Here is a 70,668-nt window from a genome sequence, read left to right on the forward strand (position 1 = left end):
TTGTGGAAAATTCTGAAAGAGATGGGAATACCAGACCACCTGACCTGCCTCTTGAGAAATCTGTATGCAGGTCAGGAAGCAACAGTTAGAACTGGACATGGAACAACAGACTGGTTCCAAATTGGGAAAGAAGTACATCAAGGCTGTATATTGTCACCCTGCTTATTTAACTTATATGCAGAGTACATCATGAGAAATGCTGGACTGGAAGAAACACAAGGTGGAATCAAGATTGCTGGGAGAAATATCAACAACCTCAGATATGCAGATGACACCACCCTTATGGCAGAAAGTGAAGAGGAACTCAAAAGCCTCTTGATGAAAGTGAAAGTGGAGAGTGAAAAAGTTGGCTTAAAGCTCAACATTCAGAAAATGAAGATCATGGCATCTGGTCCCATCACTTCATGGCAAATAGATGGGGAAACAGTAGAAACAGTGTCAGACTTTATTTTTGGGGGCTCCAAAATCACTGCAGATGGTGACTGCAGCCATGAAATTAAAAGACACTTACTCCTTGGAAGAAAAGTTATGACCAACCTAGATAGCATATTCAAAAGCAGAGACATTACTCTGCCGACTAAGGTCCGTCTAGTCAAGGCTATTGTTTTTCCAGTAGTCATGTATGGATGTGAGAGTTGGACTGTGAAGAAGGCTGAGCGCTGAAGAATTGTTGCTTTTGAACTGTGGTATTGGAGAAGACTCTTGAGAGTCCCTTGGACTGCAAGGAGATCCAACCAGTCCATTCTGAAGGAGATCAGCCTGGGATTTCTTTGGAAGGAATGATGCTAAAGCTGAAGCTCCAGTACTTTGGCCACCTCATGCAAAGAGTTGACTCATTGTAAAAGACTCTGGTGCTGTGAGGGATTGGGGGCAGGAAGAGAAGGGGACGACCGAGGATGAGATGGCTGGATGGCATCACTGACTCGATGGACATGAGTCTGAGTGAACTCCGGGAGTTGGTGATGGACAGGGAGGCCTGGCATGCTGCGATTCACGGGGTCGCAAAGAGTCGGACACGACTGAGCGACTGAACTGAACTGAACTGAACTCAACAGTTGAGGCCCAAGGGCTTAGGTGTTCCTCACCAGGTGGGTTCTTCCCAGATCAGGGATTGAACCCTTGACTCCTGCATTGGCAGGCGGATTCTCCGCCACTCAGCCACCAGGGAAGCCTTCTTACACCATTCTTGTTATCAGTTAGTCTTAATCTCTCTCCTTAATTCTGCCTCCTTATTTCCACCTGCCTGCTTAATATTTTCTCTCCAAGATCCAACCAACACTTCATTCTCAACCTGTCCCTAAATCTAAAATATACCGTCGACTTCCTCCTTTCCCCAGATTTCCTCCTCTGCCTCTCTGCAGCCCTTCTTTTCGTTAATATCAGCACCTATGGGAAACAAAGGGTCTTATTTCCTGTTTCAAAAATCCAAGCTATCAAAGCCTTGCTTCTCTTCCACTTGCCGCAAATTTCTCATAACTGGGGGGCACTTCCACCCAGCTTCCAAGAAATGAGGCCAGAGCTGCGAAGTGACCTGCCCAGGGTCACCAGCATGTGGGCAGCAGAAGGCTGCCTGCTTTTGTGGGCATTCCCCTTCCACCTCCTGGTGGCTCACTGTTCTCTGTGGCCACGGAACCACTTCTCCCCAGTTGTCCCAAGGACCTCCAGCAGGCTCACAGTCCCAGGCTCGGTGAGGCAAGGCTCTGTGCAGTTCTTGAAACAATTAAAATCAGATTTCATAAACCAAGTCTCCTGTTTTCCTGAGCTGTGCACTGCAGAAGGGCGGGAGGTGGGGGGGAGCAGCTCAGAGGCAAGGAGGCTCACTCCTTTGAGAGTTTCCAAGCCTTGTGAGCAAAGGAGCACCCAAATTGACAGATGTGAGTCATTCTAAGTGTGCCTCTGTCAGTTACAGGTGGGTACAAGAGATGTGGGGTCTGCAGGGCTTATGAGTGGTTTAGCTAGTGTTTTTCAGTTTAAGAAATTTCATGGCATAGAATTTGAGGGTGTCCGAGTGAGCCCTCCGTGGCTCTTCTTGCACTTCCATCTCTCTGAGCCTGAGCTCTGAGGGATCTCAGGGACTAACTCTGTAGCTGACAGGCACTGAACGTGGGCCACATGCAGGCTCCAAGCAGGCTTCAGACACCAAAACAGCCGTCTACTTCCTCAGACTATTGAAGTCAGAAAATTCTTGCCATTCCTGAGCTTGTAACAGAGACTCAGACCCAGTGACCTCTTTTTGTTCCCACAGGGGGCTGCAGCCCCTTTGCAAGTTTAAACCGTTCAGATGCACTCCGGCTTCATCTAGTAGACACTGTCGGTGGAGGGCCAGGGTGGGGGGAGGCGGTGCTGGGAAGAGTCCCCAGGGTGAGAAAAGAGGATGGCCATGGTCGCTCCACCTCCCTGCCGGCCATGCGAGGAACACACGTCCTGAAGTGAACTGAAGTTTAAAACTGTTCCCTGTTCCTAGAGACAAAAAGTACGGTACAGACTACCATGACCTGAGGGAGGGGGTTCTGGAGGTGAGGAGAAGTGACTGTTTAGTGCGCACAGAGTTTTTGTTGCGGATGATGAATGTTTGGGGAGGTAATGGTGAAGGTTACACAACATTGTGTATCTAATTTATTTGATGCCACTGAATTGTACACATAACAAATGTTTAAAATAATAAATATTATGCTATGAATTCTACCACACACACACACAAACCCCCACGACAATAACTTAAAAAAAAAAAAAAAAAGCAAAACCTTGTTTTCTGCATTTCTTTTGAAACTGACTTCAAATAGACTGGCCTTCAAATCTGCAGCTGGATTCTTTGTCAGGAGATCATTATACTTTGCTTTAGGCTGGTGGTTCTAAAGAATTATGGATGACGGGAATGATTGAAACTGATTTATTTCTCAAGTGTTTGAGATTCCTTCATCCTGGTCCAATAACGTCTATTCAGGAAGAGCTTGTCTTTAACAAAGTCAGAAAAATAAAAGAAAATGCACAGGCCACCATTTAAAGATGGCCTGGTTTAAGAAAATCTCTTATGTGAAATCTCAGATTTGGAGAACAAATTGGTGGCTGATGATTTGCTTTACAAAAGACTGATTCACTTAACAAAAGAGTTTTCCTCAAAGGTTCCTTTAAGGAGAGAGCCCCCTGGTGCATTTAATGATATTATTAGATTAAAAAAAAAAAAAAGCATCCCGACCGTTCAAGGACATTGCACTGTAAATATGTGAATGCATTGTATTGTGTTGTAAGAGTGGAAATAAAGAAGTCAGGACTCTGACAAATGGACCGTTTTTTGGCCCAAAGTAACACAAGGAGGAAGCAAGATGAGTGTTCTTGGCCTAAAATCCTGGCAGCTTTCTGGGAAGGCTTTGGGAGTTTGTGATTTATTTCAGACCAACTAAGCCCGAGGCCCATGATGTGTCCATTTTGAGAACTTAGGGTCCACGTTCTAACTTTGCTCACACTGACCCCCATCACCTGCCCTAATCACAAAGGCCCTCAGACGTGAGCTCAACTCTGTCCTGCGATGGCAGAAAAATATATCTGTTGCCAGAAAGTGGATTCTCTCCGGTGACGAAGAATGATCCTTATTTATGTCTGCATAGGTACATTCTGGGGCCCATAAAGGTTTAATTGTCCCTCTAACTAGTTTTTTAAAAAAAACCCACAAAGAGGCTGCCAGCTTTCCCCAGAGTTTAAAACCCACTGAATGCGGTTCAGTGGAAACTGCTCTAAGTGTGTAACTCGCGCCGTGTCCCGGGCACAAGGCGCGATTGTTGGGAGAGTCGAGAGATGCAGCTCTTAGGAGGGCTTTCAAAGTCAGTGTTTGTGGCTTTGGGCTGCTGCTGACCCTGGCTTACTCTAGAGAGAGAGAGAAGCAGCCTGCTCTGGAAGTTACTCCCAAGGTGCCACTGCCCCCTGCTGCCACCTCCCAGTTCAGGAGGACACACCCCCCCCGCCCCCCATCACAGGACCCTAAATGTCCTCCCTCTTCTTTCTGATGTTGCCTTTGCTGGTTTAAAAGATTCACAGGACTCTGATGACAGAGGAGACACAGAAAAAGAGGAAACATGTTTGTGAGACAAAAAGAGAAAGATGGGCACCGTTAACGAACCCACTGGGCCCAGAGAGACACTCTGCCTGACCCCCCAGCACTGCTGCCTCCCCTGCTTGTGCGTGTGTTCATTTGCCAATTACTGGCGGGATACCGACTATGCGAGTGAAGTGCATGCAGTTCCTGCTCTCAGAGAACTCAAAATCTCCTGGTGGAGTGAGACAATCCATCAGGGTTCATCATGCACAACCAGGTAAGGATGAACTGCAGAGACTGCAATGCAGAAAAAGGACCAGGACAGAAGCTAACAGAGTTTGACATATATACACATGTCTGTTTGGAGACATATATACACATATATATTGACATATATACAAACGTCTCTTTCAAGAGAATTATTAAGTTAACCTTAAAAATGCATTCCAGTATACAGTAGATGCAGACAAATGCTGTTTGATTCCACTTATATGAGATACTTAGAATAGTCAAATTCACAGAGGCAGAAGGTCCCATACATAGATTCCAGGGGCTAGGGGGTGGGGAGGGGGAATGGGGACTTAGTATTTAACGGTGACAGAGTTAGGAAGGTGAAAAATACGGGAGATGGATGATGGTGAGGGCTGCACGACAATGCGAATGTGCTTAGTACTTCTGTACTATACACATAATATGATTACATGTGTTTTCTATTATGTGACTTTTACCACATTAAAAAAAAAAAGAAGAAACTAAAGGAGGGCCATGGGAGGTTCTCTGAGGGAGTTATGCCTTGTGAGCTAGACCTGAAGAATGAGAGGGAGTGGGCAGGGTGAACAGGGTCAGAGGAAGGGGCGGTGTGTGCAAAGACCCTGGTGCAGGCAGGAGCGGGACTGGAGAAGGAGGTCTCCAGCATGGATGCCTTGTCTTCTCTTGGAACCCCTTCCCTGAAAAGATCTGTGATGAGTTCCCATCCATCACACTTCCATGTGAGATTCGAAGGGCCTCATCCAGACTCGCCCCAGATCACCTCGACCCTTCTCACACTCCTCCTGGGTTCTGCGAAGAAAATACATTTGTCAAGAGGCTAAAGCAAATAGTTTTGACGTGTGGTTCTGTACCATAAGGGAGGCTATAATGAAGTTGATCCCAGTTTACATGACTCCAAATGGTTCCATTTAAACGTCCCACCCTGTATTTACGTGTCCCTACCACTTTAGTTGACTGTTTATCTTCCAGTATACTCCACGCTACTTGCAGTCTGGGCCTCTAGTTAACATCATCCCTTACTATTTCCATTCCATGGCCTATCATTTACATTTTTCTTTAGGAAATGTAAATATTTATTTACCATATTAGCTTTTACTCTTACTTAGCTCTATATATTATGGAATAAACAGACTGTGATATGGGTTCTAGTCCTAAATTTTCTGTAAACTGGTGGTGACCTTAGACGAGTCATTTAACCTCACTGAACCTAAGATGCTTCTTTGTAAAATGAGGCGTGTTTTGTTTTTGTTATTTTGTTTTAGCTAGCAGATCCAATATCCAGGATTCCTCTTAAATTCTGTGGTCCTCTACTTCTTACGGATATCCTTCTCTATACCACCCCTCTTTCAGAATGTCTTTGTGGTAGGATCAACTTTCTGTATAGTTTGCTTGTGGGAAAGTGTACCCAGGATCGTATTTAATGAATGAGGACAGGTCATACTCTTGGGCTTGTGTTAAAGCACACATATGTGGGGAAGTGGTTGAGAAGTAGGAAGATTCTAGCTGCTGGCCTGAAATTCCCTTAGGCTACTTCTCAAGCTGGGGTATCTGCACCCATAGGCGTACAGAGGTGTGCCAGTAAGTATAGGAAGCTGTTTCTCCTTGAACAAGAATTCTACTCAAAGATTTGCCAAGAGCAAATAGAGCAAATAGTGTTAAAACAAACACATGACATCTTAGTTTAAAACGGCCCCCCTGGGGTGACGGCTTTGGGCACACTGCAGTGTGAGAGGAAGCGGGGCTGCTGCGCTGCCCTTGGGCTGTGTGAGAAATACGTGCCTTACGGGTCTTTTGAAATATGTGCACTTTAATAGGGTAAAGGTGCTGAGTTACTTGGGAGGGGCACTCCCACCAAAGGACAGACATATATGGAAAATCCATTTTCACCCATTATGAGAGTTTAAAGAGGGGTCCTGAGGTTGAGGGGGAGCCAGGCTGAACAAGAAACCCATTTCTAAAGACCAAATTGGTTATACAATCTTGCTTAGGATTCTGGCTCATGGCTGGGTTTGAACTGATCCCAACATCTGGAAGGTCTCTCACCCTTTTTCTGACCTCCAATAACAAATCTTCTATGTACTCCATTCTGGGACTTACCATACCATTACATGTTAGTTGTATTTTCTTGTTTATCCAGATTCTCAGCCAGAGTCAGGTGGCGTGAATTATTAAAAAATATATGATCAAGAGTCAAGACCTTGCTTGCCGTGTGACTTTGGGAAACGCCCTGAAATCTCTCTGACCCGCAGTTTGCTCATCTATTAAATGGTCCAATATAACACCTGCCGCCTACTGAACAGATAGAATTGTGTGCAAAGCGTATGGATTTGCAATGTAAAAGCATTTTGTAGATCATTAAACAAAAATCGGTTATTATTAACTAAGACCCCAAAGGGAAGGAGAGTTTATCTCTCACATCATCTTTCTGTTCTCCTCAACTTCTAACTTTTGCCTAGTTGGTTCTGATAACTATTCAAGATAAGATCATGAAATGCTGTCCCCACACTGACCCTGAGAAAACTCCAACTCTGTCATTCTCTCCTACCTGCATCCTTCCCTTCTCTTCTGGCCGGTCTCCTTCCCCATCCATGTGCTACCCCACTGCTCTTTCCTCCTGCTGCCCCTTCCCCATAGCATGGGTAAGAAGAGGATACCTAAAGGGGCTGCGTGATATATATAAATGAATTGCTCAAGTACAGTAATTTCAGGCATCACTAGAGAGAGTCACGGCAATACCATTTTTATGGGAAAACAAACTAGTGTCATTCTGAAAACTTTCTCCCAGAAATAAAAATGCACAAACAGGATTCTGGGGAAAAAAAAATTTTAAAGCGAAATCAACAACCTAACCTACATATCTCCCTGTAATAATGAAAAATATTTTCATTGAACTTGGCTGAAATCATGCAACTTCCTCCCACTTCTCCAGGCTTTGGAGAGTAGGCCAGCCTGCTTCACAGTTGACATCCCTGAGGGAAATACCAGGAAAAGGTGATGAGGAGGAAGGGGCAGGTTTAGTATGTACTGGTTTGAGATACTCTGGCTAAACAGTAACTTTGCCAGGCCATTCCCCTCCTTTCTGCCTGGGCCTCAGAGCAAAGTGGATTTTCTTAAGCAGAAATGTTCTTGGATCTCTTCATAATTTTCCCCTTCAAAATGTAGGAGTTGTGCAAGAAAAATCTACATTCCACACTAACAAGGCAAGGGTTATAATGAAAACTTGGTTTCTTACAGGCAATACTTTCATCTTTTGTTTTATTTATTTATTTTCAAAGTAAGCTTTTGTGGTAAGAAATCAAGTCAGAGTAATAAAGAACGATGGGAGCGTGTGGAGTGGAAATTTTACTTTTCGCCACCCCCCCCAAAGTACAGGGAACTGGAGAAGAGGGGGTCACCTCAGGTCCTCACATCACTTCAGGGGCAGCAGGAACCCAGAAAGGCTGGCGATGTGCTCCCTGGAGCTCAGGGATCCGACCCCAGCACCCACATAAGCCCCAGGGTACCGCCCTCCCAGTCCCCACGCCTGCTCCGACCAGCACCCGGCAGGGTTCTCGGCTTCCACACCTAGAGAATGGGAGAAGGGCGCTCCTCTTGCAACGCGCCCAGGGCTAAGGAAACCACCTGCCTGGCTGTGGACCCGTGTTTCTCAAGCTTTCTGAACAGGCTGAAGAAACACAACAGTGCGCCTTCCCTTCCTGGGTCGTTCCAGATGATCTTTTTCGCGGAGAGCGGGAAATGCCGGGCAGGGACGGGCCAGGTCACCGGAGGCCTCGAGCCCTCGAGGACAGAGGCGCTCGGACCGCGGCTTCCGCCCGCCGCGGCGGCGGCACGTGCCCCGCCCCGTTGCCCCGGAGACGGGCGGGGGTTTGTGCTCAAAGCCCGGCCTGTGCCACCCTGACGCGGGCGCGGGGGGTGAGGCCGGGCTTGGCCCTCCTGCCTGCACGCCGCCTCTCGGGCCCTGCCGGCCGCCGCCCCCCGCCGCCCCTCCGCGGTGGTACGGCCCGCGCTTAGCGGAGGGCCTCGGCCCCACCGACGCACGGGCGGCTGCGGGCCTCCGGGGAGAGGTGAGGGCCCGGGAGCTGCCCGAGCCCTGGTCGGGGCCCGGGGCCGGCGTTTCGGGCGGGGAAGGCCGCCCCGCTCTGGCCGCAGTGTCGCGCTTGTGGAGGCAGCGCTCACTTCTCGGGTTCCCCTTCCTCCGGGCCCTTCTGCCCGCTTCCCTCCCTGAAGCTGCCCGCCCAGCTCCCTCAGTGGGGTCCACGTCGGGCGCGACGGGCCGGGCCCCAGACTCCCCACCCCCCGCGGTAGTTGAAGCGCCCTCTTCCCCGCCGCCCAAAGCGCCCGCGTTTACTTCCCCACCCAGATTCATCAGCAGGATGACGGACGTGGAGGAAAACGTGCCTGGGAAGGACCCTGGCGACGCAGAGAGCAGACCCTGTAAGCCCGAAAGCTCAGGACCGACCCGGGAAGACAAGAGCAGCCTCAGAGACCACCCTTCCCGTAGGTCCAGCCCCCACCCCACCCCCCCCACCTCCCCGGCTTCGGCCCTCGGGGTGTGCTCAGTGAGGGTCGGGTGGAAAGCGCCACACTCCTCTCCTCCCCTCTTTCCTTACCTCTTCCAACCCCAGCCTCTTCCTTTCAGGCCAGAGGCACCCTATTGAACCGAAGATCTGCAGAGAGTTTGGGGTCTTGGAGAAAAGACGTGACCCAGGAGCTATTTCTTGAATCTGACAAGATTGAGGCTCAGTTCAGAGCCCTGTTTATGTTCTGTTATTTTTAATTCGTAGGTGGAACATGGCAGACACCTGGGGTAGAGTTTAAAAGACCTGAAATGATGCCTGTGTTCTCTCTGTGCTTGGTGGACTGCATTAGCAATGCTGCTCAGGCCTCACTCTTATCGAGGGCATGAGGAGATGAGGATGAGACGGTTGGATAGCATCACCGGCTCAATGGACATGAGTCTGAGCAAACTCCAGGAGATAGTGAAGGACGGGGAAGCCTGGTGTCCATGGGGTCGCAAAGAGTCTGACTCCACACAACAGCAACAATAATAGTACAGTGTTCTTTTATGTTCCTGGTGGGGCACAAAGTCTCTTCCACTCTTTAGGTCTGATCTCACTGGGATTCATCCAGCATTTCTTTTATAATAATCACCAGATAATTTAAGTAGTCCTCAATCGGAAGGCCTGCCCACGTGCCTTAACCCCCTGAGTTAAATTCTTCAAATTCAGTCCCATTTCTTTCTCTTGTAGCCACACGGGGTCGCTGCTGGTTAAGGAAAAGTAGCAAATTGGGTGCTTGGAATCCTCTCTTGGCATAGGTACTTTTCAATAGATGTCGAACATAATCTAGGGTGGCAGATCACTTTTTTGGTAGAAACAGTTTAGGCTATTTAAGTTCTTAAGGAAGTTACTTAAATGAATCTATAGACAAGACAGCTCTAACCTGAACAACCAAATTCCTCTTTTTAAAATATTTCAAAATATTGTATATCAGGGTGACTTGGTTAAGTTACTTACAAGCTATTTTGAAAATGTATTTGCCCTTGGGATCTGGATTTTAAAAATCTGTTTAGTTACTTTTTATGTCTAATTTCTCTTTGAGCCCTCCCTGTTCCTGAATTTTGCAGCTGTAGCAGTTGCATAGCACTATGGTACTTCGGACAACAGACCAGTGTTGTTGAAGCAGGTTCTGAGCTCTGATCTGTTGAAGTTGGGAAGTGTTTCTGTGTGTGTATTCCTCAGTCCTTCAATAAACTGCTGGAAGCAGCTCAATCTCCCTCTGAAGATTTTCTTAGTTCTGATTTTGTGTTTGGTGAATTAGCGGCAAGTCTGTTTGCATATTTGACTGTATTTTGCCACTTTGCCTGAAACTAAAGACTTTAAAGAGGCTGATGAAATAGAGACCTTCCTGTCACCCAAGGTTAAGTTCACCTTTATGTTTGCCTAAACAGAAATGCCATCTGTGCCTTTTTGATAAATTTTACAGTCACCTTTTATCCTTAACTTTTTATTTTGAAATATTTCAATTCTGTTGAAAAAACAATGAATGCCCACATTGTTAATATTCTACCATATTGTTTTTTCTCTTATTATAAACAGGTATTTTTTCTTGAAGTTATAGGGTTAGACTTTAAATACTTCATGTATCTTCTAAGAACAATATGAAACCTTTTTTCTGAGATAATTTTATTTTTCCTTTTTATATTTTTAAAATATAGAAAACAAACATACACAGAAATACAGAGACTGGAATGATGAACCCGCATTTAGTCACTGCCCAATTTCAACAATTATCAACTAATGGTTAATCTTAGTGCTTTTATATCCCCTCCACATCTTGGAGCCAAATACTTTTTTGTGAACAAATTATGAAGCTTTATTGAAAGATCGTGAGAAGATGATTTACTGTATATGACTCTTTTAATACCAAGTAATCATAACTACCATGTATACCTGTTATATGAGAATGTTATCAACTAGGTCTTTACTAAGAACAGTGGTTCCCAAATGCTAGTGCTCAGTTCAGTTCAGTAGCTCAGTCGTGTCTGACTCTTTATGACCTCATGGACTTCAGCATGCCAGGCCTCCCTGTCCATCACCAACTTCTGGAGTTTACCCAAACTCATGTCCATCGAGTCGGTAATGCCATCCAACCATCTCATCCTCTGTCATCCCCTTCTCCTCCTGCCCTCAATCTTTCCCAGCATCAGGGTCTTTTCAAATGAGTCATCTCTTCGCATCAGGTGGCCAGAGTACTGGAGTTTCAGCTTCAACATCAGTCCTTCCAGTGAACACCCAGGACTGATTTCCTTTAGGATGGACTGGTTGGATCTCCTTGCAGTCCGAGGGACTCTTCAAGAGTCTTCTCCAACACCACAGTTCAAAAGCATCAATTCTTTGGCGCTCAGCTTTCTTTATAGTCCAACTCTCACATTCAAACATGACTACTGGAAAAACTGTAGCCTTGACTAGATGGACCTTTGTTGGCAAAATAATGTGCTGCCTTTTAATGTGCTGTCTAGCATTGGAGAAGGAAATGGCAACCCACTCCAGTGTTCTTGCCTGGAGAATCCCAGGGACAGTGGAGCCTGGTGGGCTGCCGTCTAGGGTCGCACAGAGTCGGACACAACTGAAGCGACTTAGCAGCAGCAGGTTGGTCATAACTTTTCTTCCAAGGAGCAAGCGTCTTTTAATTTCATGGCTGTGGTCATCATCTGCAGTGATTTTGGAGCCCCCCAAAATAGTCACTGTTTCCATTGTTTCCCCATCTATTTGCCATGAAGTGATGGGACCAGATGCCATGATGTTAGTTTTCTGAATGTTGAGCTTTAAGCCAACTTTTTCACTCTCTTTCACTTTCATCAAGAGGCTCTTTATTTCTTCTTCGCTTTCTGCCATAAGGGTGGTGTCATCTGCATATCTGAGGTTATTGATTTTTCTCCCGGCAATCTTGATTCCAGCTTGTGTTTCTTCCAGTCCAGCGTTTCTCATGATGTACTCTGCATATAAGTTAAATAAGCAGGGTGACAATATACAGCCTTGATGGATTCCTTTTCCTATTTGGAACCAGTCTGTTGTTCCATGTCCAGTTCTGTTACTTCCTGACCTGCATAGAGATACCTCAAGAGGCAGGTCAAGTGGTCTGAAATTTCCATCTCTTTCAGAATCTTCTTCAGTTTATTGTGATCCGCACAGTCAAAGGCTTTGTTTTTCTGGAACTCTCTTGCTTTTTTCAGTGATCCAGTGGATGTTGGCAATTTGATCTCTGGTTCCTCTGCCTTTTCTAAAACCAGCTGGAACATCTGGAAGTTCATGGTTCACGTATTGCTGATGCCTGGCTTGGAGAATTTTGAGCATTACTTTGCTAGTGTGTGAGATGAGTGCAGTTGTGCGGTAGTTTGAGCATTCTTTGGCATTGCCTTTCTTTGGGATTGGAATGAACACTGACCTTTTCTAGTCCTGTGGCCACTGCTGAGTTTTCCAAATGTGCTGGCATATTGAGTGCAGCACTTTCACAGCATCATCTTTTAGGATTTGAAATAGCTCAACTGGAATTCTACCACCTCCACTAGCTTTGTTTGTAGTGATGCTTCCTTTTGTGACAAAATTCCTAGCAAGATTTAGTGGAATGAATTAAAGATACTGCAATGAGTTTTTCCTAAACCTAAAGTTGATTCATTTTAAGGACCAATCTTTATTATGACCCTTCCTACTTTTTTGGAGGTTAAACTATTTTTCTTTTATGAAATGATGGTTTTGGTGGTAGTAGAGTGGTTTCTTTATTTGCTGTTTTCATACGGTCCATATTTGACAAAACAAAAAGTTGGTGAGTTATTGTCCCTTGCTCAAAATCATTTTGGAAATTTACTTGTTTGTGAAATCCTAAATTCTAGAAACTACTTTAGAAGACCAAGTGAAATTGACACCATTCAGTTCTTCTGTGTGGAGAATTTAATGTACATCAAAGACAGGAAGAGGAGAGTGTAGTCATAATACCCTTAGATAAATGTTTATTTTTGCAAATTACTTTTTTAGTGCTTTATTATTTTACTTTGCGAGTTTCTTTTTAATTTAATTTTTAAATTTTTTTGGCTATGCCGCGCAGAAGGCATCTTCATTGCCATGTGTGGGCTCTAGTTGCAGCATGTGGGATCTATCCCTGACCAGGGATGGAACCTAGGCTGCCTACTTTGGCAGCATGAAGTCTTAGCCACTGGACCACCAGGGAAATCCCAGGAGAAAGGTTTCTAATCAGTTTCATTTTCTGTTGTTGTTTTTTTTTTAAATAAAATAGTTTCTTTGTCCTCCCTTATCCCCACACTGGGCTACTAAGAGGCTCTGTCATGCGGCCTTGAGTTCAGAAAACATAATTGGCTAGAACGGTTGGAGAAGTGTGTGTTAGGTCACTAGGATGAATCTCAATTTGGAGCCCACTCACGGTGAATCTCTGAATAAAATCGCAATTTAGACTTGTGTGAGTTCACTGGTGTCCACCTTCCATTCTTTTTTTTTCAGTTGAGATATAATTAACATAGAACATTAGTTTTGGGTGTACATCATACCTTCTTTCTGTCACAGGCCTGAGAAATACAGTTAATGATGTTTCCGAGCTGAGCAGCAAGATTGGGATGGATCGTGATGTCCGCCTGGAAGAGAAGGTTTTGCCTCCTGGCAGGTATAGGTTCTTCTGGTTTTCCCATTGTATTCATCCTGCTACGGGTACTTAGCGCAAATGCCTTCTGACTAGACTTGAAGCATTTTTGTTTACGAATACAAGCAGTGTTTGAATCTAAGCCCTAAGAGGTCTCCACAACTTGAACAGAAGAGTAATAAATTATAATTATTAGTACCAGAGGGTCATGAAGCAAATGTTATTTAACCAGGGACTAAACCCAGGCAGTTATTGGGATGTTCACTTTGCGTGCGTGCTAAGTCGAGCTTCAGTCATATCTGACTCCTTGTGACCCTGTGGACTGTAGTCCACCAGCCTCCTCTGTCCATGGGATTCTCCAGGCAAGAATACTGGAGGGGACTTTTGAAGTGAAGTTGCCTAGTTGTGTGCGACTCTTTGTGATTATATGGATTTTAGCCTACCAGGCTCCTCCATCCGTGGAATTTTCCAGCGAGAGTACTGGAAAATTCCAAGAGTGGGTTGTCATTTCCTTCTCCAGGGGATATTCCCAACCTGAGGATCGAACTCAGGTCTCCCGCATTGCAGGCAGACGCTTTACCCTCTGTGCCACCAGGGGACTTTAGGACCTCAGTTAATACTAAGAGTCGAGGTGCATTTCAGATCTTCTCTGACACATGTGGAGGAATTAGCCTGTAGTAGCTGTCTATTGCTGCATGATAAATTACCCCAAAACTTAGCAGCTAAAACAGTTCTCTCCCAGTTTCTGTGGGTCGGGGATCTGGGCGTGGCTTCACTGACACAGCCTCTGTCAGGCTGTTGAGGTTGGCCTGCACCGCCCTCAGCTCCTTGCCTCCTGGGCTTCTCCATGGAGCAGCTCACCACATGGCAGCTGCCTTCCCTCACCCAGCACGAGAAGGTGGGTAGGCCGGTGAGAGACAGCGCCCACGACAGAAACCAGTCTTTTGCTGCCTAATCTCAGCAGGGGTGTCTGTGGCCTCTGCTACATTTTGTTTGCTAAAAAGGAACCCTGAAATCCAGGCAACACTTGAGGGCACAGGGTCACACCAGAATGTGAACACTGGGGATCTAGATCCTTGGGGTCTTTTTATGGATATTGGTTGCCTGCCACACGACTCCTCCTACTCTTATGTGGCCGCAGATTTAAACAGGCAAAGATGAAAAGATTAATTTTTATAATGGTGGTGTTTTCAACTGTCCTCTCACCCCCACCCTGCTTCATAAATTAGCTTAATTCGTGAATCAGGATCAGAATGCTGTTGATAAACAATGTTCCCCGATCCCCATCAAGCCTTATTTTTCATTCTTCTTATTTATATTGATATTGCAATGAATAAATAAGAACCATTGTAAGTATTAATATGACTTGCTAGTTTATTGGCAGTTCGGTAGGTAAATTCAGTGTCAGATTTTTACATTTTAAAACAGTTCTGATTTCCCACCAGTGGACAGATACACAGTGGCAGCTTGTGATTCTTCAGTTTCCTTAAGTGCCTTTGTTATTTGTCAGCTTCAGGAGATGTTCTACGCCCCAAGTTGCTGCCCTGGTTTTCATGCTCTGGTCTGCTCTCACCAACAGATGGCCACGCCAAGCACAGCTTCTCTGGGAACAGGTTTTCACCAAAGCCCAGATCTTCTCGCATCTCTCTCACTGCTTAGATACGTTTGTTGCTGTCAGGAGAGGAGAAAGAAATGAGTAGAGGAAATGAAAGAGGGAGAAATGAAGCAGGGAGATAGTACTGTTCAGAGCTGGGTTCTCAAGTAAGGCAGTTCAGATTTACATCAGGAAAAAGGTTGAAATCAAGGTGTTTTTTTTTTTTTTTTCATTTTCCACCGTTTATTCTTGGTATCAAAACTAGTTCAACTCTTCTTACAAAACAAAAGCAAAATACTGGAGACACATATCACATTTTTCTTCCTGTGGCTTTAGCCCATCCCTACCCCACCAAAAGAGACCAAAAAAACCCCCCCAGAGCTCAACAGCAAAACCAACTCTACCTGACCACATTCACAAAAAATGACACCAGGATACACTGCAAAACAGAAAGAGGTCATCTGCTCTGTGTCCGAAGGCTTCTCCATCGTGTCTTGTGCTAGGTGAGCAACCGTCATTGAACATGCTGTGTGTCAAATGCAAGCATACCTTCAACATGTGTCAGATCTCAGGAGAGACGGTGAACATAGCAGAAACTGAAACTCTCCCTGCAGTATTTATCAAAGCAGCAGCTCTTAAATCACAAGTTCATTTCTTTTCAACCTAGTCAGTCCTTATTTTATTTGGGCTGTATTCTTTCAAGCAACTGACTAGATTTCCCTTCAACAGAATGTGTTTGGCTCACTTATCTCTCCCATAAAAATTTCAGGGAAGAAGTGTGCTTTACATGCAAAAGAGTATTCTAAACAAAATCCCCCTAGCTTCAAACCTACCTAAGTGCACAGGCTTCATACAAATGTATTTTTATTAGGCCTCTAGGAAGAGGTCTCCACAATGAATAGCACCCCCCAAAAAGAAAAAGCATATTCAAAATAAAGGCTCTGGCAAACTATTAGAGGAAACACAAAATCACTGTGAAGTGGCCAGTGGCAGTAGATATAATGCATAAACCTGAATAAGTGAAGTGTGAAGTCACTCCTTATTGGCAGTTGATTTTACTTTGGCCTAATGGGATGATGTTACCTCAGTTCAGTTCAGTCGCTCAGTCGTGTCTGACTCTTTGAGACCCCATGTACTGCAGCATGCCAGGTTTCCCTGTCTATCACCAACTCCTCCAGTATACTCAAACTCATGTCCACTGACTCGGTGATACCATCCAGCCATCTCATCTTCTGTTGTCCCCTTCTCCTCCCATCTTCAATCTTTCCCAGCATCAGGGTCTTTTCTAATGAGTCAGTTCTTTGCATCAAGTGGCAACAGTATTGGAGTTTCAGCTTCAGCATCAATCCTTCCAATGAGTATTCAGGACTGATCTCCTTTAGGATGGACTGGTTGGATCTCCTTACAGTCCAAGGGACTCTCAAGAATTACCTCCAATACCACAGTTCAAAAGCATCAATTCTTCTGTGCTCAGCTTTCTTTATAGTTCAACTCTCACATTCATACATGACCACTGGAAAAACCATACATAGCTTTGACTAAATAGACCTTTGTTGGCCAAGTAATGTCTCTGCTTTTTAATATTCTGTCTAGGTTGGTCATAACTTTTCTTCCAAGGAGCGAGCGTCTTTTAATTTCATGGCTGCAATCACCATCTGCAGTGATTTGGGGGCCCCCAAAAATGAAATCTGTCACTGTTTCCACTGTTTCCCCATCTATTTGCATGAAGTGATGGGACCGGATGCCATGATCTTCTTTTTCTGAATGTTGAGCTTTAAGCCAACTTTTTCACTCTCCTCTTTCACTTTCATCAAGAGGCTCTTTAATTCTTCACTTTCTGGCATAAGGGTGGTGTCATCTGCATATCTGAGGTTACTGATATTTCTCCCGGCAATCTTGATTCCAGTTTGTGCTTCCTCCAGTCCAGCGTTTCTCATGATGTACTCTGCATAGAAGTTAAATGAGCAGGGTGACAATATACAGCCTTGATGTACTCCTTTTCCTATTTGGAACCAGTCTGTTGTTCCATGTCCAGTTTTAACTGTTGCTTCTTGACCTGTACACAGATTTCTCAGGAAGCAGGTCAGGTGGTCTGGTATTCCCATCTCTAAGAATTTTCTACAGTTTGTTGTGATCCACACAGTCAAAGCTTTGGCGTAGTCAATAAAGCAAAAGTAGAATGTTACCTACAGTTGTATTAATTGGGAAATCCCTTACTTGGGCCATTCATTCATCAGGCATTTGTTGAGTCCTTATTATGTGACAGGAAAAATTGCTGACTTCTGGAGATAGAGGTAACTATGCTGCTAAGTCACTTCAGTCGTGTCCGACTCTGTGCAGCCCCATAGACAGCAGCCCATCAGGCTCCCCTGTCCCTGAGATTCTCCAGGCATGGGTTGCCATTTCCTTCTCCAATGCATGAAAGTGAAAAGTGAAAGTGAAGTCGCTCAGTCGTGTCTGACTCTTCGCGATCCCATGGACTGCAGCCTACCAGGCTCCTCCATCCATGCGATTTTCCAGGCAAGAGTACTGGAGTGGGGTGCCATTGCCTTCTCCGAGAGGTAACTGTAGCTATGAACAAATAAGGTCCTGTCTTTGCTGTCAAGACACTTTTGTAGGAGAGACAGTTGAATTAGAAAGTGACTGCTAAGTTCACTTAGAGCTGTGTATGGAATTTAATTAAAGTTCTCAGCTGCCTAAGAAACAGAAGGTTTGCCTATGATGACTTGAGTCTTAGAGGTGGTCTGTGTGGGAAGGAATGCTCCTGGCAGAGGACACGGGTTGGAGGCACAGTGTGAACTGAATAAGTGTCTTGGTGTGATTGAGCATGAAGTGTTATGAAGTAGGAGGAGAGAAGTTAGGGAGGCAGAGCAGTATCAGGAGGGTCATATGAGCTGTTTGTGCTGCTGATGTCAAGAAGCCCCTAATTGACTCTGAGCATGACCTCATAATCAGGATTGCATCTTAGAAAAGTCATTGAATTTAGAATGAATTTGTGGGGAACAGATTAAAAGGGACAAGACTGAAGGGAGAGGGACCAGTTAATGGCCCTTTGTAGTAGTATAGGTAAGAGATGATGGTAGGAGGAGATGATTTCAGAGACATTTCAAAAACAATTTATGGAACTTGGAAGATGGATTGGATGAATAGGATGAGGAGAAAAGCTTTAAGACCAATTCTAGTGCGCAGTCGACTGTTAGATTATAGTTGGTTACTGTTGCTGATTGAGATTGCAGTGTTGGGAGAGGAATTTTGATTTTTGTTTTATTCATCTTTGTATTGTCTATTTTTTTGTTTTTTCAGAAAACCAATCACTATTGGCAATGACTAGGTGCAGCCTCAGAATTTTCAAATGGTTCTTTTTCTTCTTATTAGCCTCAGTGTATTGGTCAGAGAAGTTATTTAAATAAGCATTCAGAGGAAAGTGAATTCCTTTAAAAAAGTAATAGACAATTTTTTAGCACAGTTTAATTTTATGGAAAATAGTTCTCACGTTCCCTCCTTTCTCCTACATACAGTTTCCTCTATTTACATCTTGTATTAGTGTGGTTTATTTGTTGCAATTTATGATCCAGTATTAATACATTATTATTAACTCAAGTTTACAGGGGTATTCACTTTTTGTGACATACATTCTATGGGTTTTGGAAAATGTATAATGACATTTATTCACCATTTCTGTATTCATCATTTCCATATCATACAGAGTAATTTCACTGCCCTAAAATTCCCTATGTTCTATCTATTCATCCTTCCCTCCCTCCCCCTGAAACTTTTGGCAACCACTGATCTTTTTACAATCTCTGTAGGTTTTCTGAATTTCTTACAGTGCGAATCATACAGTATGTAGCCTTTTCAGATTGCATTCTTTCAACTAGCAATCTGCATTTAAGGGACTTCCCTATTGGTCCAGTTGTTAAGGCTCTGTGCTTCCAGTGCAGGGAGCATGGGTTTGATCCTTGATTGGGGAACTAAGATCCTACATGGTATGGCCAAAAAAACAACCATATTTAAGTTTCCTCCATGTCTTTTGAGGGCTTGATAGTGCATTTCTTTTTAGTGTTGGATAATATTCTATTGGCTTCCCTGGTGGCTCAGTGGAAAGAATCCTCCTGCCTGTGCAGGAGATGCGGGTTCAATCCCTGGGACAGGAAAATTCCCTAGAGAAGGAAATGGCAACCCACTCCAGTATTCTTGCCTGGGAAATCCCATAGACAGAGGAGCATGGCAGGCTACAGTCCATGGGGCCACAAGAGAGTAAGACTCTACTTAGCAACTAAACAAAACCAAATACTCCATTGTCTGGATATACCACAGTTTATTTATCCATCACATACAAAATGACATCTTGGTTGCTTCCAAGCTTTGGCAAAAAAATAAAGCTACTATAAATGTCCATGTTTAGGTTTTTGTGTGGATATAAGCTTTCAACTCCTTTGAGTAAGTCCCAGGGAGCACAATTGTTGGATTGTGTGAAAGAGTATGTTTCACTTTGTAAGAAACTGTGGCACCATCCTCCAGAGTGACGGTCTTCCACTTTGCATGCCTTTGAGCAGTGAGTGAGAGCTCCTGTTGCTCCCTGCCCTTGTCAGTATTTGCTGGTGTCAGTGTTTTGGATTTTGGCCATTCTGATAGGTGTGTAGTGGTATCTCATTGTTACTTTAATTTACAATTCCCTAATGGTGACTTCAGCCATGAAATTAGAAGATGATTACTTCTTGGCAGGAAAGCTATGACAAACAGACAGTGTATTAAAAAGCAAAGACATCATTTGCCTACAAAGGTTTGTATAGTCAAGGTTTTGGTCTTTCCAGTAGTCATGTATGGATATGAGAGTTGGACCATAAAGAAGGCAGAGCATTGAAGAATTGATGCATTTGAAATGAGGGGCTGGAAAAGACTCTTGAGAGTCCCTTGGACAGTAAGGAGATCAAACCAGTCAATCCTAAAGGAAATCAGCCCTGAATACTCATTGGAAGGACTTGATGCTAAAGCTCCAATACTTTGGCCCCCTGACGTGAAGAGCCGACTCACTAGAAGAGACCCTGATGCTGGGAAAAGTCGAAGGCAGAATGAGAAGAAGGTGACAGAAGATGAGATGATCAAACGGTATCACTGATTCAATGGACATGAACTTGGGCAAACTCTGAGAGATGGTGAGGGACAGGGAGGCCTGGCGTGCTGCAATCCATGGGGTCTCAATCGGACACAACTTGGTGACTGAACAACAGCAATGAGACACGAGGTTGAGCATGTGCTTATTTGCCATCTCTATATATACTTTGCTGAGGTGTCTGTTCAGACCTTTTCCCGTTTTAAAATTGGGTTGTTCTGTAATGATCTACATGGGAAAAGAATTTTTAAAAAGAGTGGATATATGTAAATATATAACTGACTCTGCTGTATAGAAGAAACTAACACAATGTTATAAACCAACTATACTCCAGGAGATTAATTTGAAAAAAATAAAATTGGGTTATTTTCTTATTCTTGAATTTTAAGAGTTCTTTGTATGTTTTGGATACTAGTTCTTTATCAGATATGTGCTTTGCAAAGATTGGAGTTTGTATTTTCCTTCTCTTAATAGTGACTTTCACAGAGCAATTTTTAATTTTAATGAAGTCCAATTTACCAGGTTTTTTTCTTCCATGGATCTTGTTTTTGGTGGTATATCTAAAAGGTCATTGCTAAATGCAAGGTCACATAGATTTCTTCTGTTCTAGAAGTTTTAGAGTTTTTTTTTTACATTAAGGTCTATGCTCTTATTTGTGGAAGGTATTGATTAAAAGTCTATATCTAGGTTCATTTTTCTTCCATGTGGATGTCCAGTTGTTCTAGCACCATTTGTTGAAAAGATCATCCTTTTTAACTGAATTGCCTTTGCTGCTGCTTTTTTTTGGAAGGGGAAAAAAGACCGATATTCTGGCTTCCATGACTGGTTATATGGTAGTGCCATTGAGATTAGGAATACAGGAGGAACAGGTTTGGATGGGAAAGATAGTGAATTCAGTTTTGGATGTGCTGATTTGGAAGTACCTATATATGGTCAGTTCAGTCAGTTCAGTTGCTCAGTCGTGTCCAACTCTTTGTGACCCCATGAACTGCAGCACTCCAGGCCTTCCTATCCATCACCAACTCCTGGAGTTTATCCGAACTCACATCCATTGAGTCAGTGATGCCATCCAGCCATCTCATCCTCTGTCGTCCTCTTCTCCTCCTGCCCCCAATCCCTCCCAGCATCAGAGTCTTTTCAAATGAGTCAACTCTTCGCATGAGGTAGCCCAAGTATTGGAGTTTCAGCTTCAGCATCAGTCCTTCCAGTGAACGCCCAGGACTGATCTCCTTCAGAATGGACTGGTTGGATCTCCTTGCAGTCCAAGGGACTCTCAAGAGTCTTCTCCAACACCACAGTTCAAAAGCATCAATTCTTCAGTGCTCAGCTTTCTTCACAGTCCAACTCTCACATCCATACATGACCACTGGAAAAACCATAGCCTTGACTAGACGGACTTCTGTTGGCAAAGTAATGTCTCTGCTTTTTAATATGCTGTCTAGTTTGGTCATAACTTTCCTTCCAAGGAGTAAATGTCTTTTAATTTCATGGCTGCAGTCACCATCTGCAGTGATTTTGGAGCCCCCCAAAATAAAGTCTGACACTGTTTCCCCATCTATTTCCCATGAAGTGATGGGACCGGATGCCATGATCTTCGTTTTCTGAATGTTGAGCTTTAAGGCAACTTTTTCACTCTCCTCTTTCACTTTCATCAGGAGGCTTTTTAGTTCCTCTTCACTTTCTGCCATAAGGGTGGTGTCATCTGCATATCTGAGGTTATTGATATTTCTCCCGGCAATAGATTGTCAGATGTTGTCGAAGAAGGAAAATCCTTTTATAGACTTAAGTCTATAAGAAAATGAAAGATCACTTAGTTCTTTGCTGTATGTGTACGTAAAGGGAAACTAAGTCACGTCTTTTCTACACTAAATGCGGAATCAGTGTTAGCGTTCAGCCTGACCTCTGTTCAGGGTTCTTCCTACTGCAGAGAGTGGCCGCAGTGACCGGGAGGAGCCCTTCTGAGAGACTGCGCCAGTGCCCTTGATATCCAAGTCTAAACCCCAGCTTGTTCAGCTTTGCTACCCTCCATACTTAGTTCCGGGCCTTCCCTTGTCTGTATAATTTTTTTAAATCAAATATCGTTTGGGGCTTAGTAGATAGTGACCTTATGGCAGTTTTTGAGTGGAGAAGATAATTTGTTCATTTAAACCCCTTACAGTCTGGAAGGCAGGATCAGGGAGACCATGCACGATGCCTTTTGGGAGCATCTGAAGGAGAGACTGTCAGCTACTCCGCCAGACTTCAGCTGTGCTCTTGAACTTCTAAAGGAAATTAAAGAGGTGAGTGGCAAACCTTACCTTTGCAGATATAAAGTTTCTGGACAGCTCCCACTCACTGGAATGTCAGTGGCCAGCAAATCCCAACTGAACATGGTCCGTGAATCAGTCAGAGTCTATGATCAATAGACAAATCACTCAGTAATTTCAACAAAGAAGTTTTAATATAAAAATTATTACAACAGGGAATTGGAGAAATGAAGGCTTTGGGCTAGTAAGAAGCAGAGGAAACTCTGCTGGAATATAAGATAAAAGGAGAGTCCTGTTTCAACCCTAGGGTAGGGGGAACACCCAAGAACTCAGTTACTGGTCTGAGGGCACGGCTGTGCCAAGGGAGCTCTCTGGCCTGTGTGTGCTGTTGACCACCATGTATGGCAGGAGCTGGTTGCCAGAGTGGTCGCCTGTGCCCCAGGAGCCCAGCCCTGGAGAAGCAGCCACTTGCTCTTTGGGAGTCCAGTGCTCGAGAAACCTCTCAGCTGCAGGAGCCAGCTGCCTGTGGAGCCCCATGGACTACAGGATCCTGCTGTGAGAGCTTCCAGAACCAGGAAGACTAACTAATAGTGCCTTCTGACATATACCCCAATGCTCACAGCAGCACTGTTTACAGTAGCCAAAACATGCAAACCTAAATGTCCATCCGCAGAGGAATGGGTAAAGAAGATGGGGAGTACATATACATAGAGGAATATTATTCAGCCATAAAAAGAATGAAATAATGCTATTTGCCACAACATGGAGAAGGCAATGGCAACCCACTCCAAGTCCTTTTGCCTGGAAAATCCCATGGACGGAGGAGCCTGCTCGGCTGCAGTCCATGGGGTCTCTAGGAGTCGGATACGACTCAGCAACTTCACTTTCACTTTTCACTTTCATGCACTGGAGAAGGAAATGGCAACCCACTCCGGTGTTCTTGCCTGGAGAATCCCAGGGACGGGGGAGCCTGGTGTGCTGCCGTCTATGGGGTCGCACAGAGTCGGACACGACAGACGTGACTTAGCAGCAGCAGGGGAACCTAGAGGTTATCATACTAAGCAAAGTAAGTCAGAAAGACAAATATGATATCACTTATATGTGGAATCTAAAATATGCTACCAGTAAATTTATTCACCTAACAAACTTAAGATTACTAAAGGGGAAAGGGAAAGGGGATAAATTAGGAGTTTGGGATTCAGTTCAGTTCAGTTCAGTTCAGTTGCTCAGTCATGTCCGACTCTTTGCAACCCCATGAATCGCAGCATGCCAGGCCTCCCTGTCCATCGCCATCTCCCGGAGTTCACTCAGACTCACGTCCATCGAGTCCGTGATGCCATCCAGCCATCTCATCCTGGGTTGTCCCCTTCTCCTCCTGCCCCCAATCCCTCCCAACATCAGAGTCTTTTCAAATGAGTCAACTCTTTGCATGAGGTGGCCAAAGTACTGGAGCTTCAGCTTTAGCATCATTCCTTCCAAAGAAATCCCAGGGTTGAATGGACTAGTTGGATCTCCTTGCAGTCCAAGGGACCCTCAAGAGTCTTCTCCAACACCACAGTTCAAAAGCATCAAATCTTCGGCGGTCAGCCTTCCTCACAGTCCAACTCACATCCATACATGACCACAGGAAAAACCATAGCCTTGACTAGACGGACCTTAGTTGGCAGAGTAATGTCTCTGCTTTTGAATATACTATCTAGGTTGGTCATAACTTTTCTTCCAAGGAGTAAGCGTCTTTTAATTTCATGGCTGCAGTCACCATCTGCAGTGATTTTGGAGCCCAAAAAAATAAAGTCTGACACTGTTTCTACTGTTTCCCCATCTATTTCCCATGAAGTGATGGGACCAGATGCCATGATCTTTGTTTTCTGGATGTTGAGCTTTAGGCCAACTTTTTCACTCTCCTCTTTCACTTTCATCAAGAGGCTTTTTAGCTCCTCTTCACTTTCTTCCATAGGGTGGTGTCCTCTGCATATCTCAGGTTATTGATTTTTCTCCCGGCAATCTTAATTCCAGCTTGTGTTTCTTCCAACCCAGTGTTTCTCATGATGTACTCTGCATATAAGTTAAATAAGCAGGGTGACAATATACAGCCTTGACGGACTCCTTTTCCTATTTGGAACCAGTCTGTTGTTCCATGTCCAGTTCTAACTGTTGCTTCCTGACCTGCATACAGGTTTCTCCAGAGGCAGGTCAGGTGGTCTGGTATTCTCATCTCTTGGGATTAGCAGATACAAACTGCTGTGTGTAAAATAGATAACAAGTTCCTACTGTATTGCACATGAACATATTCAATATCCTGTTATAAATCATGTGTGTGCTTGTGTGCTCAGTCACTTCAGTCGTGGCTGGCTCTTGTGACCCCATGGACTGTAGCCCGCCAGGCTCCTCTGTGCATGGGATTTCCCAGGCAAGAATCCTGGAGTGGGATGCTGTGCCTTCCTCCAGGGGATCTTCCTGACCCAGGGATTGAACCCATGTATCTTACATCTCGTGCATTGGCAGGCAGGTTCTTTACCACTAGCACCATCTGGGAAGCCCAACATAATGGAGAAGAATATGAAAAAGAATTTTATTATATGTGTATCTGTAGTCTGAATCACTTTGCTGTACAATGAGAATTAACAGAACATTGTAAATCCAGAAAAAAAAGTACAATCTACAGATGAAACAAAATTGTTCCATCTGGTAAAGGAAAAATTTATTTAAAGGACTTCATTTTCTCAGAACAGAGAGTGGAGGGGTAGATTTAGAGAGGATTTGAGTGGCAATAAATTGATAAATGTCGCATTCCATTCCTTTGGTTACTCAGCTTCCATATATACCCTTCTACTCACATTCAGATTCCTGAAAACAGTTCTGTTTTTATATAATAAGACATGGCTATCCAGGGAATTCCCTGGTGGTCCAGTGGCTAGGACTTCTCATTTTCACTGCCAAGGGCCCAGGTTCAATTTCTGGTTGGGTAACTAAGATTCCACAAGTTGCAAGGCATGGCCAAAAAAAGAAGACAAAAGACACAGCTGTGTCTCTTACAAGTTCTTATCTTTTTCCGCAAATGAAGAAACTCACAGTCCCAATGGTTGTTATATCTATTGCTCTGGATATCTTCAGTCACTGTCCCACTGAATATTCTGCTCAGTTCAGTCGCTCAGTCATGTCCAGCTATTTGTGATCCCATGGACTGCAGTATGCCAGGCCTCCCTGTCCAACACCAACTCCCAGAGCTTGCTCAAACTCATATCTATCGAGTAGGTGATGCCATCCAACCATCTCATCCTCTGTCGTCCCCTTCTCCTCCTGCTTTCAATCTTTCCCAGCGTCAGGGTCTTTTCAAATGAGTCAGTTCTTCACATCAGGTGGCCACAGTATTGGAGCTTCCGCATCAGTTCTTCCAATGAATGTTCAGGACTGATTTCCTTTAGGATGAACTGGTTGGATCTCCTTGCTGTCCAAGGGACTCTCAAGAGTCTTCTCCAACACCACAGTTCAAAAGCATCAATTCTTTAGCACTCAGCTTTCTTTATGGTCCAGCTCTCACGTCCATACATGACTACTGGAAAAACCATAGCTTTGACTAGATGGACCTTTGTTGGCAGAGTAATGTCCCTGCTTTTTAATATACTGTTTAGGTTGGTCATAGCTTATCTTCCAAGGAGCAAGCGCCTTTTAATTTCATGGCTGCAGTCACCATCTGCAGTGATTTTGGAGCCCAAGAAAATAAAGTCTGTCACTGTTTCCATTGTTTCCCATCTCTTTGCCATGAAGTGATGGGATAAAGTGATAGGACTGGATGCTGTGATCTTCGTTTTTTTAAATGTTGAGTTTTAAGCCAGCTTTTCACTCTCCTTTTTCACTTGCATCAAGAGGCTCTTTAGTTCCTTTTTGCTTTCTCCCTTAGGGTGGTGTCATCTGCATATCTGAGGTTGATATTTCTCCCAGCAATCTTGATTCCAGCTTGTGCTTCATCCAGCCTGGCATTTCTCATAACGTACTCTGCATATACAGTGAAATAAACGGGATGACAATATACAGCCTTGACGTACTCCTTTCCCAATTTGGAACCAGTCTGTTGTTCCATGTCCAGTTCTAACTGTTGCTTCTTGACCTGCATACAGATTTCTCAGGAGGCAGGTCAGGTGTCTGGTATTCCCATCTCTAAGAATTTTCTGCAGTTTGTTGTGATCCACACACTCAAAGGCTTTAGCAGAAGTCAATAAAGCAGAAGTAGATGTTTTTCTGGAACTCTCTTGCTTTTTTGATGATCCAATGGATGTTGGCAGTTTGATCTCTGGTTCCTCTGCCTTTTCTAAAAGCAGCTTGAATATCTGGAAGTTTGCGGTTCATGTACTATTGAAGCCTCGCTTGGAGAATTTTGAGCATTACTATGCTAGCAAGTGAGATGAGTGCAATTGTGCAGTAGTTTGATCATTCTTTGGCATTGCCTTTCTTTGGGATTGTAATGAAGGCTGACCTTTTCCAGTCCTGTGGCCACTGCTGAGTTTTCCAAATTTGTTGACATACTGAGTTATTTTGGCATATTGTTATGCTGGCATATTGAGAATATTCTGTTACCTATAGGCTAAACTGTAAAATTTAACTTCCAACAACCTATCTATAAAATAATAATGAGGTTCCTTAAAACATTAAAAACAGAGCTACTGTATGATCCAGCAATCACACCCCTGGGCATATATCCAGAGAAAACCACAATCAAAAGATGCATGTGCCCCAGTATTCACTGCAGCACTACCTACTGTAGCTAAGACATGGAAGCACCCTAAATGTCCTTAGACAGATGAATGGATAGAGAAGATATGGTACACATGCACAATGAGATATTACTCAGCCATAAAAAGAGTGAAGTAATGCCATCTGCAGCAGTATATACACACTACAGTGTATATAATCTGGGAGTTCCCTGGTGGTCCAGAGGCTTGACACCATGCTCCCAATGCAGGAGACCTGGGTTCGATTCCTGATCAGGGAACTAGGTCCCACATGCTGCATGCAACTAAGCCCTGGCACAGAAAAATAAATAAGTTAATAAATATGAAAAAGTAGATAATCAGTAAGGACTTACTGTAAAGCACCACAAACGACTCAATATTCTGTAATAACCTACATGGGAAAAGGATCTGAAAAAGATAACTGAAATCAGTTTGCTGTACACCTGAAACTAACATGATGTTGTAAATCAGTTATGCTCCAATACGAATAAAAATTACAGATAGTAATGGGAGAGAGAAGAGAATAGCATGTACAAATAAACCCGTGCTTATGAGAAGCAGAGAGAGTGTGTGGCCTTTGCAGCTGTAATGGTCACAGGGCTGTAGTTGGTATCTGTGGTTTCCGTTCACTGTTCATCGATATTTCCCTTGTCTTCCGGTCTTGGGGTTCTTTATCTGACAGAGTGACCCAAACTTTCATTGCCAAAGAGTCTGAATGCTCAGGCATTTTTCTTTTGTTGTTTGTATGCTGTGGTTTCCCCTTGACCTTTATTATTGGGTATGGAAATACCAAGAAGTACCTCAGAATCTTCTAGATTCCAGACACAGTCCTTCTTGCCCCCAGTGTGTAGCAGCAGTCCAGCTTCCTCTTGGTACTCAGGATCAGTTATTCTAGTCCAGAGAGGAACTCCTTTCTTACCTTGTTGGCTCAGTGATATTGTTGTCGTTCAGTTGCTAAGTTGTGTCCAACTCTTTGCGACCCCATGGACTGTAGCACACCAGGCTCCTCTGTCCTTCACTATCTCCTGGAATTTGCTCAAATTCATGTCCATTGAGTTGGTGATGCTACCTAGCCATCTCATCCTCTGCTGCCCCTTCTCCTTTTGTCTTCAGTCTTTGCCAGCATCAGAGTCTTCTCCAGTGAGTCAGGTCTTTGCATCAGGTGGCCAAAGTATTAGAGCTTCCGCATCAGTCCTTCCAATGAATATTCAGGGTTGATTTCCTTTAGGATTGACTGGTTTGATCTCCTTGCAGTCCAAGGGACTCTCAAGAGTCTTCTTCAACACCACAGTTGGAAAGCATCAATTCTTCAGCGCTCAGCCTTCTTTATAGTCCAACTCTCACATCCATACACAACTACTGGAAAAACCATAGCTTTGACTAGACGGACCTTTGTCAGCAAAGTGATGTCTCTGCTTTCTAATACACTGTCTAGGGGGCTGTCTTACTTTCAAATTCTGTGAAACCAGTGCAAGCTTTCCTCCCTAATCAGCCGGGCCCGAAGTTGGCAGGATGGGAAACAAAAGTTCTGCAAGTGAGTTTTTAGATATAATAGAGCAGCCAGCCCTACTTCCACCCCTGATTCTGGGACCAAGTCTCCTCACTTTAGGGAACAGTACTGCATAATAGTTTTGATTCAAAGCATATATTGCATCTTGCAAGACAGAACTTCTTCAGTTCAGGATATTATCTCTCTCAACTAATGCTATAACTGAGTCTTCAATAAGCCATTCCACTTTTCAGTTAAGATCAGTCAACTTTCCATGGGGGGCATGTGGGTATGAACCCATTGCTGTACTTTCTTGGCTGTAAAAGGAGTTCCTTGATCAGATCCAATGCTGTGGGGCTTGCCAGAACCCAGACGGTGGGTAAGGCCTTCTGTGAGATTCTGTGAGTACATGGGTGTTGGTGCTTAACAGAGGTAGAGAAGACAGCTTTATATTCAGAATGTGTTTGTTCCATTGAGGGTGAGTCTTTGCCTCCTCAGTGAAGGAAGAGGTCCAGAAAGCTCCTAAACAAATCGTCTGCTACCGGGTGGTTGGCTCTTCCTCCCTGGGGGAGCAGTGCCACGTTATAGACTTAGTTGTTTGTGTTTTGGGGGATTTTTTTTTATTATGGTAAATATAAAATTTTTGTCATTTTAATAATGTTAAGGGTTACAATTCAGTGGCATTTACAGTGTTATGCAACCGTCACCATTACCCATTCCCAAAATGTTTTCATCCTCGCAAACAAAATTAGACGGTAACTCCTCGTATACCTCTTCCCCCAGTGCCTGGTAGCTTCTGTTTTATCTTCAGTGTCTGTGAATTTGACTGCTGTAAGTACTTCACATAAGTGGAATCATACAACATTTGTCCTTAAGCATATGGCAGATTTTACTTGGCATAATGTTTTCAAGGTTGATCCTCACTGTAGCATGGATCAGAGCTTCATCTCTTTTTGTGGCTGAAAATACTCCATTGTATGGATAATACTACATTTTGTTTATCCATGCATCTGTTGTTGGGCATTTGTGTTTTCACATTTTTGCTGTTGTGAATAGCGCTGCAGCGGGAACATTTGTGTGCAAGTCTTTGTTTGCGCATCTCTTTTCCAGTCTTTGGAATATATACCCCGGAGTGGAATTGCAGAGTCGTGTGATAATGTTTAATTTATTGAGAAACCACTAGAGTGTTTTCCATGGTGTCTTACCATTTTACATTCCCACCAGAAATGTAGGAGGGTTCCTATTTCTCAACATTTTCACTTACTTTTCAGCATGTATTTTTCCATTTTAAAAACATTAGACATCTTCCCCTGGTGCGGCCACGTCTGACGTGGAGTCTTGCAGTGGTTTTGACTTGCATTTCCCTTGTGGCCAGTGGTGAGGAGCATCTCCCTGTGCTTGGCGCTCTCTTCTGCATTGTCTTTGGCGAATTGTTTACTCAGGTCCTTTGCCCATTTTAAAATTGAGTTGTCTTTTTGCTGTTGAGTTGTAAAAGTTCCTTAAACATTCTGCATCCTTGACCCTTGTCAGATAAATGATTTGCAGATATTTTCTTCCATTCTTGGGTAGCTCCCCCCCACTTTTCTTGCTGTGTCCCTTGATGCACAAATGTTTTCATTTTAACGAAGCCCAATTCATCTAGTCTGTGGTAACTTCTGCTTTTGGTGTCATATCTTGTGAAATCCAAAATTGTGAAGATTTGCTCCTGTTTTCTTCTGAGAATTTCAGAACTTAAGCTCTTATCTTTAGGTCTTCTACCCAATTTGAGTTATATTTTATTTGGTGTAGGTATGGTTCAACTTCACTCTTCTGTATGTGGATATCCAGTTTCCCCCAATACCATTTGTTGAAAAGACCGTCCTTTCCCCATTGAATGGCCGTGGCATTGTTTTCAAAACTCATGTGGCCACACGTCCAGGTCTTATTTCTGGGCTCTGTACTCCAGTGTGCTTTGTGCGTCTCTCCGTACGCCAGTATATGCTTGGTCTCCTGTGGGCCATTTTCATCTGACGATAGGTGGCTGTGTGCACATCCAGGCTTGTGCCTAGGTCGGTCAGACAACACCTGATGGGACGCTCAGGCCACATCTCACCCGCTGTCCTGTGTTAAGGTGTTTGCTTTCTCCCAAGGGTCAAGAGCGAGCCAGAAACGATTTCTCCAAAGGCAGATAGTTATCCCCAGAAGAGGGCGTAGATTTGCTCCCACATCCTAGAAGTCTGTGCTGTGCTGCTCCTGTCGGTGCTTGCCCAGAGGGTGTGTACAGCATCCTCAACTCGCCAGGGACACTTCAGGAATCCTCGAGTCTCCTGGGCTGGGCTTGCTGCAGAGCCTAAGTTTTGCTTGGTTCCACTTGAAACTGGCAGCCTTGTGAATGACTCTAAATGAACGTCCCAGCAGCAGTCTCAAATGTGGTGTATGTTACCTTGAAAATCCACAAAGATCGACAAGTGTTTTGCCTTTTTTCATGATGGGTTGTTTGATGTGCAGCAGCTTATCTTTCATCTTGGAGTGGATCGCTTGACAGGCTCAGATCACTGAAACTCTAAATCACTTCCCTGAGGTCAGGGCTGCCCATTCTTACAGGGATTATCTGCCAGGCTCTAGTTTGCATGTTTTTTTTGAGACATTTTATTTTATTTTATTATTTTTGTTTTTTGTTTTGTTTTTTTAAAGATTTGTAGTTTGTTTTATTACTATTTTTTTTAATTAATTAATTTATTTTTAATTTTTACTTTACAATTCTCTATTGGTTTTGGCATAGATTGACATGAATCCACCACAGGTGTACATGCGTTCCCAAACATGAACCCCCCTCCCACCCCCCTCCCCACAACATCTCTCTGGGTCATCCCCGCGCGTCAGCCCCAAGCGTGTCATATCCTGCATCAGACATAGACTGGCATTTCGATTCTTACATGATATTATACATGTTTCAATGCCATTCTCCCAAATCATCACACCCTCTCCCTCTCCCTCTGAGTCCAAAAGTCCGCTATACACATCTGTGTCTTTTTTGCTGTCCTGCATACAGGGTCATCATTGCCATCTTCCTAAATTCCATATATATGTGTTAGTATACTGTATTGGTGTTTTTGAGACATTTTAAATACTTGCTACTTTCTGCTCATCAGATCCACTGGACGTGTGTGGCCATTTGAGTTCAAACTTCACTCATTGTGCAGATTTTGTATCAGTCAGGGTGCAGTCAGGCAAAAGAAACCACAGGGTGATTTGAACAAGGAGACGCTGCTGTGCAGTGGGAACTTGCTGGGAGGAGCACCCCGGAGCCGAGAGAGAGAGCCTCTTCCTCTGGCCGTGTCTCTTTAGCACCCTCTGCCGGCAGAACATAACACTGTGCCGGCCCGCAAAGGAAACCGAAAGGGCCCAGCGCGATTTCCCAGAGTAGGCACTGATGGGCAGATTTGGAACTGAGAGGCTCCGGATGCATAACTGGTATAGTTTGTCAGTTAAATGGACAACGCAGAGCAAGTTTTACTTGTTCAAGATGAAGCTAAATAATTGGGACCTTGCTGTGACGATACAGTATTTCATTCAATTATTAATAACTAACCCTATTCCTCACCATCACCAATATCTGTATGTTACCGAGGCACAGATGTGAATAAGACAGTCTCTGTCCACAGGGAACTTATATATTTTTCTGTTAATAAGTTATTTCAAGGGACTTTTAACAGTTCCTTTGCCTATTTCATTCTTTGAAGTAAAATTGAACCCTCAAAAATGCTTGCCTTGGTAAATTGAGTACCTCATCAGATTGCCCTGGTGGCACAGTGGATAGGAGTCCCCCCGCCAGTGCAGGGGACACAGGTTCAATCTCTGGTCAAGAAAGATCCCACATGGTGCAGAGCGGCTAAGCCCATGTGCGGCAACAGAGCCCACGCCCTGTAGCCCGGTGCTGCAGCTGCTGAAGCCTGCACTCCTAGAGTCTGTGCGCTGCCGCAGAAGCCGCCGCAACGGAGCGCAGCTGCCGCCTGCTACAACCGGAGGAACCTATGCAGAAGCAGCGGAGGCTCAGTGCAGGCAGAATACCTAAATAAGTAAAGTAGAAATTAAAAAAGATTCTTAAAGAGTACTTTAGCACCATGTGAGGGTGTATATTTTATATCTGTGTACCTTGCATTTCTTTTTTACCATACCCCTTGATTTTATTTATCTCTTTATCTCAATCTGTGTAGAAAATGATACACTTACTGCTGCTATCATTGATCCCCTAAACCCTTGAACTATCACTGGTCCCTAAACAAAGATAAATAATATTCTTTACGGAATTGAGGGACCTGTGGTGTTGGAGAAGATCCTTGAGAGTCCCTTGGACTGCAAGGAGATCCAACCAGTCCATTCTGAAGGAGATCAGCCCTGGGATTTCTTTGGAAGGAATGATGCTAAAGCTGAAACTCCAGTACTTTGGCCACCTCATGCGAAGAGTTGACTCATTGGAAAAGACTCTGATGCTGGGAGGGATTGGGGGCAGGAGGAGAAGGGGACGACAGAGGATGAGATGGCTGGCTGGCATCACGGACTCGATGGACATGAGTCTGAGTGAACTCGGGGAGATGGTGATGGACAGGGAGGCCTGGCGTGCTGCGATTCATGGGGTCGCAAAGAGTCGGACACGACTGAGTGACTGAACTGAACTTCTTTAAAAAAAATTTTTTTTTGGATTATAGTTGATTTACAATATTGTGTTAATTTCTGCTGTACAACAAAATATTCAGTCATACATATAACCACTCTTTTTTAGATTATTTTTCCATATGGGTCATAGAGTATTGAGAAGAGTTCCCTGTGCTATAAAGTAGGTCCTTATTAGTTACTATTTTATATATAATAGTGTATATTGTCTATCCCAGTCTCCCAGTTTATACCTTTCCTCTGCCCCCCGCTTTCCACCCTGGTAACCATGAGTTTGTTTTCTACATCTGTGGTTCTATTTCTGTTTTGTAAATAAATTCATTTGAACCATTATTTTAGATTCCATATGTCAGTTCAGTTCAGTCACTCAGTCATGTCCGATTCTTTGCAACCCCATAGACTGTAGCACGCCAGGCCTCCCTGTCCATCACTAGCTCCCAGAGTTTACTCAAACTTGTGTTCATGGAGTCAGTGATGCCATCCAACCATCTCATCCTCTGTCGTCCCCTTCTCCCACCTTCAGTCTTTCCCAGCATCAGGATCTTTTCTAATGAGTCAGTTCTTTGCAACAGGTGGCCAGAGTATTGGAGTTTAAGCTTCAGCAGCAGTCCTTCCAGTGAATATTCAGGACTGATTTCCCTTAATGGACTGGCTGGATCTCCTTGCAGTCCAAGGGACTCTCAAGAGTCACCTCCAACACCACAGTTCAAAAGCATCAATTTTCAGCCCTCAGCTTTCTTTATAGTTCAACTTTTCTTTATAGTTCACATTCGTACATGACTACTGGAAAAACCATAACCTTGACTAGACAGACCTTTGTTGACAAAGTAATGTCTCTACTTTTAATCATAACTTTTCTTTCAAGGAGCAAGCGTCTTTTAATTCATGGCTGCAGTCACCATCTGCAGTGATTTTGGAGCCCAAAAAAATAAAGTCTGTCACTGTTTCCATTGTTTCCCCATCTATTTGCCATGAAGTGATGGGACCAGATGCCATGATCTTAGTTTTCTGAATGTTGAGCTTTAAGCCAACTTTTTCACTCTCCTCTTTCGCTTCATGTCAATCTATGCCAAAACCAATACAGAATTGTAAAGTAAAAATTAAAAATAAATAAATAAATTTATTAAAAAAAAAAGAAGCTCTTTATTTCTTCTTCACTTTCTGCCATAAGGGTGGTGTCACCTGCATATCTGAGGTTATTGATATTTCTCCCGGCAATCTTGATTCCAGCTTGTGCTTCATCCAGCCCAGCATTTCTCATTAAGAGTACTCTGCATAGAAGTTAAATAAGCAGGGTGACAATATACAGCCTTGACATACTTCTTTCCCAATTTGGAACCAGTCTGTTGTTCCATATCCAGTTCTAACTGTTGCTTCTTGACCTGCATACAGATTTCTCAGGAGGCAGGTAAGGTGTCTGATATTCCCATCTCTTGAAGAATTTTCCACAGTTTGTTGTGATCCACACAGTCAAAGGCTTTAGCAGAAGTCAATAAAGCAGAAGTAGATGTTTTTCTGGAACTCTCTTGCTTTTTCCATGATCCAGCGGATGTTGGCAATTTGATCTCTGGTTCCTCTGCCTTTTTCTAAATCCAGCTTGAACATCTGGAAGTTCATGGTTCACGTACTATTGAAGCCTGGCGTGGAGAATTTTGAGCATTACTTTACTAGCATGTGAGATGAGTGCAATTGTATAGTAGTTTGAACCTTCTTTGGCACTGCTTTTCTTTGGGATCGGAATGAAAACTGACCTTTTCCAGTCCTGTGGCCACTGCTGAGTTTTCCAAATTTGCTGGCATATTGAGTGTAGCACTTACACGCCATCATCTTATAGGATTTAAAATAGCTCAACTGGAATTCCATCACCTCCACTAGCTTTGTTCCTAGTGATGCTTCCTAAGGCCCACTTGACTTTGCATTCCAGGATGTCTGGCTCTAGGTGAGTGATCACACCATCATGGTTATCTGGGTCATGAAGATCTTTTTTGTATAGTTCTTCTGTGAATTCCTCCCACCTCTTCTTAATGTCTTCTGCTTCTGTTAGGTCCATACCATTTCTGTCCTTTATCGAGCCCATCTTTGCATGAAATGTTCCCTTGGTATCTCTAATTTTCTTGAAGAGATCTCTAGTCTTTCCCATTCTATTGTTTTCCTCTATTTCTTTGCATTGATCACTGAGGCAGGCTTTCTTATTTCTCCTTGCTATTCTTTGGAACTCTGCATTCAAATGGGTATATCTTTCCTTTTCTCTTTTGCCTTTCACTTCTCTTCTTTTCATAGCTATTTGTAAGCCCTCCTCAGACAACCACTTTGCCTTTTTGCATTTCTTTTTCTTGAGGGTGGTTTTGATCACTGTACAATGTCACAAACCTCTGTCCATAGTTCTTCAGGCACTCTAATCAGATCTAATCCCTTGAATCTGTACGTCACTTCCACTATATAATCGTAAGGGATTTGCTTTAGGTCATACCTAAATGGTCTAGTGGTTTTCCCTACTTCCTTCAATTTAAGTCTGAATTTGGCAATAAGGAGTTCATGATCTGAGCCACAGTCAGCTCCTGGTCTTGTTTTTGCTGACTGTATAGAGCTTGTCTGTCTTTGGCTGCAAAGAATATAATCAGTCTGATTTTGGTATTGACCATCTGGTGATGTCCATGTGTAGAGTCTTCTCTTGTGTGGTTGGAAGAGGGTGTTTGCTATGACAAGTGCGTTCTCTTGGCAGAACTCTATTAGCCTTTGCCCTGCTTCATTCTGTACTCCAAGGCCAAATTTGCGTGTTACTCCAGGTGTTTCTTGATGTCCTACTTTTGCATTCCAGCCCCCTATAACGAAAAGGACATCTTTTTTGGGTGTTAGTTCTAGAAGGCCTCGCAGGTCTTCATAAAACTGTTCAACTTCAGCTTCTTCAGCATTGCTGGTCAGGGCATAAACTTAGATTACTGTGATGTTGAATGGTTTGCCTTGGAAATGAACAGAGATCATTCTGTCAGTTTTGAGATTGCATCCAAGTACTGCATTTAAAACTCTTGTTGACTATGATGGCTACTCCATTTCTTCTAAGGGATTGTTGCCCACAGTAGTAGATGTGATGGTCATTTGAGTTAAATTCACCCATTCCAGTCCATTTTAGTTCACTGATTCCTAAAATGTCCATGTTCACTCTTGCCATCTCCTGTTTGACCACTTCAATTTGCCTTGATTCATGGACCTAACATTCCAGGTTCCTATGCAGTATTGCTCTTTACAGCTTTGGACTTTACTTCCATCACCAGTCACATCCAGAACTGGGTACTGATTTTGCTTTGGGTCCATCTCTTCATTCTTTCTGGAGTTTCCATATGTAAGTGACATCATATGTTTGTCTTTCTCTGTCTGACTTCACTCAGTATGACAGTCTCTAGGTCCGTCTATGCAAATGGCATTCTTTCTTTCTTTTTGATGACTAATGTTCTGTTGTATATATGTATGACGTCATCTTTATCCATCCCTGTTGATGGACTTCAGGCTGTTTCCACAGGTTGTCTCCAATAGTCCTGGCTATTGTAAGTAGTGTTGCTGTGAATATTGGAGGGCATGTATTATTTCACATTATGGTAGTCTCTGGATATATGCCCAGGAATGGGAGTGCAGGGACGTATTATAGCCCTATTTTTAGTTTTTTAAGGAACTTCCATACTGTTCTCCACATTGGATGTACCAGTTTATATGCCCACCAACCATATAGAGGGTTTCCTTTTCTCCACACCTTCTCCAGCTTTTATTGTTTATAGATTTTTGATGGCCATTCTGACCAGTGTGAGGTGATACCTCACTATAGTTCTGATTTGCATTTCTCTAATAATGAGTGATGCTGAGCATCTTTTCATGTGCTTTTTGTAAGGGACCTAACTTCTGATCCTTAAAAGACATAGGCTGAGATGTCTCTGGCTGAAGGGGGGGATTGTCCATTAGAGAGAGCTGGGGGCTCTGAACAGAAGCATCTCATCCTCTGACTTTCTTTCCTGGGCAGATCCTGCTGTCACTGCTATTACCACGCCAGAACCGCCTGAGAAGTGAGATTGAAGAAGCCCTGGACATGGACCTCCTTAAGCAGGAAGCAGAACACGGGTCCCTGAATGTACCTCATCTTTCCAAGTACATTCTCAACATGATGACGCTGCTGTGTGCACCGGTTCGCGACGAGGCAGTGCAGAAACTGGAGAACATCTCAGACCCTGTTCGGTTACTGAGGTGTGAAGCTTGACCACCGGGCCGGGCACAACTGGGCGGGACACTGGCTCACAGCCACTGTCTCTTCCCCACTGAAGACCTGGCTGACTCCTCCTTGCCGTGGCCCATTCCCTTTTCTTTTCTGAAGATGGCCTTAGATTGATTTGGCTCCCTGTATACCATCCTACCGTAGGTCACTGGAGTATGTAATCCTTTCTTCCAAGGAACGCAGACACCCCTATGCCAGGCTTTCTCATTGAAGTTCACACAGTGTGAAGATAGAGATTGGAGACTATCCCTTTTTCAGAGTTATAGAAACCAAGACCCAGAAAGTTTAAAAAAAAAAAAAAAAGTGAATTGTCCAAAAATAGCATCAGAAATAGCATCAGCTGTAATCTTACTGTTCAGAGAGATTTGTTGTCATGCTGATGTATTTCCTTCTACTGACTCCTTTTTTTTTTAAAGAGACACAGAATGACTGGTGTGGAAAAGTCCAAAGGCTGTAACATCCAGAGATTTACTTGCTCCTAGTTCTGCCAGTCATTCACTCTGGGCCTTGGGTCCTGGGCCACAGTGCCATCTTTTGTAAATTTCAGAGGCGAGACCTAAAGCCCCTCCCACCTCTAGAATACAGTGATTTAATGATATCTTGTGTAGGTCCCCCCCCACCACCACGACTGGAGAAAGTAAGGAAACATCCCTTCATAGTACAAATACTCCGTTTTCTCCTGTGTCAGAGGGATCTTCCAGGTTCTGAGCCTGATGAAAATGGACATGGTGAACTACACTATCCAGAGCCTTCAGCCCCAGCTGCAGGAACATTCCATCCAGTTCGAACGAGCGAAATTTCAGGACCTTCTCAACAAGCAGCCCAGTATGTATATAAACTTGAGGGAAAGCGGGGGTGGGGGTGGGGAGTATGACCTTGGGTTCTGGCTTTATGATGTGAGCGAGAACTCTGCCTCTGTTTAGGAACAGAGTTTCTCGCTCAGACTAGGGGCTGCAGAAGGCCAGAAAGACCCCCACCCAAAGCATTTCCCTCCTGAGGGGAGGAGACCTCCAGCCGCGGTGCCCAGGCCACAGGGGCAGTGCTGAGGGGGCCTCCGCTCTGTGCAGGTCTCCTGGATCACACCACCCGCTGGCTGACCCGCGCGGCCACAGAGCTGTCTGCGCCGCTGCCCAGCGGCCCTGGCCCCGACGCTGCTGACGCCTCCAGCTCGGCCTGCTCCTCCCCCAGCGAGGCGGCCAGCAGCCCGGAGCCCCTCAGCCCCACCATGGTGCTGTCCCAGGGCTTCCTGAACCTCCTTCTCTGGGACCCTGAAGACGACGAGTTCCCTGAGGTAGGAGGGGCCGCCCGGCCCTGTGGTACGGGCCGCAGGGCCTGCCCAGGGCTGCCCCCGCTGACGGCCTGCCTGCCTGCCCCCCAGACCCTGCTGACGGACAGAGCGCGGCTGCAGGAGCTGGAGGCACAGCTGCGCCAGCTAACCATCCTGGCCTCCGTCTTGCTGGTTTCCAGCAGCTTCTCTGGCAGCATCCTGTTTGGCTCACCTCAGTTTGTGGATAAGCTGAAACGCGTAACCAAAGCCCTGTTGGAGGAGTTCAAGTCCAGGTGAGCTGCAGAGGTCTGCTTTAGACCAAAGTGGTGTGAGGACGCGGTGCTGAGGCGGGATGCCTCGTGTTCCCGCAAACCGCAGAGAGGCCCTGGGACTCAGCCACAGAGATGCAGGGTGTCTTTCCTTAAGTGCTCTCGAGGCTGCTTTTTTAAAATTTTTATCGAGGTATAATTGATTTACAATGTTGTGTTGGTTTCAGGCGCACAGCAACGTGAATCGGTCATACATTTATCCCTCTTTGTAAGATTCTTTTCCCACAGGCCGTTAGAGTACTGAGTAGAGCTCCCTGCGCTGCCTAGCAGGGATCTGTTCCATATGTGGTAGTGAGTATAGTGATCTGTTTCATATGTGATCTGTTTCATGTGTAGTAGTGAATATATGCATCAATCTCAGTCTTCCAATTTATCTCCCTTCTCTTCTTGAGACTTCTAACAAAGAGAAAGAAAACTTTCTTCCAACAGGGCAGGATGGAGGATTGTTTACTGCAAAATGATTCATTATGTTGTTGCTACAGAGGAATCTTTCTCTAGTTGTGTGGGCTAGTCTTACTTAACTCCAGGAGCCAGTCAGCAGTGTGGATTGAGCGTCCACTGAGTGCAGGGTGACACACCCTGGAAGAGGAAGAAGTGGAATCAGAAGGCCAGGTCATTGTAATTGGTGAGAGTAGGAGAGATGACCATGGAAAATGTCCCAAGAAAGTCTTAAAAGTGCACATATATAAATTACATGGAGTTGGAACGTTCTGAGTGGATATGCAACCCCTGTCCAGAGTTGGTTTTAGTTTATCTTGTTTTCTAAGAAGAACATGGTGTCATACAGAGAATACTGTCTGGAGGGTAATGGCGGAAACACTGCCCTGCCCACTGGGCTCAAGCTCCCAGGGTCTGGGATGAGGGCGGCAGGGTGGCTGGGCATCTCCCTGGTGCTGGCCCGACTTACGGTGTGGAGCGTCGGGGCTCGTGGCCACCCCCGGGTCCCAGCTCACTCTCCTCCATGGTCTAGGCCTGAGGAGGAGGCTATGCTGACTGTGAGCGAACAGGTGGCTCAGGAGATCCACCAGAGCCTCAAGAACATGGGCCTGGCTGCTCTGAGCAGCGACAACACGGGCTCTCTGATAGGGCAGCTCCAGGACGTCGCCAGGAAGGAGAACTGTGTCCGCAGCGTCATTGGTGAGTGTGCCCGTCGGAGCGAGAATGGTGAGGGGAGAGGCCGATCCCGACCCCCGGACATTGCTCACCGAGCCAGTTAACAATAAAAAGCATGGTAACTAGACAAGCCGCTGGGTAGGCTTTAGTTTTTGCAAAATGCTGGGTTGAAAATATATCCCTTTTGGTTGAAAGACTGCCGCTGTGAGGTCTCCCTGTGGTCCAGTGGTTAAGACCCCACGCTTCCACTGCTTGGGTTTGGTTCTTGGTCAGAGAAGTTCTACATGCTGTGAGGTGCAACCAAAAATTTTTTAAAAAGATAAAAAATAAAGGCTGACTCTCTTGGTTCTAAGGGAGACTTGCACCAGCAATTCATAGCTTCTCGGTGTGGCATACTGTCCAACTTGGTTAAGTCATCCTTGGCTTTCTGGGTCATTTCTGATAGGGGCTTCCCAGGTAGCTCAGTGGTAAAGAATCTGCCCACCAAAGTAAGAGCCACAGGAGCTGTGGGTTTGATCCCTGGGTCAGGAAAATCCCCTGGAGGAGGAAACGGCAATCCACTCCAGTATTCTTGCCAGGATAATCCCATGGACAGAGAAGCCTGCCAGGCTACAGTTCATGGGGTCACAAAGATTCAGCATACTGTCCAACTTGGTTAAGTCATCCTTGACTTTCTGGGTCATTTCTGGCTACAGTCCAAGACATGTGACACCCACCCCCTGCCAACAAGAAATTGATGCTGAATTAGGTTGGGGGACATGTCCCCAAAGCAGGGATTTCCCCTCTCCCATGTTGAATTGGCAGCTGTGAACTTGACTTTGCTCTAACCTCAGCCATCTGAAGGGTCAGTTGAAGATCCTCCTGTTGCATCAGACACTAGGACCTGTCTGATGGATACTTTAGGAATCTTTTGAATAGAAATGTACTAGCCCAAACTACTAGTAGTTTTGGATCTTCTCTCTGTCCTTAGGAGCTGGGTCCCTTCTAGGTGAGTGGGTGGGTCAGTGCGTATCTCATTTAACTTTGAAGTTAGGAGTGTGGTGGGCAGTGTTTCTCCCTGAAGTTATTTGCCTTCTCACTATCTTTCCCTGCCCACAGATCAGCGGATCCACTTGTTCCTCAAATGCTGTTTGGTTCTTGGTGTGCAGCGGTCTCTGCTGGACCTCCCTGGAGGCCTCACCCTCATTGAGGCAGAGCTGGCAGAACTGGGCCAGAAGTTTGTCAGCCTCACACACCACAACCAGCAGGTGTTCGGCCCCTACTACACGGAGATCTTAAAGAGCCTCCTCCCCCCAGCTCAGGTGCCGGAGACAGAAGTGGCGTCTCTCTGATGGTGCTGGCTCCGGGCCCTGGCTCCTTGGACCCAGCAGCGAAGCCCTCCATCTTCTTGGGGTGACATCACCGAGCAGCACGCCCTCTCCCTGGCTGCAGCCAGCACACCATGCTGCAGTGACCTAGTGTGTGAACTCCTGCTGGCCCAGATGCATCCACTAATAAACTTCTGAACTGCAAGCAAACCCCCTGCTTTGCGTGCTGCAGCTGTGGCCAGGCCCTGTGTGCTCAGCCGCCCACCAGCCGAGCAGCCAGCAGGCCCCAGTTTTTCCTCCAGGTGCCGCCTTCAGCACACAGAGCAGAGAAGCTAAGACACCTGGTACTAACACTGTTCTCTGAGGGTAAAGTTATTTCTCTAAGGGCTCTGAAAACTCTGTGGAATTACCTAAAATGTGAGCGTCTTTCTGGAATTTAGGAGTTTGTTTTGTCTAATTCAGTTCAGATTTGGGCATGATTGAAAAAAATTATTGGAAACCTCATTTCCAGGACCAAATTCCCCTAAAGGTTTCATTCTTTTGTTAAAAAAAAAAAAGCTTTATGTGGCTACGCTGGGTCTTAGCTGTGGGATCTTTAGTTATGGCAGGCTGACTCCCTGTTGTGGCATGTGGGATCTAGTTCCCTGACCAGAGGTCAAACCTAAGCCCCCTGCTTTGGGAGCTGGGAGTCTTAGCCGCCAGACCACTAGGAACGTTCCCTGGCTGAAGGTTTCAAATGACGTAGTAAGGGGTCCAGAGGAGTAAGCGCCTCAGCTCCCTCTGCTGGGGCAGGTCCTGAAGCAGGGTGCCAGCTGGGGCCAGGTGAGAGTGGGTGTTGACTGCTCGCGCTTCCTGCTGAGCACATGTCTGATCCTGGGATCTCCCTGCCCAGTGTCCAGAGTCCAGCTTGGCCAGTTGCCGTGATGACTGGTTTGGTAGGTTTATTCTTGGTCCTGTTCTCTAGCTGAGGGGCAGAGCAAGTCTCCTGTCCCCTCCTCTCTAAGCTTAGAAGCCCCCTGATCTTCCCTGCAGAGGCCGCATGGGCATCCTGGGTGGATGGACCTCCTCCCTTCTGCCCACTTCCAGGCTGGGACTCTCCCTGGCAGCTCTGCTGTTGGCATCACAAACGGCTGTTCTGGGAAGGACTTGGGCTTGTTGAGATCCAGCCCCTCATTCCCGGCTGACTGTGGGTGGTCAGGATGGCTGAAATGAAGAAGTGTTCCCTTCAGATTTGGCCCTTTTTTTGGCAGAGGACAAGAGAGAAAACGGGGATTCATCTATGTGCTCTCAAGGGATTGTGATGACAGCCAACATTCTCACCATTTCAGGAGACAGAGGGAGCTAAAAGAGCACACTTGGTCTTAGAAGAACATCCAAAGGGAGATTTGAGTTCCACTAGCCCAGGGTTTCTCCTGATTGACTTCTTAAAACTTTTTTTTTAATTTATTTGACTGAGCTAGTTGTCGCACTCAGGGTCTTTAGTTGTGTGCGATCTCTTAGTTTGGGCGTGGGGGATCTAATTTCCTGATCACGGCTCGAACTGGGACCCCTGTGTTGGGAAGGGTAGCTCCTGGACCACCGGGGAAGTCCCTGATTGTCGCTTTAGAGCAGAGCCTAGTCAGTGACAGAGCCGGGCCATCAGCCGACCTTTGCTGTGCCCAGAAAAGCTGGAGGTCCTGGGTCGTTCAGGTTCCGGTCTTGTAGCTAGACAGCCTCAGGATGGGGAAGCCCAGGCTCGGGGCTGTGTTTAAATAAACAGCCAGCCTTGCCTAGACAGCTTCTCTGATTTGCAACTGTTTGAATTTGTTAAAAATCCATATTTTGGAAGCCTCATTATCTTAGACGCTGAAGTGCTCCGAAGGGGTTTCTGAGAAGAGGACTGCTTGATTGGTGGGTGCAGATACTGGACTGACCATAGCACTTCTTTGTACTTCATCATTAAGATCTAGAATGATCAATTTCTTAGAAATTCTGAGTTTATTTTCCTGTGTTTCCATGTGGAGGAGACAGGGATCCTGGCCTTCACCAAGGAAAGATAGCTCCATTCAGTCCTGCCCACAGTTTGAAGGACACAGACTTCAATTTCTCATTTCCCCTTCCCCAGCCCCTGGTGGCCACTAATCTGCTTTTTATTTCAGTGGATTTTCTGACTCCAGATAAATGGAATCATAATGTGATGTCTTTTGTGACTGACTTCTTTCACTTAGTGTGTTTTTAAGATTCATCATATTGTGGTGTATTTCAGAACTTAATTCCTTTTTATGGCTAAATAATATCCCATTATACAGATACATTGGGGGCTTCCCTGGTGGCTCAGATGGTCTAGAATCTGCCTGCAATGCAGGAGAGCTGGGTTCAACCCCTAGGTTGGGTAGGTCCCCTGGAGAAGGGAATGCAACCCACTCCAGTATTCTTGCCTGGAGAATTCCATGGACAGAGGAGCCTGGTGGGCTATAGTCTGTGGGGTCGCAAAGAGTTGGACATCACCGAGCGACTAACACTGTATAGCTATATCAAATGTTTATCTGTTCGATGGACATTTGGGTTGTTTCACCTTCTGACTTTTGTGAGCAGTGCTGCTGTGGATGCTTGTGTGCAAGTTTTTGTTTGGACACTTGTTTTCAGTGCTTCTGAGGATATACCCATATATCCAAGAGTAGCGTTGGTAGGTCCACATGGTAATTATTTGGAAACTACTAAACTGTCCCCCACAGTGGCTGTGTCACTTGACATTCCCACGAGCAGTGTGTGAGGGTTCTGCTTTCTCCACATTTTCACCAACACTTGTTTTCTTCTTTCTTTCTTTTTTTAACTTACAGGCATCTTTGTGAAGTAGAATCTCACTTGCATTTCCCTAATAGCTAGTGATGTCGAGCATTTTTTCATATGATAACTGGGCGTTGGCATATCTTTGGAGGAATATCCATTTTAGTCATTTGCCCATGTTTGAATTGGGCTGCTTTGTTATTGTTGAGCTGTAAGAATTCTTTATATATTTTGGATACTAGGCCCTTGTCAGATGTGTAATTTGAAAATACTGTCTTTGATTCTGTGTGTAGCCTCTTCTCTGTCTTCGTCGTGTCCTTTGCAGGCTTTAGTTGCGGCATGTGGGATCTCGGTCCCTGCCAGGGACTGAACCTGGGCCCCCTGCATTGGGAGTGTAGAGTCTTAGCCACTGGACCACCGGTTTCGATTCTGATGAAGTCTGATTTGCCGGGTTTTCTTTTCATGAATTGGGCTTTGGGTGTCAAGTCTAAGAACTGTTTGTCCAGGCCTAGCTCCCAAAGATTTTCTCCTGTGTTTTTCTGCTAAAAGTGTTATAGTTTTATGTTTGAGGTTAATTTTTATGTTAGATGTGAGACTTAGGTTAAGATACTATTATTTTCTTTTAACTATGGATATCCAATTGCTCCAGCATCATTTGTTGACAAGGCAATGTTTTCCTGCATTGAATTTCTTTTGTGCCTTTGTTAAGAAAGAATTAGGCATTTTTGCATGGGTCTCTCTTCTGTTTCACTGATCTGTGTTATTTTTCTTTCTGCCATACCATACAATATTGATTGCTATAGCTGTATAGTGAGTCTTGAAAACTGGGTAGCCTGATTCCTCAGACTTCATTCTTTTTCAAAGTTATTTTGGCTCTTCTAATTCCTTTGCCTTCTGTAGACTAATCTTGCCTATGTCTATTAAAAAAAAACCATGCTGGGATTTTGATAGGTATTATGTTAACCTATGTTTCGGTTTCCAAAGAATTGACATTTTTACTCTGTTGAATATTCCAATCCATGAATAGTGTCTATCTCTCCAGTTACTTAAATCTTCGAGTTCTTTCATTCGCATTGTGTAGTTTTCATCGTATAAGTCCTGAACATGTGTTATTAGATTTATGCCTAATAATTTTATTTTGTTGAGTGATTATAAGTGGTATCTTATTTTTAACTGTGGTATCCACATGTTCATTTCTAGTATACAGAAATACAACTGGTTTTTTAATTTGTTTTGGCTGCACCATCTATGGCTTGTGGGATCTTAGTTCCCTGACCAAGGATTGCAGTTTGAACCCAGGCCCTCAATGTGAAGTCCTAATCACTGGACTGCCAGAGTGTTCCCTTAACTGACTTATTCCAGCATTTTTTGGGGGTAGGTTCCTTGGAATTTTCTTCATAGACAATCATGTGATCTGGAAATAGGCACAGTTTTATTTCTTCCTTTCTGTTATGAATGCTTTTTATTTTCTTACCTTATTGCACTGGTTAGAACTCTCATTTTAAGACTGGTAATAGTGGAGTCCTTTCCTTGTTCCCAGTCTTAGGGAGAAAACATTGTATTTCACTGTTAAACACAATGTTGTAGGTTTAAAAAAAATTTATTTATTTGGCTATGCTGGGTCTTAATTGAGGTTTGCAGGCTCTCTAGTTGTGGTATGTGGGATCTAGTTCCATGACCAGGGGTTGAACCCAGGTCCCCTGCACTGGAAATATTGAGTCTTAGCCTCTGGGCCACAAGGGAAATCCCAGTGGTGTAGATTTTTGTGGCTGCTCTTTATCAGGTTGAAAAAGTTCTCCTCTGTATTAGTTTTCTATTGCTACTGTAACAAAGTACTACAAGTTCAGTGCCTTGAGATAATGCGCATCTATTGTCCTCCAGTTCTGAATGTGGGAAGCTCATAGTGGGTGTTGTGGACTAAAATGAAGGTGTAGGCAGAGCTGCACGAGGCTTAAGGGTGTATTAGTTTCCTGTGGCTGCTTCAGCAGATGACTACCAATGGAGTGGCTTAACAAAAGCAGAAAGACATACTCTTGCACAGTTCTGGAGGCCAGAAGCCAGAGATCAGTCTGTCTTGCTGAAAGAAGCATGCTGGCAGGGCTGTGGTCCCTTGGAGGCTCTAGGGGAGGATGCATGCCTTGTCCCTTTCAGCTCCTAGCGGCTGCTAGATTCCCTTGCCTGTGGCTTTCATGGTCTCCTCAGGGCCACGTGGTCATCTTCTGTGTGTAGCTAATCTCCCTATGCCTCTCTCTTATAAGGGTATTTGTCACTAGATTTAGGGCCCACTAACACAATCCAGGATAATCTCCCATTTTAAGATCATTAACTTAATCACATAGGTACGTTTTGCGTCTTGCCCACCCCACCCCCAAGGCCCTACGTTGAGTCCTAATCCGCCCCATACCTCATTTGTAAACTGGTCACTGTGGGTGTACTATTTAATGTGAGGTTAGACTGGAGTTGTGTGGACCTTGGATCCAATCTGTCTGGTGTCCTTATGAAAAGACGGGTCACATGAAGAGACACAGAAGTACAGCAGTGTAAAGAGACACAGAAGCACAGCAGTGTAAAGAGTCAGGGACAATGCCATCTGCTCCAGGCTCCCAGAAGCTGGAAAACAGGCATGGGACACATTCCCCTTCACAGCCCTTCAGTTCAGTTCCGTCGCTCAGTCGTGTCCAACTCTTTGCGACCCCATGAATCGCAGCACACCAAGCCTCCCTGTCCCTCACCCCTTAGAGGAAACCAACTGGGCTGCCCCCTTGATTCCAGACTGAGAGACTTCAGGTGAAGCAAACGTACTGTCTGTCTGGGCCCCAGTTTGTGTGGCTCTGTTATGGCAGCCCTGGGAAACTGATGCAGAAACAGTTACAGGTTCCAGTATTAATAATCGGGACCTAACATCTTTGGGTGGCCATTATTTGGTCTCCCACCAAGGAAGAACTTATTTCCTTGGCTTTTTCCGGTTCTAGAGACTGTACATTCCTTGGCTGGTAGCCACTTCCTCCAGCTTCTAAGCAGTTGCTAAACCGTCACTTCCATCAGAACTCCTCTCTCACTTTGACCCTCCTCCCCTCTTTTTTAATAGTCCTGGTGATTACACTGGGCTGTTCTAGATAATCCAGGATAACCTCCCCATCTCAAGACCCTTGATCTTGATCACATTAGCAAAGTATCTTCTGCCACATAAGGTAACACATTCACAAGCTCTGTTGATTAGTTAGGATGTGGGCATCTTTGTTGTTGTTGCTGAGCCACTCAGTCTTATCCAACTCTCTTGTGACTCCATGGACTGGAGTCTACCAGGCTTCTCTGTCCATGGAATTTCCTAGATAAGAATACTGGAGGGGGTTGCCATTTCCTTCTCCAGGAGATCATCCTGACTGAGGGATTGAACCGGAGTCTCCTGCATTGGCAGGATTCTTTACCACTGAACAACCAGAGAAGCCTGGGGACATCTTTAGGGATCTCTTGTTCACCCTGTGTTTCCATTTTTATAACCTTTTAAAAATCATGAATGGGTATTGAATTTTGTTAAGTATTTTTCTGCAACAATTGATGTGATTTTTCTTCTTTAGCTCATTAATATGCCTTATTACATTGCTTGATCTTCAAATATTGATCAGCCTCGCACCCCTGGAATGAATATCATTTGGTTATGATGTAAAATTCTTTTTATATGTATCTGAATTATATTGGCTAATAATTTGTTACCGATTTTTTATGTCTCTATTCATGAGAGTGGTATTAGTGTATAGTTCTCTCTTTTTTGTATGTCTTGTAGGTTTTGGCATCAGGATAATATTAGCTCATAGAATGAATGAATTAGGAGCCATTCCTCCTCTTCTGTTTTCTGAAACAAATTGTGTAGAATTGGTATTGATTATTCTTTAAACATTTGGTAGAATTCTTCAGTGAAATCGTCTGGGCTTAGGTTTTTTTTTAAAATTATGGATTCAGTTTTTAATTATGGATTAAAATTATTTGTTTCACATGGTGAGTTGTGACTGTTTTTTGAGGAATTGGTCTATAGTTCTGAGTGGTTAACTTTATGTGTTTAGAGTTATGATGGTATTTGGTTCTTAATCCTTCTGATGTCTGCAGGGTGTGTAGCAACAGCCATTGTTTCATCCCTGATGTTGGTAGTCTTTTTTGTTTTCTTTTTTTCTCCTTAGTATCTGCTACAAAACTACAGATTTGTCCATTTTATTGATCATTTCATAAAACAAATTCTTTGTTTCATTGATACTTCCCTATTTTCTGTTTTCATTTATTATTTCCTTCTTGCTTTGGGTTTATATTGCTCTTTTTTTTTTTTTTTTTTTTGAGGTTCTTGAGGGTAGAAGCATAGATTATCAATTTAAGCCTTTTCCTTTTTCCCAGTGTATGCATTTACTGCTGTGAATGTCCTTTTCAGCACTTCATTACCCTTCCCCACAAATTTGGATGTGTTGTATGTTCATATTCATTCAATTTAATGTTTATTTTGATTTCCCTGGAGATTTCTCTTTGACTCTTAGATTACTTAAATTGTGTTATTTCCAAGTGTTTTAGAGAATTTTCTGTTATCTTTCTGTTACTGATTTTCTATTTTGATTCTGTTGTGTTTCAGGAACACACTCTTTATTATTTTAGTTCTTTTAAATATGTTGAGCTTTATTTTATGGCCCAGGATATGGTCTGTCTTGGAATATGTTCCAAGAGCACTTGAAATAAAAGTTCATCCTGCTGTTACTGGTCAGATAACAGCATTGTCAGTGAGATCCTGTTGGTTGATGGTGTTGTGTTCTGTATCATTGCTGATTTTCTCTCTAGTTGTTCTACCAGTTGTTGACAGTTTCCAACTGAGTTGAATCTTCAGCTCTATATTTGTTGTATTAGTCTGCTCAAGCTGCTGTAACAATGTACCATAGAGATTTATTTCTCACAGCTATAAAGGCTACAGAGTCCCAGATCAAGGTCTGGCAGGGTCATTTTCTGGTGAGGACTCTCTTCCTGATTTGTAGACAGTCACCTTCTTGCTGTGTTTTCACATGGCCTTTCCTTGGTGCCTGTGTCCATCTTTATCCTGGGTTAGGGCTTAAGCCTGCCAATTAATTTTTTATTTTTTAGTTATTCTGTTTTCACTTTTCTGTTCTTTTTCCTATCTCCCTGTGAGTTTCTTGAAAACATTTAAAAATTCCATATCTGTTTCTCTCTCTTTCTCTGTCTTCCTCTTCTTGTAAGGCCAGTAACCCTACTGAATTAAGATCCCACCCTTATGACCTAACTTAACTTTAATTACCTCCTAAAAGCCCTGTCTCCAAATACAGTAAACTGGGAGTTAAGGCTTCAGCATACAGATTTTGGAGGGACACAGTTCAGCCCAGAACATTTGTGAATTTGTTTCCCTTTTCAACTCAGTTTTTACTTCACGTATTTTACTGCTGTGTTGTTTGGTGCACGTGTATTTAGGATTGATATGTCTTCTTGGTGCCTGACCTTTTATGATTATATAGTACCCTCTTCTCTCTCATGATTTTCTTTGCTCTTGAAAGGTTGTTGCTGAGCCGTGAAAAATGCTGGGATCCTTGGCCTCCGGGGGAGAGGAATTCAATCCAGGGGACTTCCCTGGTGGCTCAGATGGTAAAGTGTCTGCTTACAACGTGGGAGACCCAGGTTCGATCCTGCGTCAGGCAGGTCCCCTGCAGAAGGCAATGGCAACCCACTCCAGTATTCTTGCCTGGAAAATCCCATGGACGGAGGAGTGTGATAGGCTACAGTCCATGGGGTCACAAAGAGTCGGACAGGACTGAGCGACTTCACTTTCGCATAGTTCATTAACATAGCTTAAGAAAAACATTTCCATAAGAAAAACCACATTAGTTAGCTCAAGGTTTGAGAAAAGTTCAGGTGGAACCAGGTGTCATCATGGCAACACAGGATTTTAAAAGAAACCTCCTTTTAATTTTGTGTAGAGAAGGGAAAGAAAAATCTGACACAGTTTGTTTCCTCCTGCTGCTTAAGAGAGAGAGAAAAAATGTCTGACACTTGCAGCCTGTTTCCTCGGTTTGGAGACACCTGGCCTTCCTGCCTGTTACCCTCTCAGTCTGAAGTCTACTTTATAAGATATCAACATAGCCACTGTTTTCTTTTGATTAATGTTTGTATTATATATCTTTTTCTATCCTTTTTTGTTAGCCTGCCTATATTATTGTTATTTGAAGTGGCTTTCTTATGTAGTTGGTTCATTTTTAAAAGTCTCCTCCAGTCTTTTAATTGATGTTTTGTAGACCATTTAAATTTAGTGTAATTATGATATGTTAGGGCTTAAGTCTCCCACGCCCAAGGTAAGAGAAACCCAAGTAAGATGGTAGGTGTTGCAAGAGGGCATCAGAGGGCAGACACACTGAAACCATACTCACAGAAAACTAGTCAATCTAATCACACTAGGACCACAGCCTTGTCTTAACTCAATGAAACTAAGCCATGCCTGCAGGGCAACCCAAGACAGGTGGGTCATGGTGGAGAGGTCTGACAGAATGTGGTCCACTGGAGAAGGGAATGGCAAACCACTTCAGTATTCTTGCCTTGAGAACCCCATGAACAGTATGAAAAGGCAAAATGATAGGATACTGAAAGAGGAACTCCTCAGATCAGTAGGTGCCCAACACGCTACTGGAGATCAGTGGAGAAATATCTCCAGAAAGAATGAAGGGATGGAGCTGAAGCAAAAACAATACCCAGCTGTGGATGTGACTGGTGATAGAAGCAAGGTCTGATGCTGTAAAGAGCAATATTGCATAGGAACCTGGAATGTCAGGTCCATGAATCAAGGCAAATTGGAAGTGGTCAAACAAGAGATGGCAAGAGTGAACTTGGACATTTTAGGAATCAGTGAACTAAAATGGACTGGAATGGGTGAATTTAACTCAGATGACCATCACATCTACTACTGTGGGCAGGAATCCCTCAGAAGAAATGGAGTAGCCATCATGGTCAACAAGAGATTCTGAAATACAGTACTTGGATGCAATCTCAAAAACAACAGAATGTTCTCTGTTCGTTTCCAAGGCAGACCATTCAATATCACAGTAATCTAAGTCTATGCCCCAACCAGTAATGCTGAAGAAGCTGAAGTTGAATGGTTCTATGAAGACCTACAAGACCTTTTAGAACTAACACCCAAAAAAGATGTCCTTTTCATTATAGGGGACTGGAATGCAAAAGTAGGAAGTCAAGAGACACCTGGAGTAACATGCAAATTTGGCCTTGGAATACGGAATGAAGCAGGGCAAAGACTAATAAGACTAATTTTTGCCAAGAAAATGCACTGGTCATAGCAAACACCCTCTTCCAACAACACAAGAGAAGACTCTACATATGGACATCACCAGATGGTCAACACCAAAATAAGATTGATTATATTCTTTGCAGCCAAAGATGGAGAAGCTCTATACAGTCAACAAAAACAAGACCGGGAGCTGACTGTGGCTCAGATCATGAACTCCTTATTACCAAATTCAGACTTAAATTGAAGAAAGTAGGGAAAACCACTAGACCATTCAGGTAGGACCTAAATCAAATCCCTTATGATTATACAGTGGAAGTGAGAAATAGATTTAAGGGCCTAGATCTGATAGACAGAGTGCCTGATGAACTATGGATGGAGGTTCATGACACTGTACACGAGACAGGGATCAAGACCATCCCCATGGAAAAGAAATGCAAACAAGCAAAATGGCTGTCTGGGGAGGCCTTACAAATAGCTGTGAAAAGGAGAGAGGCAAAAAGCAAAGGTGAAAAGGAAAGATATAAGCATCTGAATGCAGAGTTCCAAAGAATAACAAGAAGAGATAAGAAAGCCTTCTTCAGCGATCAATGCAAAGAAATAGAGGAAAAGAACAGAATGGGAAAGACTAGAGATCTCTTCCGGAGAAGGCATTGGCACCCCACTCCAGTACTCTTGCCTGGAAAGTCCCATGGATGGAGGAGCCTGGTGGGCGGCAGTCCATGGGGTCGCACAGAGTTGGACACGACTGAGCGACTTCACTTTCACTTTCCACTTTCATGCATTGGAGAAGGAAATGGCAACCCACTCAAGTGTTCTTGCCAGGAGAATCCCAGGGACGGGGAAACCTGGTGGGCTGCCGTCCATGGAGTTGCACAGAGTCAGACACGACTGAAGTGACTTAGCAATAGCACCAGTAGCAGAGATCTCTTCAAGAAAATTAGAAATACCAAGGGAACATTTCATGCAAAGATGGGCTCGATAAAGGACAGAAATGGTATGGACCTAACAGAAGCAGAAGATATTAAGAGGTGGCAAGAATACACAGAAGAACTGTACAAAAAAGATCTTCATGACCCAGATAATCATGGTGGTGTGATCACTCATCTAGAGCCAGACATCCTGGAATGCAAAGTCAAGTGGGCCTTAGGAAGCATCACTAGGAACAAAGCTAGTGGAGGTGATGGAATTCCAGTTGAGCTATTTTAAATCCTGAAAGATGATGCTGTGAAAGTGCTGCACTCAATATGCCAGCACATTTGGAAAACTCAGCAGTGGCCACAGGACTGGAAAAGGTCAGTTTTCATTCCAATCCCAAAGAAAGGCAATGCCAAAGAATGCTCAAACTACCACACAATTGCATTCATCTCACATGCTAGTAAAGTAATGCTCAAAATTCTCCAAGCCAGGCTTCAGCAATACGTGAACTGTGAAATTCCTGATGTTCAAGCTGGAGGAACCAGAGATCAATTGCCAACATCCACTGGATCATCAAAAAAGCAAGAGAGTTCCAGAAAAACATCTATTTCTCCTTTATTGACTATCCCAAAGCCTTTGACTGTGTGGATCACAATAAACTGTGAAAAATTCTTCAAGAGATGGGAATACCAGACCACCTGACCTGCCTCTGGAGAAATCTGTATGCAGGTCAGGAAGCAACAGTTAGAACTGGACATGGAACAACAGACTGGTTCCAGATAGGAAGAGGAGTACGTCAAGGCTGTATATTGTCACCCTGCTTATTTAACTTATATGCAGAGTACATCATGAGAAACGCCAGGCTGGATGAAGCACAAGCTGGAATCAAGATTGCCGGGAGAAATATCAATGACCTCAGATATGGAGAGGACACCACCCTTATGGCAGAAAGGGAAGAGGAGCTAAAAAGCCTCTTGATGAAAGTGAAAGAGGAGAGCGAAAAAGTTGGCTTAAAGCTCAACATTCAGAAAACGAAGATCATGGCATCTGGTCCCATCACTTCATGGGAAATAGATGGGGAAACAGTGGAAACAGTGTCAGACTTTATTTTGGGGGGCTTCAAAATCACTGCAGATGGTGACTGCAGCCATGAAATTAAAAGACGCTTACTCCTTGGAAGAAAAGTTATGAGCAACCTAGATAACATATTCAAAAGCAGAGACATTTGCCGACTAAGGTCTGTCTAGTCAAGGCTATGGTTTTTCCTGTGGTCATGTATGGATGCGAGAGTTGGACTGTGAAGAAGGTTGAGTGCCGAAGAATTGATGCTTTTGAACTGTGGTGTTGGAGAAGACTCTTCGGTCCCTTGGACTGCAAGGAGATCCAACCAGTCCATTCTGAAGGAGATCAACCCTGGGATTTCTTTGGAAGGACTGATGCTAAAGCTGAAACTCCAGTACTTTGGCCACCTCATGCAAAGAGTTGACTCATTGGAAAAGACTCTGATGCTGGGAGAGATTGGGGGCAGGAGGAGAAGGGGACGACAGAGGATGAGATGGCTGGATGGCATCACTGACTCGATGGTCTGAGTGAACTCGGGGAGATGGTGATGGACAGGGAGGCCTGGCGTGCTGCGATTCATGGGGTCGCAAAGAGTCGTACACGACTGAGCAACTGAAGTGAACTGAGGGCTTAAGTCTGCCAATTAATTTTTAATTTTCTAGTTACTCTGTTTTCGTTTTTCTGTTCTTTTTCCTGTCTCCCTGTGAGTTTCTTGAAAACATTTTTAATATTCCATTTCTGTTTGTCTTTGTGAGTTTATCTCCTTGAAAAACTTTTTTAGTGTTTGCTCCAGCTATTATATATATATATACACACACATATATACACACACACACACACACAAAACTGTCCATAGTCTACTGGTGTCATTGTTTACCAGTTCAACTGAAGTATAGAAATCTTCTTGTTTTATATCTCCTCACCCTCATTTATAAAATTGTTTAAAATACTTCCTCTACTTGCATTTAGAACATTAAACAGTGCTAGGATTTTGCTTCAACCATCAAATTTAGAAAACTCAGTAGGAGAGGGAAAGTCCGTTGTATTTACCTATTTTTTTTCTTAATGTTTATCCTTCCTGATTTTTCAGGGTTCATTTTTTTTTTCCTTTTTCATTTCCTTTCTATTTAGAGAAGTTTCACCATTCTCTTAGGGTAGGTCTGCTGGATAAGTTCCTCAGTTTTCCTTCATCTGAGAATGTCTTGATTTTTTCTTCACTCCTGAAGGATATTTTTGCAGGATATAGAATTCTGGTTTCACAGTTCTTTTCTTTTAGCACTGGAAAAATATACTACTTCCTTCTGGGGGCCACAGTCCTGCTGACAAGTCAACTGTCTGTCATTCAAATTATTTTTCCCTGATAGGTGAGATGTCATTTTTCTCTTGCTGCTTTTAAGAATTTTTCTTTTGTCTTTCATATTCAGAAAATTAATTGTGATGGCATGGATTTCTTTTTATCTGGTTTGGGGTGTGCTCAGCTTGATTCTGTAGGTTAGTGAGAAGTCTTCAGCCATTATTGCATGGAGGTCTCTTTCAGCCCCACCCACTCTCTCCTTCTGGGACTCTGCTGACATATGTGTTTGATCTTATGTTAGGTCCCTGAGACTCCTTTTTTTTTTTTTTTTTTTAGTCTATTTTCTCTGTTCTTCTAATTGGGTAATTTCTATTGTTCTATTCTCTAGTTTGTGGATTCTTCTCTTTGTTGTTTATTCTGCTCTTGAGCCCATCCACTGAGATCTTTATTTTGGTTCCTGTTGTTAAGAGCACCCACCTAATTGCTGGGTGATTGCAAGTTCCCAGTTAGGCCTCCTCTAATGCCACCCCAGAGGGCGTTAAGGCACCTTGATATGTGGTGAGGAGGGACGTCTAGGCTCACCACTTGGCCTTTTCTGGCCTGTGGAAGGAGGGGCCGATTTTTTTTCTGTGATGCTTGGATGAATTAGAGCAGTTCCATGTCTAAAAGCTGTCTTGCCAGGCTGCTTTTTCCCTTGTCCTCTGAGACCAGGCTTTTGTTTGGGCTTTGTACCCACTGGTGTGTCTGCCAGGGTTTTAATTATATTTGCAAGAATAGGGGAAAGTCTGTCTACTTGATCTTCCTGGAAGTTGATTTACTTTTGAGACTGTTGTCCAGTTGTCCTTCGTTACATACATGTGGTGCAAAGACTGTTCTCAGTTGTTTTAGTAATGATGCATTTTGCTTTGCAGAAATGTTTGATTTTTATATAGTTGAATATATAAATCCTTAAGAAAGTGAACTCAGTTATGTAACATGCTTGGAAAGACCTTTCTCATACCAAGATTATGAAAAACTCTCTTTCTTCTAGCTTTGTTGTTTTTTTGTTTGTTTTTAACATTGAAACATGTAAACCATCTGGAATTAATTTTGGTATTAGTAGTAATATAAATCTCCCTGCACCGTTCCCACCACCCCCACGGCTACCTGCTTGTCCCAGCTCTATTTACTAAATAATAAACATTTTATGGTGTTAAGGAAATTCTTTAATTTGGTACATGCTTGTTTGTAACTGTTTGTAATAGCCAGTCCCGAGAAGAGCAGTCACAGAGCTTCAGGGGCTGTGCTGGGCAGTGGAGTTGAGACCCCGCAGCTGCTGGTTGTAATGGCCAATGCTGTGAGCTGAGAAGGCCCGCTGGCCTGCCCACTGGGTTTTGGGGGACCTGGACCCTTGCGAGGTTGGAGGCCAGAGGCACCAAGGCCAAGAGGGTGTCTAGACCAGCCCTCTGGTCACTGCACCTTCCGTCCTGACAGCCCTGCTGCCTGGGTGACTGGTCCACGCCACATCTGTGAGAGGGGGACCGGTGAGGATGGGGAGCAGGGCATGTGGAGGCCTGGTCTGGGGTCTACAATGCAAGCATGGGCATTGGAGGCAGTGCCCAATTCCTGGCCCCTGCTTCTGCTTCCAGGTCCTGAGGAGCAGGGGGTAGAGATGGGAGCGTGGACCGATGCATTGTGGGATGTGTCCCTCCACCCCGACTGTGAGGCCGCCCCCCCACCCTTGTGCCTCTCCCTGCAGTCCAGCTCTGGCTCCTCCTCGGTCAAGTGCAGTCTATGGCCTGGCAGGCCTGGGTGCCCAACACAAACTAGGACAGCTGGACATCACTGGACTAGAGGGTTTCTAGGTGCCTCTGGCTAGCCCTGGATGGGCATTTTAACCTCTCTGAGCCTGTTTCCTTCTCTGCAGAGAAGGCAATACCCAGGCAGGGGTGAGGGCTGATGGGGCAGTTGTTGGGGTTGTCAGTGCTGCCTCTGTCTTTCTAATGCTCTCTTGACCAACAGCCCAGGTGCCAGCCGGCTTGGCGAGCACTGGGTCCCTCCCATCCCCAGAGCTCAGGATGTCTGGAGAGCCTCGTTGTGTGGCCTTGGGCTGGTAGCTAGTTGTCTGTGTAAAACTTTGCCTCCACAATCGAATGCATTCCTGAAGGAGACTCTCCTTCCAGAGCTCTCGACTCCCATGGCCTGATAACACTGGCATTCAGTCATGTCTGTGGGCGACCAGCCCAGGCCCTGCTCGGTGTTCAGACCAGCCGAACCTGAGGAGGGGAAGGTGACGACAGGGCCCTCACACCAGAGCAGGGTCAACGCTGACCAGCAGCCCTTCCTGTTGGAGAGAGCCGGGTGGAGCTGGTGCCCCAGACTGGTGCCAGCCAAGCAGAGTGGATCCTCCTTAGCACCCCGAGCCAGCAGCTGGCCTGTGTCTGCGCTTCTGCTGGAAAACTGTCAGGAAACATTCCAACTCAGACTCCACAACGTAAGGCTGGCTTCATGTCACCTCTCATTTATTAATTCAGTCTGTTCTAAGTTGTACAGTTTCGAAAATAACAAAACCAAAGCCAAAAGCCCAGGAATATTTACACTCTCTCATGTAGTGAGGTCAGTCTATGCTGTCGCACAGGTCGGTTACGCTTGGTACCACAAGATGTTCGTAATTTAGACAAAATCGGACAGATTAACAATTATATGTACAGTAAAATAGAAGGGGAAGTCATTCAAGTATCAAAATACAGAGACAAAGATTAAATAACATTTTATTACAATTCAGTCCCATTGCCACACCGTTAGAGACAACACTTTGTGAACTGCGTCTGACAGTCGTCCTGCAGGCCTGGGCACCCCCGACACGGGCTGAGGGCAGACTGGCCTGCTTAGCCCCAGGCTTCTCGAGGGACTCCCCAGAGCTGCAGCTGGAGGCCCTGGAGGGGTGTGAGCATCACAGAGGCAGAGCCTGTCTGGAAGGAAGCCCCGCTCACTCGGAGCAGCTGCGAGGAGGAGGGCGGACCAGAGAGCACCCCCATCTCCAGTCCTGCCTGAAGGGCCTGCTCGGTTCAGAACGGGGCTGTGTTTGCGTGCAGAAGCGAGGCTTCTCCGTGTGAAGCCTGTCCTCAATGTTATAATATTTCTTTCTAGGGAAGGGAGAGTACCTGTCCCAGAGGAGGAGTAAAAAAGATCTAGCCCCTCCCTTTTTGACTACTGAGAAATAAACCAATCTCAAAATCCAGAGCAGATTAGCCAAGGCTTTCCAATATGAAAACACCCTGAATAAATAAAGAAGATATAGCAGCTTCAAGAGGAGGAGACACCTACCTAGAACATAAAAACAAAAACAAAAAACAGCTTGAGGAACTCATCGTAGTGTCTACAGTTTTCTTTATGGATCCACCACCCACCACGAGGGGCCTACTTAGAGGAGACCCGCCTTCCTCAGGAGGAAGAGGGCACAGCACATGTGCTGTGGCTGGACCCACGGTCTCCCCACCCAGCTTGGGCTCCTTGTCCATCCCTGGAAGAAGGAGAGGCTGAATACTGCACAGTAGAACCGTCAGGCCCTGGCAGCAGGACACGAAGTCAGACTTCCGGTGTTGAGGTCTTTGTTTAGTACCGAAAGGGCAGGACCACCTGTCTCCAGCCCAGAGTAAGGGCGACCCCCTGGGCCTGTGGTGTGGACGGTGCAGGGAACCCACCAGGCCCGCACCCCCTGCCCCCGGAGCTCTCGGCCGGGGGGTGGGGTGCTGCCAAGGCCTTGGACCTACTGACCCCAGGACCGACTGCACCGTGCCTGCAAAGCGGGGGGCCTGCTTGGGGAGGAAAGGCTCTGCTCTGGGAGCTGCTAGACACGCAGCTGACCTGGTCCAGCCGCAAGGAACGAGATCCTCCCATTCTACTGCCTCCAGGAGCAGCGACGCAACCAAAGGTGCAAAGCAAAGCCGGCCAGCAGGATGGCTCAGGCAGCGGCACTGCCGGCCCTGGAGGCCACACTGGGGGAGCAAACTGCCTCCGCGCCCAGCCCTCTCCGCCCTCAGAGCCTGGGGTGAGCCAAGAGCTGAAAGGAGGACAGTCAGACCAAAGTGAGTACTAATCACACACACCTGATTAGATAAATCACACACCTGCAGGCAGCCGCCTCAGCTGACCTACCCGTTAATGCCCAAGACAAACACAGCTGCTTCCTCTCCTTTCTGATCTGACTCGTCCGGCCTGAGGTCACTGGAGGGCCCGTGGCCTGCAGCCCAGGGCGGTGTTCTGACCACGGCGGCCCGGGACCTGCTTGTCCTCTGCCCGGCCCGCCGCGGACGGAGTGGAAGCCGCCGCAGCCGTGCTCGGCTCCGGGCGGGGACGAGAAACCGCGTGTGCGGCTCAGAAAGGAGTGGGCTGTCGGGCCACTAGGGTCACCCAGCGTCTCCTCTCGGAGCTGCCCAAGAGCGCTCACGCCCCGGCCTGAGGACAGAGGCCCACTACCCTCGGACCGTATGGCCACTGCTCTAAAGATTGGCAGTTTAACCTAGAGGTTTGAGCCAAGTGTTAAAAGCTAATTTTATAAAAAAAATTTTTTCTATTAAAAAACGTTTTCTGGACAAGTCACTTCTAGGGTCTCTGGAGTCCCAGTCTCATCTGCTAGAGGCTGGAGGGCTGTTCGGCACCGGGGCAGGGCTCCCTCCACGAGGCCTGGAGGCTGGCCCGGGCCCACAGCCGGGAGGAGTCCTGCGGGCAGAGGTGGGCCTGGGTCTCCAATGCAGGTGAGGCGGCGGTGGCAGCGGCGGTGGCAGGAGCCTGTGCTCCGCACGGCTGTTTCTGCATCACAGTCGGTTCCTCGGTGGCTCAGCTTGGCAGAAGCAAACACAACGGGGGGAGGAAAAGATTAACCAAAGGGGCTGCACACAGTGGAGGAGACGGAGAGGAAACAGGGAGGCAGAACAGAAGGCCCCTCGCGGCCTCCCCGAGCACCCTCCGTGGCTCAGGCATCTGCTCGGAAGGCACGAGGGCAGGAGGCAGGAGACCCACCTCGGCTTGTCCACTGGGTTTCGGCTCTAAAGGAACCGCCGCCACTGAGCGGCGGTGCTCCCGGGTCGCGCTCCGTGCTGTGCTTCCCCCCAGTGGAACCGCGGCTCTCCCCCAGCAAGGGCGCCGGGCCTCCACAGCCTCCGCGCCGCCTTCCCCGCTGCTGACCGCCCTGATCCCCACACCACGGAGAAGCTCCAGCAAGCACTGCCCCGCCCAGGTCACCGCCCTCGAGCGGCGCCGTCCTGAGGCGAAGAGATGCAGGGCACTGACCCCCTCCTGCGGGTCCCACAGGGCGGCCTTCCTCTTCCGCCTGTCACTCCCCGGCCAAGGCGTGAGGAGCCATCCCACTCCACGCAGCTTAAGACCCCCGAGACACAGACTCCAGGTGCGTGGAGCCAGCCTGTGGGTGTCCCAGGCTTTGAAGCCAGGCATGTGCCCCAGGGCCCTCACAGCGGGCTGACCCCGGCCCAGCCGCAGCGCTGAGCTGAGGGTCTCAGGGCAGGAAGACAGGCCGCAGGCCAGCACGAACAGCGTGCAGGGGCTCTGGCCCCAGGCGGTCACAGTGGCTGGTTGTCGCGGGAGAGGCGTGGCGAGCTCTTGGCAGCATGAGACTCAAGCTGGGGGAGGAGCCGGAAGGGAGCCCCGCCCCGTCGGGGGGGGCCGCTGCCCGGAGACGGCCTCCCTCGGGATCCAGCATGCCGCCCTCCCGCTGCCCAACCTCAAAGGCAACTCGCCCCTCGCCAAGCCATCCTCAACCAAGGCGGGGTTCACAGTGTCCGGTGGCGGGGCGGGGGTGGGTGGGGGGGGGGGGGGGGGGTGTGTGTGAGCTGACGCGGGAGGGGAGGCCTGGGGCGGGTATAGGGCCTTGGCCTCAGTGGGTGGAAGGAGAGCTGAGAAGAGCAGAGAGGCGCCGGAAGGCACGTGAGACTAGTGGAGGCGGGGCGGGTGCTTAGAAGATAGTGGTCTCGTACTTGGTGCTGAGGCTCCGCTTAGAGTCTGGCTTGGGGTCCACGACCCAGGAGACGCTGGCGTGGGACTGGGCGTCGGGGTCCGTGTCAGGAGGCTCCAGCTGCCAAGGAGGAGGGGGCAGGGTCAGAGGGGCCACACTGGCATCCGTGTCCCCGGGAGTGCCCTGTTCTCCGCCAGAGAGCCGGCTCTCGGGGTGGGGAGCAGGAGGGGCACCTCGCAGAAGCGTCCCAGGAGGCTGTCTCCCGGGGGCGTGGAACAGCTGGGGTCCCTGGGCGGTTCCTGGCACAGGAAGCGGGGAAGGGGTTGGAAAACCCAAACCGTGGGGCCAGAGAGCTCCCCGGGGCAAGACCACAGCGGGCACCCTGACCTCTGGAGAGAGGAGGACACACAGCAGAGAGACAGGCCACAGCACAGAGGGGGGTGCAGGGCAGCTCAGGGAAGACGGGCACACGGGTCGGGGGGCGCCAGAGTCTCCAGGAGCTCACGGTCCCGCGGGGAGACTGACACACACAGCAGGTGTAGAGACCTTGACTCCAGGACTAACAGACGGCAGCGGGAGGTACGAAGGACGGTGGGCGGGGCGGGTGTGACAGGGACAACAGCGACTGTCAGGGGACGGCGGCACCTGAGGCGCGGAGCGAAGCAGACAGACACGGGCAGGGTCACAGCCGCACCAGACCCTCCACCCCGCTCCTCCCGGGGCCCTGGGCCCCGAGGCCCACGTACCGCTGACTTCCTCACGCCCACCCGGGGCTTCGGCACCGGCTTGGAAGATCTGGTCTCGATCACCTCAACGGCAGAGGCCCCCATCGGCCTGGACTTCTGGGCCTGCAGGGCCAGCTGGTAGGCCACCTCGAATGCTTGGCCCAGCGTCAGGATGATCTCATAGGTCAGGTTCTGGGAGGAGGCAGGGCACAGGGTGAAAGGAGGGAGCGGGGAGCACCGCCCTGATGCTCCCCTGACCCCCCGGGACCCACACAGGCTGGGCAGCAGCACAGAGGTGCAGGGAAGGGCTGCACTGGAAGTGATGTGTGTCCCGAGGAACAGTCTGAACAAAGCGCACACTTGGTTTCCTTGTGGGTGATTCCACTCGAGAGATGAGCCCTGGGGGTCCCTGTGGCTTCAGGGCGTGGTGCCCAGAAATGACAGGGAAGGTGAGCTGTAGGAACTGGGCCGGGCACCTTCTGGGGGACTTCCTCTTTAGAACAAGCCCTGAAATAGTTATACTCTGTCCTGCTGTGCAGGTGTGGAGCAGGGAGGGGAGTTCCTAGCTCACAAGCCAGCGTGTGTCAAAGCCCAGAGGCCGTGGCCGGGCCCAGAGCACCAACAGAGGTCCTGGGTGGGGCCCTGAAGACCTGGGGGCAGCAGGCCTGGCACAGCCCCCGTCTCGGGGCCGCCACCCGGGTCACGCGTCCACTCCCCAGGGGCAGCGGGCAAACACCTCCCGTCAGCCCAGCAGCACCAGGGCGCAGCCCAAGCTGGGCTCTGGGGGAAGGAGACTCCCTGTTGGTGGAGGGCTTTTCAGGAAGACGGCCCCGCGGGAGAGTCAGCCACAGCCAGGGGAGGTGCAGCCCTGGCCTGGGAACACACGCGTGGCCAGAAGCAGGGCAAGTGCTGTCACTAGAACCCTGGGCGAGCCGCTGTGCTGCTCTGTGCGCCGGGCGTTCGCTCCTGACAGGCGCGGCTCCGTGCCCGCCAGGTGCCAGCACCCAGTGTGCGGGCCGCATGGCCTCCACCTACCACATCCACCGTGCTGAAGACGTGGCAGTAATGGTGGCCAGTCTGCAGGTCCTTGGTGACGTAGGCAAAGGCGCACAGGTCCTCTGGGTCCTGAGCCGCGCAGGAAATGTTCCGGATCTCGTGCTCGGCGATGACGTTCTGCGGAGAAAGCAGCTCTGCAGTGCCCCGTCACCAGCACTACTTTTCTGTCCCAGCCCAGGGCGTTGGCCAAACGCCACTTCCTCATCTGCTCTCTGGGGGCGAGGGGGTTGAGGGTGGCGCCTAATCTCCTCTGATTTAGGTTTGGGGTCTCCACCCCTGTCCACAGCAGCCGAGGGAGTAAATGTTCACATCCAGCCCCCTCCTGCCCTCTAGGGCCCGAGCGTGGGGCCTGGGGGTGTCCTGCGCTCTCTAAGGCCTGTGGGCAGCGAAGGGGCCAGTGGAGCCCACGCTGAGGAAGACAAGCTGTCCCCTGGGACCCAGGTAAGGGGGTGCGTGAGAGACTGACACGGGCCAGGGGCGGAGGTGGGAACAGGCGGGGAGGTTCTGAGGAAGGCACCCTGCTGGCAGGGGTGAGGGACGGGAGAGGGACACACCTTGTTGGAGGCATCGATGAACTTGACCCCTTTGTACGTGATGGACAGGACGATGGTGGGGATCTTCCTCATGTGCTCCGTGGATTTCTACAGTGAATGGAAGGCCTGTCAACGCTGCTCCTCAGGGCGGGGTCCCGCAACTGCAGCTCACGCCACCATCCGCTGCCTGCCGTCCTGGCCGCGCCCAGTACCCCACCGCCCGCGACAGCCTACCCGCATCTTGGCACAGGCGTCTTGTGTGGACTCTGTCCCTCGCAGATCTTTGATCAACATGGAGCCCAGATACTGTGGGAGCGAGCAGTGGGCACATTCAGCTGTCCGTGTCACCGTGCTGGGACCGCCCAGCCGATCTGGGCCCTCTCCCATGGCTCCTCTCCCCGCAATGCCGGACGGCTGAAGAGCTGAGAACAGCATGGGGCCCTGCGCTGGAGGTAGGGGTTACTCACGTTGGCTTCGTAACCGCAGGACTCGAAGATGAGTTTCTCCGGCTGGTGTTGCCAGCTCTGCACAGGGGCGTAGGGGGCGGCCAGGCTGGGGGGCCGGAGGGTCAGCTTGGCCTCTCGGTGCTCCTCCTGCAGAACATGAGGGGCCCCAGGTCAGCCTGCCGCTCTAGGGGCTCCCGAGCGCCCCACCTGGCTCTGGCCTGCCAGCCACCTCCGGGAGCTCCAGGGCAGAGGCAGACCAGCCCTTCAGATGGGCTGGGGCAGAGGCGAGGCGTGTCCAGGCTGAGAACAGGTAGGGAAGCCGGGACCTCAGCCACTCATCTGTGAGCAGCTCCACGTGGAAGGCTCTGTGGTGTCGGAGATGATCTGATCCTGGGGTAGTGGAGGGGCAAGGATGTCTCCGGATGTGCTTTATGGGGTCCTTGTGACAAGAGTCAGGGTGCAGGGGGGTGGGAGGCCACCGTGGGCCAGATGATGGGGTCCTCAACTAGGGCACAGGTGGAAGGCATGGGGACGAAGGGAAATTCAGGACTCCCAGCAAAATGGAAAGTCTTGATACAGAGTCACTAAGACTGCCAGACAACATGCTTTTTGAATCTTGTAAAATTCAGTTGTGCTGGTGCAAAGGTGCGGGGACTCCTCAGAGGCCAGAACTGAGACGAGTGCGTCACAAGAAGCGGGTCAGAGACACGGAGCAAAGGCTCGCCCTGTGGGGGACGCAGGCCAGGCCACAGCTAGGGGGCGGGATGAAGCCTGCAGCCTGCGCCAGGCAGGGGGAACCCTGTCCTGCCGGGAGGGGTGCAGGGACCCCGTCTGGGCCCCCCGCTCACCTGGATTCTGAAGCGCTCTGCCCGAGAGGGCACCGCAGGCTCATGCAAGCTGTCGTGTGGCCTCCTGCCCGTGTCCCCAGGAGGCAGCAGCAGGTCAGCTGACCGCCCAGCACAGGAGTCGTTCTGGCTCAGTGGGGATGACGTCTGCGAGAACAGGTCCTGGCACTGCGGCAGAGAGAGCTGTGAGTCTGGGGACCGCCCGGCCGGGCCTCAGGCTGCCAATATTGGGGTCCAGCCCCAGGGGGTATCAGTGAGAAACCGGTATCGGGGCCTAGCTCCAGGGGAGAGTCGGTGAGAAAGGGCAGGAGCTGGGCATCAGGGGCCAGACTCCTCCGTCCAGAAAGCCCTGACAACCGGGCCCTGTAGGTGGGCAGCCAGTCCCGAGCATAGCCTGCAGCCCAGAGCGCGCAGGGAAGAGGGGTGGTTGTAGGGCGGGGAAGTGCGCTCCACCTTCTCAAAGAGAAAACTGTCTGGCACAGCTGATCGCAGGTCCCAGGGATGCGTGACTCAATCTCAGGGTCCCTCCTGAGAAGACACTGTGCTCCCGATAGGCACCGTGTCTCCTTGGTTTCCATGTCTGAATGTTAGCGGAGCATCTGGCCTTGGAACCAGCCTGGGCCCTGACTTCCTCATGTGTGAAAGGGTGAAACCATGCCCACTTTGAGGCTGAGACTCTAGCCCAGGGCCCACCCACTGCCCACCAGCAACCCTGCAGGTCTGCGGAGAGTCATCCTGAACCACAGGCTCACAGTCTAACCTGAGTCAGAAATTACCTGTATTGAGCAACAAAACATCTGTGAGGTTTTAAAAATCACAGAAAAAAAAATAAAAAATAAAAAATAAAAATCACAGAGATTTCCTTAAGAAACGGAGGAAGGCCCAGCCCTGCTGTGTTCCAGGCTTTGTCTCCGGCTCATGTCAAACCACCCGAGGGGACTCCAATCCCCATTCAGACATGGCCCTAGCCGTTTGGGATTCGGATATTTGTTTTCCTGACTTTCCCAACACTTGACCCCAACACTGGGAGGAGAGGGATCAGCTCAGCTGCTCCTTTCCTACAGAGGTGACACTGTCTCTGAGAAATTCCTAAAGGATTCTTTTCAATTCCTAAAGCACACACGCCTCCCTCTCCACCCACCCCACTCACTCTCAGCTGGGAGAACCGTGGGGGCTTCTGGGGTGGCTCCTCGTAGGGTCTGTCCGCCAGGGAGGCAATGATGCGCTTGCGATGGCCGAGCAGGTGCACCTTCAGGACCTGGGGGGGCGGGGCGGGGAGTGGTCAGGGGACGCCTGGGCCCCCAGCCCCGCCACAGGGCAGCCAGGGACACTGATGGCTCAGGACTGACCCGCCGGGCTTGAGCAGAACCGCACTCACGTTGACAAGCTCCAGCTCCCAGAGGTTCTTCACAGCGTCAGTGGAGCTGTAGCCACTCGACAGGAAGGACTGGACGTAGTCCTGAAGCCCCAGCGAGCCCAGCCAGGAGGGCACTGACGCGGGGCTAGTCCCGCCGCAGCCCAGCGCCTTCACCTGTGCAGTGAGGACAGGAGGCAGGCCTGACGAGGACCGCAGGGACCCCGGGCACGTGAGACCGCCTTGGAGGCTGGGGTAGGGGTTGAATGGCGCCTGAGGACCATCAAGGGCCTATGGGCTCAGCACCCGGGTGCCTCGGCCCACACAGCCATCTCCGCCTCAGCTCTGGCCTCACCTGGGACCACCCGGGCACCCCAGGTCTGCTGAATCAGGGCCCAGCTGAGGCGGGAAATCAGTTAGAAAGGCAGGTGCCCTGTCAGGTGAGGCCAGATGGGGAGGACGGTCTGTGAGGCCCCTTCTAAGCCCAACACAGTCACGGACCTGGCGGGACAAGGAGATGGTGTGCGTCTGTGGGGCGGGTGCTGGCCTCCCTGCTGGGACTCGTCTGTGCGTCCTCAGACCTTGGCAGAAGGGACCAGGGGACTCTGCGCCAGCAGAGCTGAAGAGAGGCTCGGGCCTACCGCCCACAGCCCCCCAGGCAAAGACCGCTTCCTGTGCTGCCTCGCACCCTGGGCCTTGGGGGGAGGGCTTGGCCTCCAGGTGATGGGCCACGCCTGCGGGCACCAGGCTCCATGCCAGACGACCTGTTCCTGAGGCCAGACTAGGTGTGCACTGTCCCTGGGGCTCCCAGGATGGGGCACACCCCCCTTGGTGGCCCCCAAGCCCGCCCTGCCCCTCGCTGAGGCCGAGGCGCTGCGGGTGGCACCTTGGGCAGGGACCGTGCGGCCTGGAGCAGCTTCCGCCTGTGCTGCGCATCACTGATGCCGATTTCCCGCAGGTCCTGATCTTCCATCACGTTAGGCCCCTGAGAGCAGAAAAGAGAACGTGAGGGTCTCCTGCATGAGGCTGTGAGGCCAGCCTGTTATGGCTCCTTGCCAAGTTCTTCTTCACCACCAGCACCACCAGGGCGTGAGCCCCGGGGCGCCCTGCGAGGCCAGGCTGGGCTACATTGGGCCTTGTATAGCAGGAAGACAAACCTGCCCGGCTGCCCACCTGTCCTGAGCGGCTCCAGGGCGCTGACCCGGGCCACAGCAGGCAGCGCACAGGCCCTCGCCCACCTGAGCCCCTGTGCATTTACCTGGGGGGTAGATCTGACAACTCCCCGAGGTGATCGTATCCGACTCTTTGCAACCTCATGGACCCAGGTCTCCCACACTGCAGGTGGATTCTTTTCCAGCTGAGCCCCAAGGGAGGCCCTCCCCCCAAGGTGAAGAACAGGATTAATTTCCAGATTCCTTACAGATATGATTTTGTGATTTTAGGTTAAAACAGCCACCCTGGGTGGGTGGCAGGGGCAGGCACCCAAGGAGAGGAGTCTCAGGGAGGAGAGGAGTCTCAAAGCGGAGACCTGCCTGGGAGCAGAGGGAGGGGCAGTGGGGCTGACACGGAGGGTGGCTGGTGTTTGCCGCATCCTTGCTGTGTGACAGGGACCAGGAGCTTTCACGTGCACCTGCCCACTTCAGGCTCACAGCCCTGCGTTAGGTTCTGTTTGCATCCCCATTTTACAGAGAAGGAAACTGAGGCACACAGAGGTCAGAAACACATCCAAAGTCACACACCTCGTGGTGGGGCTAGGATCTGAGATGGTCTGACTGCACTCACCACTCCTAACCCCTATCGTGCTGTCTTTAATTACTCACAGTGGTGTCATAAGATAGGTGTTTTTTTTTCAGATTATGATATATGAAAAGTCATGCGCTCTGCCTGTCTCTCGGCTACAGAGCCCCAGCCCCCAAGAGCAACGGCCCCCACTTTCCCGGATGTCCCTGCAGACCCCAGCTGGGCACGGACACATGCACACTTGACTCCTGCATGAGGGCGATTCCTGTACACACATCCATAATGACTTAGTATATACAGGAGATCACTCTGCATCAGTGTCTGGGGACCTGTCCTTTCTTTTAAAGGGGCATCATCATCGAGGTCATGGATGATTATACATTTATTAAACAATATTATAGATTTTTACACCAGTTCTGTGTTGAAGGATGACTGCTTCCAATTTCTGCTTTTACAAGTGGTGCTGCACAAACCCCCCTCTATGTGCATCGTTCTATGGTGGTTATCAAGAAGAGAGACTGCTGCCAAACCATTCTCGAGAAAGAAGAACAAAGCTGGAGGTATCACTCCCTGTCTTCAGACCATACTACAAAATTGCAGTAATCAAAACAGTATGGCTCTGGCACAAAAACAGATGCGTAGATTGATGGAACAGAACAGAGCACCCAGAAATAAACCCACACTTATATGGTCACGTAATCTGTGGCAAAGGAGGCAAGAATATACAGTGGGGAAAAGACAACCTCTTCAATAAATGGTCCAAAAAACTGGACAGCTACCTGCAAAATAATCAAAACTGTTGTTCCACTTTCTCATACCATATACAAAAATGAAATTTAAAATGGATTAAAGACTCAAATGTAATAAGACCTGAAACCATAAAACTCCCAGAAAACATAAGGAGTACACTCTGACATCAGACTTAGCCATATTTTTTACATCTGTCTTCTCGAAACAAAAGCAAAAATAAACAAATTGGACTATATCAAACTGAAAAACTTTCAGACAGTGAAAGAAACTATCAACAAAATGAAAGGGCACTCTACTGAATGGGAGAAGATATTTGCAAACAATGTATCAGATAAAGGTTGTTAATATCCAAAACATACAAAGAACTCATATAATCAATATTTAAAAAAACAAATAATCTGATTGGAAAATTTTCTATTCAGATCCTCTACTCATTTTTTAACAACATACAGATGACCGAGAGACACATGAAAAGATGCTCAACATCACTAATTGTTAGGAAAATGCAAATTAAAACCACAGTGAGATATCACTTTACACCTGTCAGAATGGCTATTATCAAAAAGACAACAAATAAGTATTGGCAAGGATGTGGACAAAAGGGAAAACTCATGCACTGCTGGTGAGACTCTAAATCGGTGCACTGACAGACGAGTACTGTGGTGTACACACACGGAGGAATAATACTCAGCCAAAAAAAAAAAAAAAGAATGGGACTTCCCTGGTGGTTCAGTGGTTAAAAGAATTCTCCTGCAAATGCACACAGGTTTGATTCCTGGTCTGGGAAGATGCCACACACCGGAGGGCAAGTAAGCCTGTGCGCCACAACTACTGAGCCTGTGCTCTGGGGACCCTGAACCATGACTGCTGCAGCCTGGGTGCCCCACAGGCCGTACCCCACACAGAGAGAGTAGCCCCCTTTCCACAACTGGAGAAAGCCTGGGCACCGCAACCACCAACCAGCACAGCCAAAATAAATGAAACCATACTTTAAAAAAAAGAATGGTATCTTGGCATTTGTGACAGTGTGGATGGGCTCCAGAGTGCATTATGCTGAAACAGACAAATATGGTATGATCTCACTTATATGTGGAATCTAAAAAATGAACAAGCAAACCAAAACGGAGGGAGACTCATAAAGCAAACAAACAGGTGGTTGCCAGAGGGGAATCATGACAGGTGGAGGGGAATGGGGAAAGGGGATCAAGAGGTACAGACCTCCAGTTACAAAATAAATAAGCCATGGGGATATAACATACAGCCTAAGGAATACGGTCAATAATATTGTAATAACTTCGCATGGTGACAGACGGTTACTAGACTTACTGTGATCATTTCATAATGTATCAGATGTCAAACCATTATGTAGTACACATGAAGCTAATATCACATGTCAACTATTATTTCTATTTTAAATGTTCAAAAAAGGGTATAAAAGAAATTGCTTGGGCAAGGGTATGTGTGTTTAGAAGGCTGACAGACATCTGTACTCTCGTTAGGGCAGCTGTTTGCAAATGGCTTCTCACTACGTGTCTTAACACAAGGTTGGCCCACTCGTAGGTGAGCTCAAGCATCTTTTCACATTTTATCTGTCAAGTACATTCACAGCACTTACTGCCCCCCTCCATCTGCGACATGCTTTGCACTTGCTGAACTACTGAATAATGGGGACTACTGTTATCCCATTTTATAGCTCAGGAAGCTGAGGCCCGGAGAGCACCAGTGACCCGTGGGGCCGAGTTCAGCCCAATGTTTGTGTCCATGCAGCTCTGGGCTGGGTGCTGGGTGCAGCCACAGCTGCTTCTTCAGGAATTACTTGATCCTGCGCTTGATCTGCAGGAACTCTTTACACAGTGAGGAAATTAACCCTTTAGCTACGAAGAGTCGGGCACGTGTCCTTCCTGTTTGTCGCTGCCTCTGAACTGTTGCGCTGGCTTTGTTCAGGCAGAACCTGTCTGCTCACACTGGAACACACCCACTTTTCTCATGGAGCTTCTCTAAAGTTCCATCAGGCTTAGAAAATCCTTTCTGGGATTTTTTATTTTTTTATTTTTTATTTTTTTTTCTGGGATTTTTTAAACATTTCTTCCACAGTTTTCCCCTGAAACTTCAGTTTCATTTTTTACAATCCAATCTTTAATCTACTTCAAATTTATTTTAACATAAGGTTTAACGGTCCACTTAATATTTTTTTTCCAGGCAGCAGATTGTCTATTTCTTGAATGAGCTATCTTTTCTCTACCAATGTGAAATGACTTCTGATGTGTCTTAAATTCCTGTTTCTAGGATTTTTTCCGGACTTTTTATTCTGTTGAGGTGGATATCATTTTTGCCCACTTTACAGAGAGATTAGTAAGTCGGGCCAGCTCATGCAGACCATTACCTGGTGGCTTCACCTGTGTGCCTAAGC

General features: G+C 46.8%; 2 protein-coding genes across 5 annotated transcripts in view; one reads left to right on the top strand and one right to left on the bottom strand.

The window, feature by feature from the left end:
* The first annotated feature begins 8,303 nt into the window (after positions 1–8,303).
* On the top strand, positions 8,304–42,085 carry TCP11 (t-complex 11). The gene is made up of 10 exons (XM_040249059.1): positions 8,304–8,364; positions 8,661–8,797; positions 13,378–13,474; positions 22,316–22,436; positions 37,285–37,505; positions 38,222–38,358; positions 38,601–38,824; positions 38,912–39,093; positions 40,100–40,266; positions 41,341–42,085. Exons 2-10 carry the CDS (start codon positions 8,674–8,676, stop codon positions 41,571–41,573), a joined length of 1,506 nt encoding a protein of 501 aa, XP_040104993.1. The 5' UTR covers positions 8,304–8,364; positions 8,661–8,673; the 3' UTR covers positions 41,574–42,085.
* Positions 42,086–57,338: 15,253 nt separating this feature from the next.
* The window catches only part of ANKS1A (ankyrin repeat and sterile alpha motif domain containing 1A), a 168,744-nt gene continuing 155,414 nt past the window's right edge, over positions 57,339–70,668 (bottom strand). For 3 of the 4 annotated variants that reach the window (XM_040249062.1, XM_040249060.1, XM_040249063.1), the window contains 10 exons: positions 66,655–66,753; positions 65,793–65,945; positions 65,565–65,672; positions 64,418–64,582; positions 63,591–63,716; positions 63,358–63,429; positions 63,145–63,231; positions 62,570–62,707; positions 61,556–61,726; positions 57,339–60,929 (listed from right to left, as the gene is read on the bottom strand). In XM_040249062.1, the coding sequence (XP_040104996.1) occupies positions 60,810–60,929; positions 61,556–61,726; positions 62,570–62,707; positions 63,145–63,231; positions 63,358–63,429; positions 63,591–63,716; positions 64,418–64,582; positions 65,565–65,672; positions 65,793–65,945; positions 66,655–66,753 (1,239 nt within the window). In that variant the 3' untranslated portion in view covers positions 57,339–60,809. The remainder of the gene's footprint in view (positions 60,930–61,555; positions 61,727–62,569; positions 62,708–63,144; positions 63,232–63,357; positions 63,430–63,590; positions 63,717–64,417; positions 64,583–65,564; positions 65,673–65,792; positions 65,946–66,654; positions 66,754–70,668) is intronic. The other variant, XM_040249061.1, reaches the window with a different exon arrangement.

The sequence above is a fragment of the Oryx dammah genome, unplaced genomic scaffold, assembly GCF_014754425.2.
Source record: "Oryx dammah isolate SB20612 unplaced genomic scaffold, SCBI_Odam_1.1 HiC_scaffold_11, whole genome shotgun sequence".
In the NCBI taxonomy this organism is placed as follows: Eukaryota; Metazoa; Chordata; class Mammalia; order Artiodactyla; family Bovidae; genus Oryx; species Oryx dammah.

What these genes read in the sequence shown, in the direction of transcription:
- TCP11 (XM_040249059.1), top strand. Translation starts at nt 8,674, where the DNA reads ATGACGGACGTGGAGGAAAACGTGCCTGGGAAGGACCCTGGCGACGCA. An exon ending in CCTCAGAGACCACCCTTCCC is followed by an intron (nt 8,798 to 13,377) that starts GTAGGTCCAGCC and finishes TTTCTGTCACAG; the next exon opens with GCCTGAGAAATACAGTTAAT. An exon ending in TTCTAAAGGAAATTAAAGAG is followed by an intron (nt 22,437 to 37,284) that starts GTGAGTGGCAAA and finishes TTTCCTGGGCAG; the next exon opens with ATCCTGCTGTCACTGCTATT.